The sequence below is a fragment of the Ranitomeya imitator genome, chromosome 7 (assembly GCF_032444005.1).
Source record: "Ranitomeya imitator isolate aRanImi1 chromosome 7, aRanImi1.pri, whole genome shotgun sequence".
Classification (NCBI taxonomy): domain Eukaryota; kingdom Metazoa; phylum Chordata; class Amphibia; order Anura; family Dendrobatidae; genus Ranitomeya; species Ranitomeya imitator.
Window position 1 is genome coordinate 211,564,662 of NC_091288.1, and position 65,876 is coordinate 211,630,537.

General features: G+C 45.0%; 1 protein-coding gene across 2 annotated transcripts; it reads left to right on the forward strand.

Moving 5' to 3' along the window:
* The first annotated feature begins 34,797 nt into the window (after window positions 1–34,797).
* Window positions 34,798–60,312, forward strand: AXIN1 (axin 1). 2 transcript variants are annotated; one of them, XM_069734716.1, is made up of 11 exons: window positions 34,798–35,023; window positions 41,928–42,899; window positions 51,766–51,906; window positions 52,088–52,184; window positions 52,348–52,485; window positions 53,671–54,224; window positions 55,020–55,196; window positions 55,379–55,624; window positions 56,844–56,951; window positions 57,764–57,928; window positions 59,420–60,312. In XM_069734716.1, exons 2-11 carry the CDS (start codon window positions 42,019–42,021, stop codon window positions 59,544–59,546), a joined length of 2,634 nt encoding a protein of 877 aa, XP_069590817.1. In that variant the 5' UTR covers window positions 34,798–35,023; window positions 41,928–42,018; the 3' UTR covers window positions 59,547–60,312. The 2 variants fall into 2 exon arrangements, with proteins under 2 accessions (XP_069590817.1, XP_069590816.1); XM_069734715.1 differs by lacking the exon at window positions 56,844–56,951.
* Window positions 60,313–65,876: the final 5,564 nt, after the last annotated feature.

Consider the following 65,876-nt stretch of genomic DNA (forward strand, 5'->3'; position numbering starts at 1 on the left):
CTACAGATGGGTGCCTGCCTGGTATAGCTGATATGGGGGAGTTATCTTCCTTCTGGAGAAGAGCTGATGTGAATCTAATCTAGAGCATTGTTTGTAAGTTTCCATACACCAGCTGCATCTCCCAAGCAGGGTTACATTTTACATATTGAATAACACAAACGTTTGAGTCACTGAGTACATATACTATATTACTTATCCTATATTATACTCCAGAGCTGCACTCACTATTCTGCTGGTGCAGTCACTGTGTACACACATTACATTACTGATCCTGAGTTACATCCTGTATTATACTCCAGAGCTGCACTCACTATTCTGCTGGTGCAGTCACTGTGTACATACATTACATTACAGATCCTGAGTTACATCCTGTATTATACCCCAGAGCTGCACTCACTATTCTGCTGGTGCAGTCACTGTGTACATACATTACATTACTGATCCTGAGTTACATCCTGTATTATACCCCAGAGCTGCACTCACTATTCTGCTGGTGCAGTCACTGTGTACATACATTACATTACTGATCCTGAGTTACATCCTGTATTATACCCCAGAGCTGCGCTCACTATTTTGATGGTGCAGTCACTGTGTACATACATTACTGATCCTGAGTTACATCCTGTATTATACCCCAGAGCTGCACTCACTATTCTGCTGGTGCAGTCACTGTGTACATACATTACATTACTGATCCTGAGTTACATCCTGTATTATACTCCAGAGCTGCACTCACTATTCTGCTGCTGCAGTCACTGTGTACATATATTACATTACTGATCCTGAGTTACATCCTGTATTATACTCCAGAGCTGCACTCACTATTCTGCTGGTGCAGTCACTGTGTACATACATTACATTACTGATCCTGAGTTACGAGTTACATCCTCTATTATACCCCAGAGCTGCGCTCACTATTCTGCTGGTGCAGTCACTGTGTACATATATTACATTACTGATCCTGAGTTACATCCTGTATTATACTCCAGAGCTGCACTCACTATTCTGCTGGTGCAGTCACTGTGTACATACATTACATTACTGATCCTGAGTTACCCCCTGTATTATACCCCAGAGCTGCACTCACTATTCTGCTGGTGCAGTCACTGTGTACATATATTACATTACTGATCCTGAGTTACATCCTGTATTATACTCCAGAGCTGCACTCACTATTCTGCTGGTGCAGTCACTGTGTACATACATTACATTACTGATCCTGAGTTACCTCCTGTATTATACTCCAGAGCTGCACTCACTATTCTGCTGGTGCAGTCACTGTGTACATACATTACATTACTGATCCTGAGTTACATCCTGTATTATACTCCAGAGCTGCACTCACTATTCTGCTGGTGCAGTCACTGTGTACATACATTACTGATCCTGAGTTACATCCTGTATTATACCCCAGAGCTGCACTCACTATTCTGCTGGAGCAGTCACTGTGTACATACATTACATTACTGATCCTGAGTTACACCCCATATTATACCCCAGAGCTGCACTCACTATTCTGCTGGAGCAGTCACTGTGTACATACATTACATTACTGATCCTGAGTTACCTCCTGTATTATACCCCAGAGCTGCACTCACTATTCTGCTGGTGCAGTCACTGTGTACATACATTACATTACTGATCCTGAGTTACACCCCATATTATACCCCAGAGCTGCACTCACTATTCTGCTGGAGCAGTCACTGTGTACATACATTACATTACTGATCCTGAGTTACCTCCTGTATTATACCCCAGAGCTGCACTCACTATTCTGCTGGTGCAGTCACTGTGTACATACATTACATTACTGATCCTGAGTTACACCCCGTATTATACCCCAGAGCTGCACTCACTATTCTGCTGGAGCAGTCACTGTGTACATACATTACATTACTGATCCTGAGTTACATCCTGTATTATACCCCAGAGCTGCACTCACTATTCTGCTGGTGCAGTCACTGTGTACATACATTACATTACTGATCCTGAGTTACACCCCTTATTATACCCCAGAGCTGCACTCACTATTCTGCTGGAGCAGTCACTGTGTACATACATTACATTACTGATCCTGAGTTACCTCCTGTATTATACCCCAGAGCTGCACTCACTATTCTGCTGGTGCAGTCACTGTGTACATACATTACATTACTGATCCTGAGTTACATCCTGTATTATACCCCAGAGCTGCACACACTATTCTGCTGGTGCAGTCACTGTGTACATACATTAAATTACTGATCCTGAGTTACACCCCGTATTATACCCCAGAGCTGCACACACTATTCTGCTGGTGCAGTCACTGTGTACATACATTACTGATCCTGAGTTACATCCTGTATTATACCCCAGAGCTGCACACACTATTCTGCTGGTGCAGTCACTGTGTACATACATTACATTACTGATCCTGAGTTACACCCCATATTATACCCCAGAGCTGCACACACTATTCTGCTGGAGCAGTCACTGTGTACATACATTACATTACTGATCCTGAGTTACACCCCGTATTATACCCCAGAGCACGTCATGTAACATTTGACTGTGGTAGCCGACTACACTTAGGGTTTGTTTGTGGCTTGTAACCACAGAAAGACATAGATCCGCATATGAACTGTATACGTGAAAAGGTATGAGATTTTTAAGACTGTTTGCAAAGTTGCCTGAGGTTCTTTTGAGCAGTCTTACATTTTTATGTTTTTTTAATGCAGTTAAACTACTTTTCCGCCTATCGCCAGTCACTTATTCTTCAGGCCTTCAGATTCCCTCTATATTCAGCACCGTCAGGTTTAATCAGAGGAAGCCTGGCAGGGCTCCTTGTGGGATTTTGCTGATGAATATTTGAAGTGCGCTGGATGAATGCTTCTGACCGTTCCTCGGTGGTTCTGCCTTTGTTGCGGCATGTCTATACTTAGCACAGTTGTGATCAGGCTTCTGAGGCGCAGGCTTCAAACAGGAGCGAACAAATAACCGCTCAACAATAGACAGATATCTTGTTTTTTATTCATCTCGGCCCTGCCTGACCCGGCGAGTCCTATCAGATTAAACACTGAGGAGAGATTCTTTCACAGCTGATGATGATGATTTAAAGATATCTCTGGTAGCGGGTGATAGGTCCCACCTCTGACCAGGGCACCATGGAATCTGCAGATGTCTTCTTTATTAAAGATGCCGGGCGGAGAATGGTCTCATTGTTTGGGGGTAAAGAATAGGCCCATGTTTCATGTTTTTGTGTGGCACAAGCAATTCTGGTGAGAGGGGTATATGTCAGTCAGGGCTTCTGTGAACTCGAGGTACGAGATTAGAGGAACCGTCTCTAATTGAAAAATAATGCTTGAATATGTGAGGGTGGAGCAGACGGAAATATTCTAATATAAGCCAGGGAAAAACAGCATATAAAGCATGTATAGCACCAGAATACTGAGCGCAGCTCTGGGGTATAATACAGGAGGTAACTCAGGATCAGTAATGTAATGTATGTACACAGTGACTGCACCAGCAGAATAGTGAGTGCAGCTCTGGAGTATAATACAGGATGTAACTCAGGATCAGTAATGTATGTACACAGTGACTGCACCAGCAGAATAGTGAGTGCAGCTCTGGGGTATAATACAGGACGTTACTCAGGATCAGTAATGTAATGTATGTACACAGTGACTGCACCAGCAGAATAGTGAGTGCAGCTCTGGAGTATAATACAGGACGTAACTCAGGATCAGTAATGTAATGTATGTACATAATGACTGCACCAGCAGAATAGTGAGTGCAGCTCTGGAGTATAATACAGGATGTAACTCAGGATCAGTAATGTAATGTATGTACACAGTGACTGCACCAGCAGAATAGTGAGTGCAGCTCTGGGGTATAATACAGGATGTAACTCAGGATCAGTAATGTAATGTATGTACACAGTGACTGCACAAGCAGAATAGTGAGTGCAGCTCTGGAGGATAATACAGGATGTAACTCAGGATCAGTGATGTAATGTATGTACACAGTGACTGCACCAGCAGAATAGTGAGTGCAGCTCTGGGGTATAATACAGGATGTAACTCAGGATCAGTAATGTAATGTATGTACACAGTGACTGCACAAGCAGAATAGTGAGTGCAGCTCTGGAGGATAATACAGGATGTAACTCAGGATCAGTGATGTAATGTATGTGCACAGTGACTGCACCAGCAGAATAGTGAGTGCAGCTCTGGAGTATAATACAGGACGTAACTCAGGATCAGTAATGTAATGTATGTACATAATGACTGCACCAGCAGAATAGTGAGTGCAGCTCTGGAGTATAATACAGGATGTAACTCGGGATCAGTAATGTAATGTATGTACACAGTGACTGCACCAGCAGAATAGTGAGTGCAGCTCTGGAGTATAATACAGGATGTAACTCAGGATCAGTAATGTAATGTATGTACACAGTGACTGCACCAGCAGAATAGTGTGTGCAGCTCTGGGGTATAATACAGGATGTAACTCAGGATCAGTAATGTAATGTATGTACACAGTGACTGCACCAGCAGAATAGTGAGTGCAGCTCTGGGGTATAATACAGGAGGTAACTCAGGATCAGTAATGTAATGTATGTACACAGTGACTGCACCAGCAGAATAGTGAGTGCAGCTCTGGGGTATAATACAGGATGTAACTCAGGATCAGTAATGTAATGTATGTACACAGTGTCTGCACCAGCAGAATAGTGAGTGCAGCTCTGGGATATAATACAGGATGTAACTCAGGATCAGTAATGTAATGTGTGTACACAGTGACTGCACCAGCAGAATAGTGAGTGCAGTTCTGGGGTATAATACAGGAGGTAACTCGGGATCAGTAATGTAATGTATGTACACAGTGACTGCACCAGCAGAATAGTGAGTGCAGCTCTGGAGTATAATACAGGATGTAACTCAGGATCAGTAATGTAATGTATGTACACAGTGACTGCACCAGCAGAATAGTGAGTGCCGCTCTGGAGTATAATACAGGATGTAACTCAGGATCACTAATGTAATGTACTGTATGTACACAGTGACTGCACCAGCAGAATAGTGAGTGCAGCTCTGGGGTATAATACAGGATGTAACTCAGGATCAGTAATGTAATGTATGTACACAGTGACTGCACCAGCAGAATAGTGAGTGCAGCTCTGGGATATAATACAGGATGTAACTCAGGATCAGTAATGTAATGTATGTACACAGTGACTGCACCAGCAGAATAGTGAGTGCAGCTCTGGAATATAATACAGGATGTAACTCAGGATCAGTAATGTAATGTATGTAAACAGTGACTGCACCAGCAGAATAGTGAGTGCAGCTCTGGAGTATAATACAAGATGTAACTCAGGATCAGTAATGTAATGTATGTACACAGTGACTGCACAAGCAGAATAGTGAGTGCAGCTCTGGAGTATAATACAAGAGGTAACTCAGGATCAGTAATGTATGTACACAGTGACTGCACCAGCAGAATAGTGAGTGCAGCTCTGGGGTATAATACAGGATGTAACTCAGGATCAGTAATGTAATGTATGTACACAGTGACTGCACAAGCAGAATAGTGAGTGCAGCTCTGGAGTATAATACAAGAGGTAACTCAGGATCAGTAATGTATGTACACAGTGACTGCACCAGCAGAATAGTGAGTGCAGCTCTGGGGTATAATACAGGATGTAACTCAGGATCAGTAATGTAATTTATGTACACAGTGACTGCACCAGCAGAATAGTGAGTGCAGCTCTGGGGTATAATACAGGATGTAACTCAGGATCAGTAATGCAATGTATGTACGCAGTGACTGCACCAGCAGAATAGTGAGTGCAGCTCTGGAGGATAATACAGGATGTAACTCAGGATCAGTAATGTAATGTATGTAAACAGTGACTGCACCAGCAGAATAGTGAGTGCAGCTCTGGGGTATAATACAGGAGGTAACTCAGGATCAGTAATGTAATGTATGTACACAGTGACTGCACCAGCAGAATAGTGAGTGCAGCTCTGGAGTATAATACAGGATGTAACTCAGGATCAGTAATGTAATGTATGTAAACAGTGACTGCACCAGCAGAATAGTGAGTGCAGCTCTGGGGTATAATACAGGATGTAACTCAGGATCAGTAATGTAATGTATGTACACAGTGACTGCACAAGCAGAATAGTGAGTGCAGCTCTGGAGGATAATACAGGATGTAACTCAGGATCAGTGATGTAATGTATGTACACAGTGACTGCACCAGCAGAATAGTGAGTGCAGCTCTGGGGTTCTGGGGTATAATACAGGAGGTAACTCAGGATCAGTAATGTAATGTATGTACACAGTGACTGCACAAGCAGAATAGTGAGTGCAGCTCTGGAGTATAATACAGAATGTAACTCATGATCAGAACAGGATAAGTAATGTAATGTGAATTAAATTTGTATATAGATTTATCCTACATATAAACTCTATGACATTGATCAGTAGTGGAAATGGTCTGAAAATAACCAAAAAAAATTGTAAAGTTTTTTTAAATTTAATTAAAGAAAAACATGTAATATTATTTTATGACTCTAGACGTAATAATCACTCACTAAAACCCAAAAATAGCGTGAAGAGACACTGGTAAAACGAGTCTGACGTGGTGCTGAGCTCCAAGATCAGCATCTGAGACAAATAATCCTCATTAATAGAGTGATTCATCTCCTGCAACAACCTGGGGACACAAAACACATTAAAAAAGGGAGTTGAATAGAAGAGTTGGAATACAAACAATGATTCATGACGGGGTTTACAAACCTCAGTGTTAGTACCGACAGTCCTGCTATTTATATTGGGGCGAAAAAAAGCCGGTTATTACGTGGGACATCAGTCAGTGGCTCATCACTTCCACCCGGACGGAGGAGCTCTGACACTTCATCTAAGCAGGGTGGAGTATAAAAATGAGATGGTTTGTGGCCACCACAACACAAATAAAGCTTGTTGAAATTAGCACATAGCATGCTCACACTATATCCTGTGTAATGGGGCATAGTGTAGAGGAGATGATGGAAAATCATGTGCAGCTTTATTGTGCTGTTAGTCTGGCAGCAATGGGCCTTTCTTAAGTTTTCAGATGTTGGGATAAAGGAGTTTAGCTTCATCTGATGAGGTGGGTCCATGAGCACTGAGCCGTTCTTATGCAGCACGGACCGGAGAAGGATGTGCAGCACACAGATTAAGTTGGATGCAGAGTGGAAGAATTGGAGAAGCTGGTGCAAAGGCAAGGGCAATAGCCGAATCAGAGTCACTGAAACTGGTGGACTCAGCGATGAGGAGCTGGTGTAGCAGAGCCAAGTCAGCTACTGGGTGCGATGTAGCAGAGCTAGAACAGTGATGTAGCAGAGTATCAGCGTGGATGCCTACTGCCTGTATACCCAGGCAGTGTTGTTCCACCTGAGCTCGGCTATATGGCCCAAGAAAGTGACATCACAGAAGCGGGTCGGCTAGCAGATAGACTGGTGGGCACAGGAGGAGGACCCAATTCCTGGCACTGGTGGCGAGTAAGGCTATCTGACTGATGCTGTAAAATGTGTGTAACCCGTACACTACATACCAGGGTAAGGCTGGTTTATGATGACGTAAAAAGCACATGATAAACCTTCTGACGTATCCCAGAGGACTATCACTGTCAACTTTTTACTGAGGAAACTGGCCCTCGGCATGCATCTTTGAAGGTGGCCAAATACATTACAAGAAAATTTGACCAAACCTGTTGATTATGTGGGACCAATTTCAGAGGGCACACACCAAAATGTCCGTTCAGTTTCCTTTATTAATGGATAGCAGGTATATGGACGTACAGTATCCCAAACCTACCTATGGCCGTTTCGCATGTGAATATGCTTTCTCAAGGTCTCAAAAAAGTGTATTCATGTGCCATAGGTTGCTTTGAGATATTATTAATTGGATTATTTCATGGTTCTGTCATGCTGCTGCAGTGCAGTATAGCGCAACCTCCACCAGGGGGAGCTTGTGAGGGAAGTGAGGCTGCACACACAGAGTAGCGCCATAGAGCATCAGCACAGGCGCACCAAGGGGCGAGAGAGTGGTCAGACAAGCTGAGTAAAAAAAACAGTCAGAAGCAGAAGTACCAGAGGTTGCAGCAGTACACGTGGTCAGGAACAAGCCAGGGGGTTCAGCAATGGTCGAATGAGGAAAAGACAAAGACAGAAGCGAGTCTGAATACAAGCCAAGTCAAAAACCAGGGAATCAAACCAACTAACAGGGAAACACTGGGAAAGGGCAGACAGAGGGAGTCAACAGACAAGGGGCAAGTCAGGGATCACAGCAGGACAAATCAAGATCTACCAGAGTCAGGTACACATGCCGAAGGCAGAACTATAGCTGACACCGCCAGCAGGATGCATTGGAGCTAACTAGCAAACCTGAACACAGAATGAGGCAGAGCAAAGTCAACCCTTGACATGATCCGCCCAGAAAAAGGGCAGACAGGACAAAAACCTTGGAACGTATCTTCTTTGTATAACTGAGCACCACTCAGAGTTCCTAACCCAGGCACAGGTAAGGACCCCTGATGGGGTGTTTCGCTGAATATGATTGCTGCTTGGGGATAGTGCCAGTGAAGTTTCTCTTTGCTAACCACTAGTGTAGCTGGCAGGTTGGATCATGTTGTAGGTACCATGGCTGATGCTGGGGACTTCTATAGGACCGATATATTGAGCGAAACATTGGCGCCTTAGCAGCATTTGAAGGGGAGAACATTTCTAATTTAGACTTCAATTCTACCAGTAGTTTCTGACCATTAGGGTCCTACCGTATCCTACATTTCTTGCAGGATTTGCCTATAACCAAACTACAGCAAATGCCCGTAGTATGAACCCAAGCTAAGTGATTTACAAGACGTACATTCGCATCTCCAATTAGCGCAATCACAATGCCTGCTTCTTATACATCCATGTACTGAATACAGCAATCAACCTCATAAGGTTTCTGCAGGAAGACGCATTTTGGGTTGAGAACATCTGGTTCCACAGGGTGTAAATTTCCTCTGCTAATTTTCTAGCGAAAAAGAAAGAAGCAGAATTCCAATCAAGTGTTTAAATTAAATAATGCAAAAGAGCAATTCACTAGTATGATCATGAGCTGCAGTTCTGGAGCATTTTCCCTGTAAATCAGGGTCTTTTATTACACCCAAGTGTCTGAAGTCCTCTCAGACTGTACGATCTATATGATCGGCCTGGTGGCGCAGTTCTTCAGTGGGTGGAGCACGACAAAGAACACAACAGTTCCTGTGTTATGCTCCTCCACCTTAGCGCCACGCTTGGCTTAAGCACAGCCTGTTAGGTTGGCCTGGTGTGTGCCTTTAAGATCTCCACAGTCCTAACACGTGTTTAATTCAGGTTTGTTGGTGCATCCGCCTCACAAATGTGTTTCAAGATGGGCATTTATGAAAAGGTTTGTTGGCAGTTGCTAAAAAGCAGCGCTCCCAAAAAAAAAATCTGGAAATGCTTGAACATCACAGACTAACCCCAAGTCAATTAATCTTCAGAGATATCAATCTGTCCAACTAGGAAGAAAAAGCGATTGAGAATCAAGGTCGCCTGCTTTGGTGCAAATTAAAGTGACAACTGGTGCACCAGAGAGGAACAGCAAGATGAGCCAAAAAAAGGAAACGTTGGTCACAGACAATTCCTCTCTCCTCATCCTTCTAGGCTGATTCTTCTCTAGTTTTGCATTTTGCCAGTGTCGATGTCACTACGAGTATCATGAGGTGGTACCTGCATCCATATTCAGGTCGCACAGGTAAACGAGCTCCTCCAAGATGGCACACCCATACGTGCTGAAGTAGGAAGGTTTGTGGCGAGTCCCAGCAGTCTCCAGAGCATGCAGCAAATACCATCGACCGTAGAAAGGCATCAACCCAGCAGCAGGACAGGCTTCTGCCCCTTGGTGTGAGGAAGAGCAGACATTGCCAGGAGTGCATACAGATATTGTGCCCAGACGGTACCAGAAGTGCACAGTCACTGTGCCCAGATGTTGCCAGGAGTGCACAGTCGATGTGCCCAGATGTTGCCTGGAGTGCACAGTGACTGTGCCCAGATGTTGCCAGGAGTGCACAGTCACTGTGTCCAGATGTTGCCAGGAGTGCACAGTCACTGTGCCCAGATGTTGCCAGAAGTGCACAGTCACTGTGCCCAGATGTTGCCAGGAGTGCATACAGTTACTGTGCCCAGATGTTGCCTGGTGTGCATACAGTCGCTGTGCCCAGATGTTGCCAGGAGTGCATACAGTCGCTGTGCCCAGATGTTGCCAGGAGTGCATACAGTCACTGTGCCCAGATGTTGCCAGGAGTGCATACAGTCGCTGTGCCCAGATGTTGCCAAGAGTGCATGCAGTCGCTGTGCCCAGATGTTGCCAGGAGTGGATAGTCATTGTGCCCACATATTGCCAGGAGTGCATACAGTCGCTGTGCCCAGATGTTGCCAGGAGTGCATAGGGTTACTGTGCCCAGATGTTGCCAGGAGTGCATAGTCGTTGTGCCCACATATTGCCAGGAGGGCATACAGACATCCCACCCAGATATTGCTTGGAGTGCATAGCCGTTGTGCCCAGATGTTGCCAGGAGTGCATACAGTCACTGTGCCCAGATGTTGCCAGGAATGCATAGTCATTGTGCCCACATATTGCCAGGAGTGCATACATACATGCCACCCAGATGTTGCCAGGAGTGCATACAATCGTTGTGCCCAGACATTGCCAGAAGGGCACACAGACGTCCTACCCAGATGTTGCCAGGCATCACATTATGTTGCAGGAGTGCATACAGATGTTGTACCCAGACGTTGCCAAGAGTGCATATAATCGTTGTGCCCAGATGTTGCCAGGAGTGGATTCAGATGTCACACCCAGATGTTGCCAGGCGTCACATTATGTTGCTGGAGTGCACACAGACGTTGTACCCAGACATTGCCAGCAGTGCATACAGACGTTGTACCCAGACATTGCCAGCAGTGCATACAGACGTTGTACCCAGACATTGCCAGCAGTGCATACAGACGTTGTACCCAGACATTGCCAGCAGTGCATACAGACGTTGTACCCAGACATTGCCAGCAGTGCATACAGACGTTGTACCCAGACATTGCCAGGCGTCACATTATGTTGCAATATTGAGTCACGTTATGTTAAAATTCACACAAATTGGATACACTTGTAATTTCATTTTATTTCATTGATCTTCGCGGTGTTTGGGAATCCAAACCACAGTCGGTTGATGAATTTGATTTCCATATGATTTATTGATGATCTGTCATTTTATTTTTTTCACAATTCATTACAGTAAAGATTTTCAGCTTCAATATTTTATTGTTGTAGATCCATTGTGTGATTTATGTATGTGCATATCGCATGTTTATTAGTTTGAGCATCGTAATAAGAAACAAACCAGTGACAGAATAATCAGAGACGAAAAAAAGGAAAATGTGCTGTAGTAGGTTACGAGTCGGGGGAATTCGTGGGGGTTTCAAACTCCATGGCATCTTAGTTCTTAGTTGCCTCCATTATGCAGCACTTTGTCACTTCCATTCGCCGGACAGCAGTGAACAACGCTGCTGCTCTGACTTGCCACCATGCTTTACTGATACTCAGACATCCGTAAATCACATATGTGGTTTTTCACGGATAGAACATGTACACAAAACACTTATGGAACCAGTTTTTGTGCACGTGAGAAATCATGGACTTCTGACTCGAGGCCTAACGATGCTTCAAATTCATCAAATATTGTGCAACACTTTCATAAATTTGGCACAAATAATGGCAAAAAAGGTCACAAGGAAAAATTAACTTTAAAAAGTCCCCCCCCCCATGTTAACTTCTCTACTGGTTTCTTCTCTGCATCTCCTATTTCCATGTGTCATCATGTGACCAGGAAGGATTTCTCATAAATGGCCCCAACTTGGCTCTGTGACCTACAAATGCTTATTTTAGTTGCACGTGTTGACGGAGAGTCCCTGCGCGCAGCGTGTAGCTACCGACCATCTGTAAACAATTTTGAAGAGACACTTTGCTGCTAAGCAGGTGCATCTGAGCGTGTCACTGAGGGGACCTCCATGTAGGAAAGGTCCATTGTCATATGGTAAACGAATTCGGTTCTACTTTTTGCAGTCATTATGGCATGTTAAAGGGAACCTGTAATCCGATCCATGCTGCCCAAACCGCTGGCAGCTTGAACCAGATCCGGATGCTTTATTGCCAGGTACGTTTTATTCTGAAACGCGTTTTAAAGAAAATATACTCTCCATGGCTCAGCACCACCCTACATCTCCTCCTTGGTATCAGTCTACCACCCTACCCGTGCCCTCCGCTCCGCTAATGACCTCAGGTTAGCATCCTCAATAATCAGAACCTCCCACTCCCGTCTCCAAGACTTTACACGTGCTGCGCCGATTCTTTGGAATGCACTACCTAGGCTAATACGATTAATCCTCAATCCCCACAGTTTTAAGCGTGCCCTAAAAACTCATTTGTTCAGACTGGCCTACCGCCTCAATGCATTAACCTAACGATCCCTGTGTGGCCTATTTATAATAAAAAAAAAAAAAAAAGGTTCCTCGCATCATGTTCTCATACACTTTATGCAGTTAATACCCCTCTGTGTCTGTACTGCTACATACTTAGGCAGGTAACTGGTTCATGCAGCTTTACATGAACACCTGAGCCTTACACTATAGCTGGTCCGAATAACTAAAGCAATTGTTACCATCCACCTCTCGTGTCTCCCCTTTTCCCCATAGTTTGTAAGCTTGCGAGCAGCAGGGCCCTCACTCCTCCTGGTATCTGTTTTGAACTGTATTTCTGTTATGCTGTAATGTCTATTGTCTGTACAAGTCCCCTCTATAATTTGTAAAGCGCTGCGGAATATGTTGGCGCTATATAAATAAAAATTATTATTATTATTATTATTATACTTTAGTCAGGGATGAGACTAGCCCGGTGCTGCTCCTGGCAGGCATCTCCGGGTGACTGACAGATCTCTCCTCCATGAGTAGATAAGAAGAGACCTGTCAATTACCTGCTGCGGTGCTGAGAAGAGCCGGCCAGTGGGCGAAACATCGGAACTGGTCTCATCTCCAGCTAAGGCTGGTTCTTTAAAATATATTCTCTCTGAAACGCTGGATCGTTTCACCGGATAACATACCTGGCTGTAATCGCAGAGTAAGGAGGATCCGCCAGGGACCAAACCCTTGACTCATAGTCCCTGGCCACTTCTTCAAAGTATGCTTTCTCTGTTTCAAAGTGAAGTACGCGTGGCTGAAGTAGTACAGTTGGTGTCTACGCTGCATGAAAAACTGTCACGATATGACACGACCCAACGGGGGTTCGGTCAGTGGACGGCGCAACACACTAACAATGGGATGGAAATGGGGGAAGGCCCACCTGATAGGGAAATGGGGGATGGTCACCACCTGGACCTGTTCCTGCACTCCCCTAACGCCCTAAGTGGGTCCTTCCCCCCACTGCCATCAGGAACCTCGTCTCTCGCTGTCACCTAATACTGCCCTGGCTGGTGCATTGGCTGGCAAGGGGCGCAAGCCTCACCACTGCAGATAATACCACACAGGGGACAGTGACAGACATGAAAGGGACGGGGGAAAAACACAACTTAGCTTCAACTTCCTCTGCTGCAGCGCACTGCACAGCAGAATAAAGGCACCAGGATCATGAGCTCACAAAACCAGCTGATACACCACAGCAGCCAGCGAGCTCCTTCCTCCAGGCTTGGTCACTGTAGATTGCTCTATCACCGACAGTCAGGTGATACAACAGATGACCATTTAAAGGATGGTGGGAGTGGTCACCACCCACATCAGCTGACTTAAGGTACCGTCACACTAAGCGACGCTGCAGCGATACTGACAACGATGTCGATCGCTGCAGCATCGCTGTTTGGTCGCTGGAGAGCTGTCACACAGACAGCTCTCCAGCGACCAACGATCCCGAGGTCCCCGGTAACCAGGGTAAACATCGGGTAACTAAGCGCAGGGCCGTGCTTAGTAACCCGATGTTTACCCTGGTTACCAGCGTAAAAGTAAAAAAAACAAACACTTCATACTTACCTACCGCTGTCTGTCCCCGGCGCTCAGCTTCTCTGCACTCCTCCTGCACTGGCTGTGAGCGTCGGTCAACCGGAAAGCAGAGCGGTGACGTCACCGCTCTGCTTTCCGGCCGCTGTGCTCACAGCCAGTGCAGGAGGAGTGCAGAGAAGCTGAGCGCCGGGGACAGACAGCGGTAGGTAAGTATGAAGTGTTTTTTTTTTTTTACTTTTATGCTGGTAACCAGGGTAAACATCGGGTTACTAAGCGCGGCCCTGCGCTTAGTTACCCGATGTTTACCCTGGTTACCAGTGAAGACATCGCTGGATCGGTGTCACACACGCCGATCCAGCGATGTCAGCGGGAGATCCAGCGACGAAATAAAGTTCTGGACTTTCTTCTGCGACCAACGATCTCCCAGCAGGGGCCTGATCGTTGGTCGCTGTCACACATAACGATTTCCTTAACGATATCGTTGCTACGTCACAAAAAGCAACGATATCGTTAAGTGTGACGGTACCTTTAGCCACACTGCAGTTACAGCTCATTGCCAGCGGGGGGGAGAAAACTGATATTAACCCCCCCTGGTCCTGAAAGGAAAAAGCTATGCTTAAAACAGAGTGAAATCAGAGCTGCCACGAATCCAAACATGGATCATGATAAAAACTTTCTTTTGTCAGCTGATCGGATCATTTATAAAGCCTAAAAGTCACTTTTTGTCAGCTAGCGATGAGCGTGCATGCTCGGATAAAGTAATATCCGAGTACGCTTGTGTCCTAATCGAGTATTTTCGGTGTGCTCCAAAAATATGCTTGAGTCCCCACAGTTGCATGCCTCGCGTCAGTTTGACAGCCGCAACACATGCAGGTATTGCCTAAAAACAGGCAATCCATGCATGTCTTGGGGCTGTCGAACAGCCATTAGACACGCAGCAGTGGAGACTATAGTATATTTTTCGAGCACAACAAAATACTCAATTAGGATACGAGCATGGTCATATAACACCTTATCCGAGCACGCTCGCTCATCACTATTGGCAGCACATCCCCCCATGCACACAGGGAATTTTGTCTAGCACCGAATGATTGTATTATCGATTGTCCGTCCTCATGCAATGTAAGGCTTTACAGCTTATCCATCATTTCAGGGTTCAGAAAAAGCTGTCATATATGTACATGAGGAATAACACTATTCTGGACATTATATGACTTCTATCCTGCGTTTTTCCCCTTTGCACTCTCTATTTGTAATTTTCAACTCTCTCTGCGCAAGTGGGTGTACACTAGCTGTTGTGTTGTCTTCCATACAAAGAACACACATAAATGAGGGATTCCTGCTCTCTCTAGCAGCAGCATTGAGGACAGTATACATCAGTACTGAGCTGTGTGGATGTGAATCCAGCACTGAGGTGAGGTAAAGCAGTTGTTTGAAGCCTGATCTGCCTGTTTCTCACTCCATAGAGTCTAACAGGAGCTGTAACCTGACCCCTAAGCAAGCTGGCAGTCTGTATAGCTTTAATCAACATGGATATGAGTTGTATTTGAGAGAATGATGAGTTCAATAGGCAAGCGAAGTGGCTCATAAGTGGAGAAAAAAAAAAGCAGATTTCTTGGATAAAATACAGTATATTACAAAGCTTCTTACATTCGCCCGTACTAATGAGTTTATCTGACGTTTGGTTACATAATTGTAATAAGCACGCCAAACGAATTATTATATTGCGAATTAGCGATCATTTGAGGAATAAATATGGTTGGGCTCTTTCTGGAGTGAAGTTTTGTTGTTGAAACTACAGCAGAAAGTTTCCTACTTTCCTTCTTTCCTGTCTCCCTTGCAGTGTGCGATCTCACATAACAAGAAGGAAACTGCAGCTACATCCCCCTCCTATCCTTTCTACCTAATCCGGGCAAATTTTTTAGGGGGATAAAAGCTGTTTCTTAAAATTTACAGAAAGCCTTGTAGACAGAGAAAAGGAAACTACATGCTGCTGATGATGCCACTTTCCCTAACAAATACTGCAGTGTGCTACTAATTTATACATAAAAAGTTATAGCGAAACCTATACGTAAAGTTGATAATGTGTGTAAAGCGCTGCGGAATATGTTAGCGCTATATAAAAATAAAGATTATTATTATTATTATTAAAGTTCACAGCAGTGTGTACTTCCCAACAGATGAATAACTGTAGGAGCTGTAGCTCTCTTCTTCTATGTAACAAGCGCTGGAATCGTTTTTCTACGTGACCTTTATTTTGTGGATATGACCTAAAAGGCCACATAGCTTTCTAATAGCAGCTGCTGAGTGAAATTTACAAGGCGAGATGCACTCCTTTATGAACTATCTGTAACAGGATCCGACACGAGCTGGTGCCACTTCTTGGCACTTCATGTCGCAAGCTTGTTTGGCAACAGGATATGCTGAGGAATGCCATTCACAACGTGCATCACTTGTGTGACAACTATCCTTCATGATGGGCTAGTTAAAAGGCTAGTAGCGATACTTTTGCACATACGTATTTAGCGTGGGTGAACTACAAGTCGCAGCTTGTCTGTGCGGAATCGGTGTTACGTTTTAGTCTTTATCGCATGTATTTTATTCCCTGATAATGACCCATGACCCATTTTCTGCACACATACTGAAATACCTCAATCACATCCAGAGCTGCATTCAGATCTCTGACGGTCACTACTTGGAAGGTGTCAACGTTCTGCAGACAGATCGCCCCCAGCAGCTTAGCTTAGACCTTCATATCAGTCCTTAGACCATCTTATCCCGTATTGTGGATAACCTGCTGATTCCTGAGGGTTCGACCTCCAGGATGCTCAGTGACCGAATGACCGAGAAAGCGAACCTAGAGAATGCGCTGTACTCGGCAGTCCCATAGACAATGAATGGAACAGAGACTGTGCTGTGCTGAAGACTAGGCTCCGATCTCAGAATAGTTAGTGGTTCCAACTAGGGTTGAGCGAAACGGATCGGACAAAGTCAAAAATCGCCGACTTTCGGCAAAGTCGGGTTTCATGAAACCCAACCCGATCCTAGTGTGGGATCGGCCACGAGGTCGGCGATCTTCACGCCAAAGTCGCGTTTCGTATGACGCTTTCAGCGCCATTTCTCAGCCAATGAAGGAGGACGCAGAGTGTGGGCAGCGTGATGACATAGGTCCTGGTCCCCAGCATCTTAGAGAAGGGCATGGCAGTGATTGGCTTGCTGTCTGCGGCGTCACAGGAGGTATAAAGGGGCGTGCACGGCGACCGCCATCTTACTTCTGCCGATCGTAGCATAGGGAGAGGTTGCTGCAGCTTCATCAGAAGAAGGGATATAGTTAGGGAGGGAAGATTAACCCCAAAACTGCTTGTGCTGTAGCGATTTCCACTGTCCAACACCACCTTTTCTTTGCAGGGACAGTGGAGTTTATATTTTTTTTCCTCAGCGCTGTAGCTTATTAGGCTGCCTTATAAGGCTCCCTGATAGCTGCATTGCTGTTTGTACGCCGCTGTGCAAACCAACTGCTTTTTTCAAAGCAAAAATCCTGTTGCTCCTTTCTGCACAGTTATCTTGTTTATTTGTCCACACTTTTGTTTACAGCAGTCCTTTTTATTGCTGCCATACTTTTCCTGAGATCATTGTAGGGAGATTGAAATTGTACTACAGTCCTTGTATTTTTTCATATATCTTCCAGCCACTTTCTGCCACTTAAATTGTGTTGTTTTATACACTGGGCCTGAGGTTTTGTTCAGTCTCCCAAAAAAAAAAGGGAAGATTCAAATTCTCACAAAGTGAATGTACTGCAGTCCTGTTAGTTTGTCGTATATATCAGCCAGCCACTTTCTGCCACTTAGGTTGCGTTGTTATACACACTGGGCCTAAGTTGTGGTTCAGTCTCCCCCCAAAAAAGAGGGAGATTCAAATTCTCACAAAGTGGATATACTTCTGTCCTGTTAGTTTGCCGTATATCAGCCAGCCACTTTCAGCCACTTACATTGTGTTGTTTTTTGCACACGGCCTGATTTTTTGTTCAGTCTCCCCCCAAAAAAAGGGAGATTTAAAATCTCAACATGTTTATATACACCTTCTACCTTGTTTTACAGTACCATATAACGGTTGTTATTTTGGTTAGATTTTCCAAAAAATGAGGAAGTCTGGTGGAAGAGACCGTGGGCGGTGGTTGCGAGCTGGTACTGATGGTGGTGGTGGTGCATCTGGTGGTAGTGGCAAAAGCACAATAGCACCTAAGGCTGGAGGTGTTGAGCCAGCGTCATCATCTGGCTACACAAGGCCTCGAAGGCTCCCTTATCTGGGAGTAGGAAAACGGCTTTTAAAGCCAGAGCAGCAGGAAAAGTTTTGGCTTTCCTTGCTGACTCAGCCTCTAGCTCTTTCGCCTCCTCTTCAGAAAGTTCCAAATATAAAAGCAGCGCGTCGTCAGTGGATGCTCCCGGTCAGGAACAAGACGTTTCCTTGTGTCCTTCACCCAAGCCAAAAGTGAAGGATGTGTCAGGCGACACTACAGGTTACTCCATGGAGCTCTTTACACATACCGTGCCTGGGTTAGAACGGGAAATTGTTAACTGCCCATTACAAGATGAATCGGACATGGAGTGCACTGATGCACAGCCACAGCTAGATTATTATGCTGTTCCATTGACTCATACTACTACATTGCCCTCGCAGTGTACTGAGCCAGAATCTGACCCTGATGAGACTATGGTGCCCCGTCACTAACGCTATAGCACCTTACACGGTGACACAGAGGAAGGTGCACATGACATTGAAGAGGAGGTGATAGATGACCCAGTTGTTGACCCAGATTGGCAGCCATTGGGGGAAGAGGGTGCCGCTGCCAGTAGCTCAGAAGCGGAGGAGGATGATCCGCAGCACCCATCTACATCGCATCAGCTGTCATTTGGCAGGCCCATATAAGGCCAAAAACGTTTGTCAAAAATAAAAACAGTTTTAGGACAGCGTGGCCTACCGGTGAAAGTAGCACAGCGTGCAATGCCTGAAAAGGTATCCCATAGTAGGAAGAGTGCAGTGGGGCAATTTTTTAACCAAAATCCGAATGATCAGTCAAAAGTTATCTGTAAGAAATGCTCAAAGACCTTTAGCAGAGGGAAGAATCTTCAAAATTTAAATACAACGTGCATGCTTAGACATCTAACCAGCAGGCACTTGCAAGCCTGGACTAACTACCAAACGTCCCGTACCGTTGGAGCATCCGCTCAGAATGAAGGTAGTCAGCAACGCTACATTGCTTCCCTTACTGTAAGCCCACCGGTTAGGACACCACCAGCAGCAAATGTGGAGGTATCGTCGCAAGGCCAAAGCAGTCAGGGAATCACAAGGTTCTTGGTAGGAAACACTATGTAGGCCAACATCGAGAATACCATCACCAACCCTCTCTCAATCCGCCATGTCCACCACCACCACCACCACCGCTAGTTCCACCATATGCATCTCTCCAGTCCAGCTCACCCTACAAGAGACTCTCGTTAGGAAAAGAAAGTACTCATCCTCTCATCCACGTACACAGGGTTTGAATGCCCACATTGCTAGACTAATCTCGTTAGAGATGATTCCCTACCGGTTGGTTGAAAGCGAAGCTTTCAAAGCCCTGATGGCCTACCCAGTACCACGCTATGACCTACTCAGTCGACACTTCTTTGCGAGAAAAGCCATCCCAGCCCTCCACCAGCATGTCAAAGACCGCATTGTCCATGAACTGAGGCAATCAGTCAGTAGAAAGGTGCACCTCACAACAGATGCATGGACCAGTAGGCATGGCCAGGGACGTTACGTGTCCATCACAGCACACTGGGTTAATGTGGTGGATGCAGGGTCCACAGGGGACAGCCATAGTGGGACAGTTCTGCCTAGCCCGCAGTCTAGGAAACAGTTGGCTGTAGGCATTCGCCACCCCTCCTCCTCCTCATCCTCCTCCTCCAGAAGCGAAAGCTCGTCCACAGAGCGCAGTCGCACGACCACTCCATCCGCAGCTGCCAGTGTTGCACACAAGGCGTCCCATTATCGAACAGCTAGTGGTAAGCGTCAGCAGGCTGTGTTAGAAATGAAGTGTTTGGGCGACAACAGACACACCGCGGAAGTACTGGCCGAGTACTTGCAGCAACAAACTCAGTCATGGCTGGGCAGTGTACATCTTGAGGCAGGCAAGGTAGTCAGTGATAACAGAATTTTATGGCTGCCATAGCCCTTTCAGAACTGAAACACATTCCTTGCCTGGCTCACACCTTTAACCTGGTGGTGCAGTGCTTCCTCAAAAATTATCCGGAGTTACCAGCCCTGCTCCTGAAGGTGCGAAGACTTTGCTCGCACATCCGCCGGTCGCCCGTAAACTCCAGCCGTATGTTGAACCATCAGCTGAATCTTCCCCAGCACCGCCTAATAATCGACGTTGCAACAAGGTGGAACTCCACACTGCACATGGTTCAGAGGCTGTGCGAACAGAGGCGGGCTGTCATTTATTTGTGGGAGGATACACATACACGGGCAGACAGTTGGATGGCAGACATGGAGTTGTCTGGTGTGCAGTGGTCGAAGCTCCAAGACCTCTGTCAAGTCCTTCAGTGTTTTGAGGAATGCACACAGCTGGTAAGTGCAGACGACGCCATCATAAGCATGAGCATCCCATTAATGCGTCTGCTGATGCAAAGTTTGACGCACATTAAGGAGCTGGCGTCTGCAGCCGAGGAGGAGGGAAGCCTTGATGACAGTCAGCCATTATCTGCTCAGGGAACTCTCCTGGACGACGTGGCGGACGAAGAGGAGGAGGATGATGGGGATGAATATTTATGGGAGGAGAATGCTTCACGGGGGGCAATAGAAGCTGGTGGCATTGCAAGGTCAGGTACAGGGTTTTGCGGGACACAAGTGATGTTGATGTTGATTTGCAAGAAAGTGCTCCTCAACCCAGCACAAGCAGAGAATTGACACCTGGAACATTGGCCCACATGGCTGACTATGCCTTGCATATTCTAAAAAGGGACCCCAGCATTATCAAAATGATGACCGATGACGATACTTCCCTATCCTGTCCATATTCTCAGGCAGTAACTAAACGTCCAACCCTTGGAGCAGCTGCCATCTTGGTTTTTCATTTCTGAACTCCAGAAGGTTCAATGCAGATTGGTTGGTTGGTTGGACAGGAGGTGGATGTAGACTTGGGCAATTGTGTATCCCACGACGTAAGCAGAATATGGTAAGAATTGGAACTTGCATATTGATAAACTAGGCGTTATGCATTTCCTCTAGCCTAGAGCATGCCAGTGGGTCCCAGAATCGTGGAGGAGCTTGGCATTTTCTGATCAGACCTGCATTGTCCTTCATGACCTCTCGGTCTCTGCTGCATATCTGGACTGCAGCCGCCACTGTATTATTTTAGACGAGCTCATTAGGAAAAGGAAAATATACTTAAAGTTCAAGAAGAAAAAAAAGACATGAATTGGTTTTCACTGTCACAGCGCAAACTTCCTGAGCCGAATTCTGAGCGGGTCTGTGTGTTCAGACTGACAGGTAATTCTCAGTGCTGGGGTGCAGCCCACATATAGCGGGGGGGTGGCAATCAGTGTATTTATTTAGTATGGTGTAACTAAAAGCCCACAAAATCGCCGGAATGGGTGAAGTCAGTGGATCTTCCCAGAGACTGTAACAATACCCGACGTAATAACATGGCGAATAGCGGGAAATAAAACGTTGGCAAATAAAATGATGATCTATCTAATATTTACAACAGTATATTATTGAGAAGTGGAAGGAGCTGCAGCAACTTAACCAAGAAGTGGAGAACCCGTAAAGTTACAGAGCCGGGGGCTGAGGAGCAGAAAAGTCACAAGTACTCTGCTGACTCCATAACTGCAGAGTCCAGACCTCCTCAAACGCCGAGCAGCTGCATGCAGCCGTACATCACCAAGCACAATGCCGAGCGTCAGATGGAGTGGTGTAAAGCCGCCACCACTGGACTCTGGAGGAGACGTGTTCTGTGCAGTGATCACACTTCTCTATCTGACGTCTGATGGAGGAGTCTGGGTTTGGTGATTCCAGGAGAACGTTACCCCCTAACAGCATTTTGCCCCCTGTACAGATGGTGGAGGAGGATAATGCTATGGGCTGTTATCAGGGGGCGGCCTCGGCCCCAGCACAAGACATTGTGGACAATGGTATCTTCAGCTTTGTGGGAACAGTTTGGGGAAGGCCCTTTTCTGTTCCTCATGACGGTGCCCAGCCATGGAGGAGGAATTTGGTGACCCGCCGCACAGAGCCCAGACCTCAGCCCCATCCTAAAAGGAAGATTGTGAGCCCGGCCTCCCCCCCAACATCTGGTCTATCTATCACAGCACACAACACTTACGGGGCAGGTTTCGAGCTATAAAAAAAAAGGTTATAGAAACCTGGACATGGACGAGCTCCACCACAAAGATCCTACATCACCTGGATTATCTCCCTGAGCGGCACAGTTATACCAGTAATGCTCCCAGATGAGCCCTTTGTCCTGCAGTTTCGTATTTTTGCGTTGTGCCCCTTGACTTAATCCATCTTACTGACATATCTGACTACTGTCCGCGCTGGTTCCTGACAGATGAGGTGGACGGGACAGATCCAGGAGGTATTTTGGTTATGTAGAAAGAATGATGGCCCATCCCACTGTGTTATTATAGTGAACGCAAACGGATGACGATGACTACAGGATAACTACGGTAGATAAAAGCTTATTAGCTCATAACTTCCGTCATTCTGCACGTCCAAAACTCTCCCTAGCTTCTCTTCTGATCAGTAGGCCCCGTGACATCATCATATTGAGGCGCAATGCTTTCATGTTACTTTTGTCAGTATTTGTTTCAAATCCCAAAAATCCTGAGTCATAATTCACCTTGCATTTGCAGTGTCCATTTGCCGGGTGCTACGATCAATGTAGCTACAGGCCAAAAAAATTCCCTTTGTCAGGATGCTATATGTCGGTATACCTTTTTTGCATAGAGGAATCGTGCAAAAATCATGTCCTGCCTTTTTTTTTTTTTTTACATAGGAGCCTATGAGCCATGTACTATATATATGTCAGCAAATCCTCTGAGACATCTGATGTAGACCCTAAGGATGATTTCATGAGTGGAAAATAATTCTGGTGTTATAAAAAGTCTCTTTATGGTGCTGTTAGATTTAGTGCATGTCCCCTAAAAATCCCCAGTGAATATCAGTTATCCAAGACCTTTTTTTTTTAGGGTGACAACAAAAAGAGCAGCCATTACCATTCTTAACAGATTGTCATTCTCAAGAGGTCACATGGTGATACAACACGTCTTTCTGCTGACTGGTTGTCGGTCATTTTTTTCCTCCTAACAAAATGGCAGAATATCAACACCCATGGGAGATTACCTTGGAAATTTAGGCTATGTGCACACGTTGCGGATTTTGCTGCGGATCTGCAGCTTTCCATGCGTTTACAGTACAACGTAAACCTATGGAAAACGCAATCCGCGGTGCCCATGCTGCGGAAAAAACCGCGCAGACGGAAACGCTGCGGGTTTACATTCCGCAGCATGTCAATTCTTTGTGCGGATTCCGCAGCAGTTTACACCTGCTCCATAACAGGAATCCGCAGGTGGAAACCGCATAAAAACCGCGGTAAATACGCAGGTAAAACGCAGTGCCTTTTACCTGCGGAATCCTAAAATCTGCTGCGGAAAAATCCGCAGAGCTCCTTTCTACGTGTGCACATACCCTAAGGGTTTACACTTTCTGTAGCCTTGCGTTTATTTGCAGGCATCATCAGCCTGTAAGACAAAATGTCTAGTGGTATTCCTGCCGGAGGAATGCCCTTATCACAAATATTAGGGGCACGCAGCAAACGTTTGTCATCAGTAGCAGCCAGCCCCGGCAGAGGATATGTCATGTATCATGTGCACACATAAGCCTGCTTTATTGTGCTGGTAATGCCCTGGTATGCGGCAGCGATCTGAGCACATCTCCAGATGTTCACAATGAATGGCTCTGTCATGTCAGATGGAAAGGATCTGCGCTCAGCACCTGCTTTCCTACTAAAGCTGCTCTAAGAAGAAGGATCAGTCGACCCCGCAAGTGTGAGCTGCAGCTTCTGCTTCTTAGCCTCTTTTTTTTTGCATTTTGTAGTATTACCATAGAGCACATGCTTTAAAAAGGGTGGCGAATTTGACCAATTTCCGACAGCTCCTGTTTACTGGGAAAAAGGAAAACTGGGGGTTGGTGGGATTAGGTAGAAATTGAGTTGTGTGCCTTTAAGAGACACTTTATGGCGGTATTAGGAGGACGGTATAGGAGCAAAACTACAGTTCTCAGTATTCCCTCACAGCCGTGCATTTTGGTAGACATCAGCAAGCATGTGGCCGTCTTACCCCGGCTAAGAATTTAGCAAATCTTACGCTTCATCAGTCACCGAAGAAAACATTTCACCCCCATATCTTCCTTGACCCTCCAAGAAATGGCCCAAAGGGGAAAATAAAGAAATAGGTTTAAGGGTTATGAAAACTATTGCAACATTTTGTTTCACATTTGCACATTCATAAAGCTAAAGAGCAGGGCCGGACTGGCCATCTGGCAATTCTGGCAAATGCCAGAAGGGCCGGTCTGGTTATGGGCTGCCTTGTCTGCTACATTACTAACAGAATCGGTGTTCTCAAGATACCCATACTGTTAAGAGCTGTGATCGAGCACAAAGTCGCTGACTCCGTCACTTACCCCGGCAGCCACGGGTATCATTAGAAATCTTCCTTTCCTCCATCCAGGGTAATATTAGTAATATATCCCATCTGGTTCACGGGGACGGGGACAATATGGGCCTGTGTGACTTCAAATGCCAGGACTGAATTTCTTCCCCAGTCCGTACCTGCTAAAGAGGAAGGATACACATGACTGCACTAAACTACACAGTGTGTTTGTAGTCTGTAACCGTGGAGACACATGGGTCTGTACTGAAGCTGAATACATACAGAGGTTTATACAGTATAACTATGATTTGAAGTTATGCGGAATTAAAAATGTAAAACTTAAAAACTCTTGTCACCCCGACTGATCAGATGATAAAAGGGGTTCCAATTGCAAAGTGCTGGTAACAAAAAAGCAACCGTTCAATTTACCTCTTATTAAAAATTGTCAAGAATCGTTTATTGCTTCTGGCCGAGCGGTTACCGACCACCTCTGCAGTCTGTAAATGGTGGCCAGTCCAAAGCAGATGGATGAAGCACCTGCCTGTATTCTACTTTCTACTTATTTCATTGCTGCAATTAGGCTGCTATGGTCTGTAGACTTCATGGATGTTCCCAGTCAGACTGCCCTGACCACAAATGCCATTACCGGCTCTCCGGTGTTTGTCCTTCGCTATATACGGTATTTACGCCACTTGTCCCTTCATCAGGCGGACATTCCAAGACTTTTATATTCCCATAAAAAGTATGCGCAATATGAGCTTTGTTCTTTTATCCTGTTTGATGTTGGCAATGGGTAAGATAAGAATATTTATTGTACTGATAACGTGAGCACATGTTCCCAGCCCTGTCCTTAAGTACCCACAACTGCATCCAAGTTGGATTATTCACTGTGTCACTAGCCGAGACTTGCATTCAATGTCCGCCTTTGATCACCGTTTTTATTGGAGAATAATTTTTTAATATTTCTGTACAGTATATGGAACTCTGCTTTTCTTTTGATCCAGAGCTCCAAATCCCCTACAAATCTATAGACATACATGAAAAGATCCTGTCTGCAGCCACCACTAGGGGGAGCTCCCTGTATACAGAGATACATGATAAGATCCTGTCTGCAGTCACCACTAGGGGGAGCTCCCTGTATACAGAGATACATGATAAGATCCTGTCTGCAGCCACCACTAGGGGGAGCTCCCTATATACAGAGATACATGATAAGATCCTGTCTGCAGCCACCACTAGGGGGAGCTCCCTGTATACAGAGATACATGATAAGATCCTGTCTGCAGTCACCACTAGGGGGAGCTCCCTGTATACAGAGATACATGATAAGATCCTGTCTGCAGCCACCACTAGGGGGAGCTCCCTATATACAGAGATACATGATAAGATCCTGTCTGCAGCCACCACTAGGGGGAGCTCCCTGTATACAGAGATACATGATAAGATCCTGTCTGCAGTCACCACTAGGGGGAGCTCCCTGTATACAGAGATACATGATAAGATCCTGTCTGCAGCCACCACTAGGGGGAGCTCCCTGTATACAGAGATACATGATAAGATCCTGTCTGCAGCCACCACTAGGGGGAGCTCCCTGTATACAGAGATACATGATAAGATCCTGTCTGCAGCCACCACTATGGGGAGATCCCTGTATACAGAGATACATGATAAGATCCTGTCTGCAGCCACCACTAGGGGGAGCTCCCTGTATACAGAGATACATGATAAGATCCTGTCTGCAGCCACCACTAGGGGGAGCTCCCTGTATACAGAGATACATGATAAGATCCTGTCTGCAGCCACCACTAGGGGGAGCTCCCTGTATACAGAGATACATGATAAGATCCTGTCTGCAGTCACCACTAGGAGGAGCTCCCTGTATACAGAGATACATGATAAGATCCTGTCTACAGTCACCACTATGGGGAGCTCCCTGTATACAGAGATACATGATAAGATGCTGTCTGCAGTCACCACTAGGGGGAGCTCCCTGTATACAGAGATACATGATAAGATCCTGTCTGCAGTCACTACTAGGGGGAGCTCCCTGTATACAGAGATACATGATAAGATCCTGTCTGCAGCCACCACTAGGGGGAGCTCCCTGTATACAGAGAAACATGACAAGATCCTGTCTGCAGTCACCACTAGGGGGAGCTCCCTGTATACAGAGATACATGATAAGATCCTGTCTGCAGCCACCACTAGGGGGAGCTCCCTGTATACAGAGATACATGATAAGATCCTGTCTGCAGCCACCACTATGGGGAGCTCCCTGTATACAGAGATACATGATAAGATCCTGTCTGCAGTCACCACTAGGGGGAGCTCCCTGTATACAGAAATACATAAGATCCTGTCTGCAGTCACCACTAGGGGGAGCTCCCTGTATACAAAAATACATGATAAGATCCTGTCTGCAGCCACCACTAGGGGGAGCTCCCTGTATACAGAAATACATGATAAGATCCTGTCTGCAGCCACCACTAGGGGGAGCTCCCTGTATACAGAAATACATGATAAGATCCTGTCTGCAGCCACCACTAGGGGGAGCTCCCTGTATACAGAGATACATGATAAGATCCTGTCTGCAGTCACCACTAGGGGGAGCTCACTGTATGCAGAGATACATGATAAGATTCTGTCTGCAGCTACCACTATGGGGAGCTCCCTGTATACAGAGATACATGATAAGATCCTGTCTGCAGTCACCACTAGGGGGAGCTCCCTGTATACAGAGATACATGATAAGATCCTGTCTGCAGCCACCACTAGGGGGAGCTCCCTGTATACAGAGATACATGATAAGATCCTGTCTGCAGTCACCACTAGGGGGAGCTCACTGTATACAGAGATACATGATAAGATTCTGTCTGCAGCTACCACTAGGGGGAGCTCCCTGTATACAGAGATACATGATAAGATCCTGTCTGCAGCCACCACTAGGGGGAGCTCCCTGTATACAGAGATACATGATAAGATCCTGTCTGCAGTCACCACTAGGGGGAGCTCCCTGTATACAGAGATACATGATAAGATCCTGTCTGCAGCCACCACTAGGGGGAGCTCCCTGTATACAGAGATACATGATAAGATCCTGTCTGCAGTCACCACTAGGGGGAGCTCCCTGTATACAGAGATACATGATAAGATCCTGTCTGCAGCCACCACTAGGGGGAGCTCCCTGTATACAGAGATACATGATAAGATCCTGTCTGCAGCCACCACTATGGGGAGCTCCCTGTAGACAGAGATACATGATAACATCCTGTCTGCAGCCACCACTAGGGGGAGCTCCCTGTATACAGAGATACATGATAAGATCCTGTCTGCAGCCACCACTAGGGGGAGCTCCCTGTATACTGAGATACATGATAATATCCTGTCTGCAGCCACCACTAGGGGGAGCTCCCTGTATATAGCGATACATGATAAGATCCTGTCTGCAGCCACCACTAGGGGGAGCTCCCTGTATACAGAGATACATGATAAGATCCTGTCTGCAGACACCACTAGGGGGAGCTCCCTGTATACAGAGATACATGATAAGATCCTGTCTGCAGCCACCACTAGGGGGAGCTCCCTGTATACAGAGATACATGATAAGATCCTGTCTGCAGCCACCACTAGGGGGAGCTCCCTGTATACAGAGATACATGATAAGATCCTGTCTGCAGCCACCACTAGGGGGAGCTCCCTGTATACAGAGATACATGATAAGATCCTGTCTGCAGCCATCAATAGGGGGAGCTCCATGTATACAGAGATACATGATAAGATCCTGTCTGCAGCCACCACTAGGGGGAGCTCCTTGTATACAGAGATACATGATAAGATCCTGTCTGCAGACACCACTAGGGGGAGCTCCCTGTATACAGAGGTACATGATAAGATCCTGTCTGCAGTCACCACTAGGGGGAGCTCCCTGTATACTCAGATACAGCACAGTGGCTCAGTGGTTAGCACTAGAGTTGAGCGAATTTATTCGGCTTCCCTCTTATTCGGCAAGCTATAGCACTTACCTAATAAACTGCAGAGGGAACCCGGCTTCCTGGATCGCGCCGGCTGATCAGCGCCACAGCTGCATGTGTCACGGCTGTGTGACAGGCACGACACATGCATGGAGAGCCTGTTTGTTGGGCTCTCCATGCATGCATGCGCTGTGACACAGCTGTAACACATACATATATATATGTATATATATATGTATATATATATATGTGTATATATATATATATATATATATATATATATAATGTACATAACCCTGGTGGACAGGAAAGAGCTAAATAACGTACCTCCAAGTATTGTAAAGTTTGTCTCAAAATCGCAGACTAAATTCTATCAATAGGACAGGGGATATTTTACTGATTATTGGGGGTCAGACTGCTGGTGCCCCAGTGTGGCTCTGGACTATGGATTGGAGGAGCACATGCTCGACATCCACTCCATTATTTGCTTGGGGACTGCCGGAAATAGCAGAGCTCTGTAGTCGACTTTATCCAGTATAAATAAATCGGATGTCAAGAATTGCGCACCTCTGCTCAATCCAAGGCGGAGACAGATCCCACAATCAATGGTGTGACCCCAGCAATCAGTAACTTATCCTATATACCTATTATAGCGCCCACAGTGGCGAGGCAGCCTTTATGGTACACCTCGATGATACGTCTTCACGTCCTGCACAACTGTGCGTACCAATGGCTCCATCACCAGAATACATATACTGAAGCGCTGATGTATATTTCAGCCATGTTTCATAGTACACTGTATGCACAGCCCAAATGTGATGATATCACAGAGATTTCCTCTGTTGTCTATGACCCCCAACTGTGACATTGAATGGTACTGGCTTAGTTACCTGGAGATTTGCATTTCCTATGAAGGGTTCATGGTGAGGTTTGGCAAGGCTTGTGTCAGCTCTAAGACTTGACTTCCTGCATGATTGCCACCCCGCATTGTTGGGCTGGTGCCCTGGTGATGTAACCCAACAAATCCTGCCAAAGCCGGAGCTTGCGGCATCTGGGCGGCTGCAAAGCAGAGAGAGAAAGAGTCATGTACAAAAACGTCTCAGAAATGTGTCTTATTTATCTTGGATGTAACCTCTAATCATGTCGGAGGCAGAACCTGCACCTAATCCTTTCTTGGGCATGAGCGAGCCGGTATCAGGATAGCAGCGTGCTTATATGTTCCCCATCTATCAAGGTAATATATGCATTGTGGGAATTTCACTCCCCTTTACTAAAAATGAGGCATAAATTCGCTATCACATCTGCTCAGAGAACCAAGGGATTGTTACAATGTATTAGTGCGGTCATGTGCCAACTAGACGTGCACAGCCTCGCTCAATACAAGTGAATTGAGTCGGACACGTCTAGTCGGAATGTGGCCGGGACGATGCAAATCGCATACTAGAGGTCACATGACCACCTGTGAGGCTTCACAAGTCTGCAGTCACATAGAGTTTATCTATGTTCTTTTTTTCTGGTAAGCTATGCAAAGTTTTCAAGAACATTTTGAACAGTTTTACTCCAGATTTTGAACATTTAGAGCCCAATTTATCATGTATAATTTTTGCTTTTTTTTTACTAGTCAGTTTTCCTATTTTTGCCTTGTGGCATTCATTATTGTTTTTTACACCAAATTCTTCCAAATGGTGCATACGGTTCGCAAATTTTGCGCAAAAAAAAAAAATGCTTTTTTTGGCCTTCAACAGGTGAATAGGGGCATATATACTGTAAAGAGCTGAAAAATGCAGTGTTAAGAGATTGCAACCACTTTGTGCGACCGTTCTAAGCTAAATAATGCCTTAGTGTACAGTGACAGTAAAATTAATATCATGGTGATATTATCTTAAGCCGGTCTGGTGAGGTATCGCTTACACTGCAAAAAAAGGGAAAAAAACTCAAAACATAATATGAAGGACAATACAAAATATGTCTGTATAGAAAACTTACATTCCTCACATGGTAAAGGGGATACTTAATATCTTAACAAAAGGGAATAATAACAGATAATAAGAGAGCAGTGATCGTTAGATCTGCGTACACGCTGCTCAGCTCCTCGCTGACGTCAGCAGATTTAATTTCCCTTGACCTTTTGCCTCTGAACTAAGGCCGGTTTCACACGTCAGTGGCTCCGGTACGTGAGGTGACAGTTTCCTCACGTACCGGAGACACTGACTCACGTAGACACATTGAAAGCAATGTGTCACTGCACATGTCAGCGTGTTTTCACGGACCGTGTATCCGTGTGCAAAACACAGAGACATGTCAGTGTTCGTGGGAGCGCACGTATTACACGGACCCATTAAAGTCAATGGGTCCGTGTCAAACACGTACCGCACACGGACGCTGTCCGTGTGCAGTCCGTGTGCCGTGCAGGAGACAGTGCTACAGTAAGCGCTGTCCCCCCCCACGCGGTGCTGAAGCGGCCATTCATATCTTCTCTCCAGCAGCGTTTGCTGGAAAGAAGATATGAAAAATACTTTTTTTTTTTGTCCTCGTGTTTAAAATAAAGATCCCTGTTGCCACCCCGCTCCCACTCCCTGTGCGCCCCCCCTCCCCCCGCTGTTACTAAAATACTCACCCGCCTCCCTCGCAGCGTCCTGTCCTCGCCGCACCTTCTCCTGTATGAGCGGTCACGTGGGGCCGCCGCTTACAGTCATGAATATGCGGCTCCACCTCCCATAGGGGTGGAGCCGCATATTCATTACTGTAATAATGTAATTTTTCATATCTTCTTTCCAGCGAACGCTGCTGGCGAGAAGATATGAATGGCGGCTTCAGCACCAGATGCAGTGGACAGTGCTTATCTCTAGCGCTGTCTCCTGCACGCTCCGTGTGGTACCCAGTCGGCACACGGGCGGCACATGTGTGCCGCATGTGTGCCACACTGATGTACCACGGGAGCACACAGACACGGATAATTCCGGTACCGATTTTTCCGGTACCGGAATTATCTGGACGTGTGAGACTGGCCTCACTGGTATGATGGGCCATCACTTACTGGTTTAGTGCTGGCGTGATCCCAAACATGGATCTGATGTACTGTATAGGCGACATAGCAATTCACCCAAAAAAATGTTGCTCTCCAGCTGGTGCTTAACTACAACTCCTAGGATGACCTGTCAGCCATATAGATATATACACATATATATTACTCACCGTTACTGTTTAAGGGTGTACTCTGCACCACACATTCTCCACTGTTCCTTTATAGGCGCATGTTCTGATTAATTTATGACTGCCTTGATTATGTGGGTACTTTATGGCTGGCACTGTTTCTGGGGGAATTTTCTGGCCCATCCTGATTAAGGGCACCATATGATTATGGGGTACACTATGGTTGGCACTGTTCCTGGGAGAACTCTTTATGTCTGACCCGGATTACCAGGCTAGCACTGCTCTTGGACTAACGCTCATGTCTGACAATGATTATGGTATCAAAGAAAAACAACCGCACTCAAATTTGAATTTGCGTCATAGATGTGAGAGTTATTTTAATTCATAACAGGGAACACCACAGTGATTAAATCGAATGTTGAGGTAACGTTTTGACCCCTTATTGGGCCTTTATCAAACCTAACTTTTAGAGTAGAAGGTAGTGGAAGAGGAGGAAGACCATGTCCAAACGAGCTTTAAAAAGAACCCTCCAAAGACGTTATGTTTTTGCTTGAAAAACTTGTAGTTTTTTTTTTAACACCTCAAAAAACTCAATGAGATCAAAGCCTTAGGGTACGATCACAAGTGTTAAACCTGCAATGCGATATCAACCCTCCTATTGCACTGTATCGAAAAGCGAAGAGATGAGAAAAATGCAAAATTAGTCGAAACAATTGTAAAATTACGATTATCGGGAAACGTAAATGGGATGTGAGGTAGGAGAGTGGCTTCTCAGACTCATATTTACCCTTTTCAGAACAGTAATATGTGACAGGACTATTGACTCTCCTATGGCGATGTATGGGATAGGGATGCAGTGAAAAACGCAAAATTAGGCGAAACGACTGTCTACAGCTGATTACTGGGATGTGTAAAGGGAATGTGAGACCGAAAGTGGCTTCTGAGGCTTTTTTTTCCCCATTTCTCCTCAAAACATGCCTAATGTGAGAGGACCATCGACTCTTCTATTGATTCTATGGAAGAGAAATGCTGTAGAAAAAAAACGTAAAAAAATAGATGAACTGACGATATAATGGGGGATGCGTGAATTGGATCTGAGGTAGAAAAGTGGCTTCTGAGACTTTTTTCTTCACTATTTCTCCTCAGAACATTTTTGTGTCAGGACCACAGACTCGCCTTTTGCGTTATGGGAAGATCGAAGAGCTGAAAAAAATGCAAAAATTAGGCAAAAAAAGACTGCAAAATAACAATTATGGGGATGTGGAAATGGAACGTGAGGTAGAAAAATGGCTTCTGAGTTTTTTTTCCCGCTATTTCTCCTCACACCAGAGTTATGTGACGGGACTATGGACTTTTCTATTGATTGCATGGAAGAGTAAATTGGTGAGAAAATGCTAAATTTAGGCGAAAAGGTGGTAAAATCTTGATTATTGGGATGTGAGAAAGCAACATGAGGTAGGAAAGCTTCTTCTGAGACTTTTTTCTCCACTATTTCTCCTCAGAACATTTTTGTGTCAGGACCATAGACTCACCTTTTGCGTTATGGGAAGATCGAAGAGCTGAAAAAAATGCAAAAATTAGGCAAAAACGACTGTAGAATAACAATTATGGGGATGTGGAAATGGAGCGTGAGGTAGAAAAATGGCTTGAGTTTTTTTCCCCGCTATTTCTCCTCACACCAGAGTTATGTGACCGGACCATGGACTTTTATTGATTGTATGGAAGAGTAAATTGGTGAAAAAATGCTAAATTTTGGAGAAAAGGTGGTAAAATCTTGATTATTAGGATGTGAGAAAGAAGCATGAGGTAGGAAAGTGACTTCTGAGACTTTTTTCTCCACTATTTCTCCTCAGAACATTTTTGTGTCAGGACCATAGACTCGCCTTTTGCGTTATGGGAAGATCGAAGAGATGAAAAAAAGGCAAAAAAAAAAGACAAAAATTAGGCAAAAACGACTGTAGAATAACAATTATGGGGATGTGGAAATGGAGCGTGAGGTAGAAAAATGGCTTCTGAGGTTTTTTTCCCGTGATTTCTCCTCACACCAGAGTTATGTGACGGGACCATGGACTTTATTATTGATTGTATGGAAGAGTAAATTGGTGGAAAAAATGCTAAATTTAGGCGAAAAGGTGGTAAAATCTTGATTATTGGGATGTGAGAAAGGAACATGAAGTAGGAAAGTGACTTCTGACACTTTTTTCTCCACTATTTCTCCTCAGAACATTTTTGCGTCAGGACCATAGACTCGCCTTTTGCGTTATGGGAAGATCGAAATGAAAAAAAGGCAAAAATTAGGCAAAAACAACTGTAGAATAACAATTATGGGGATGTGGAAATGGAACGTGAGGTAGAAAAATGGCTTCTGAGATTTTTTTTCCGCTATTTCTCTTCATACCAGAGTTATGTGACCGGACCACGGACTTTTATTGATTGTATGGAAGAGTAAATTGGTGAAAAAAATGCTAAATTTAGGCGAAAAGGTGGTAAAATCTTGATTATTGGGATGTGAGAAAGCAACATGAGGTAGGAAAGCTTCTTCTGAGACTTTTTTTCCCTACATTTCTCCTAAGGACAGAGCTACGTTGGCGTAAACTAGGCGAAACGCCTGTATAATAACGACTCTGGGGATCATGTGAGGCAGAACTATGGCTTCTGAGACTTTCTGCCCCACTATTTCTCCTCAGCACTGCGCCGTGTGACAGGGCCAGGCTCAGTAATGGTGACAGGGTTTTCCCAGTCATGGAAAGCAGCAGGGCACGCGCCTGTGGCGGGAAGACAACGCGCGCCGCCGTCGTTGTTGTTGTCGGCCGCGCGCCTTCCCCCCCTCAACGTCCGCGTGCGCGCGAACCCTCCTCCCCCTCCCTTCCTCTAGTGACGCACAGACGCGGGGGGCGCGCACGTCCAGGCTGCTCACTCTCTCTCTCTGCCTCCTCACACACACAGGCAGCGCACTCACTGGCAGGAGCTCGCCGGGGCATGGCTGCCGGCCCGCGGCGCTCGCTTTGTTTTCGCCCCTGTCTCCCTCAGTCGCCGCCGGAAGCTTGATGGGTGGCGCTGGAGCGGAGGAAGACGAGGGCCCGGCGCGCTATCCCGGGAGGAGAGCCGGCTTGTTTCCAAGGAGGTGAGTGTGACGGGAGCCGAGGGGGGTCATCTGTGCTGGGAGGAAACTTCGCAGACGAGCGCTGGAGGCCGCGGAGTGCGGAGCGGAGCACAGGCCCGAGATCCCCGGCCTCTAGTAGCTGCAGCTGCCGGGCCCCGCTCATCAGATCCCGGGTGCGGGTCAGAGACCCCATTTCTTGATTTTAGAGCCCCCCCCAGGTCACATGTTGCATCTTATTTGCTTTTTTGCAATTGTTGCAAAATTAAGTTTTGTCATCAGTCACATTTGCGTATTTTTTGCTTATAATTGGCGACTTTTTTGTGACAGCGTCACAAATTTACAGTCTGGAGATATTTCATCGCGATAATGGCGGACGGCTACCGATTTGACGCCGCGGACAGAGCGTCAATTCTTCACATTTTAAAGCTTTTCCTTTAAAATTTTGTTTGCGTGACTTAAGTGATGATTTGTGGCGAAGTCTCATGCCGCCGTCTGACAATCGTTGGATTGCGAGCTTCTTGTCGCAGGACCTAGATGTCTGTAGCTATTAATCCTTCCTCTGCTTTCACGTTGTGCGCCGTTTGTCAGGATGCTTTACATAGGCCGTGATGGAAAATTCCTTTAAATATTGCCTGTAGGATAAGTCTAGAGTTAATGCAGAACTACAACTCCCAGCACTTATGGTTTGATGTAAACCATTCCTCTGATGGACATTTCTGCTCTTCAGTGTTTGGATGGGAGTGTGCGGGAATTATGGATTTGTAGATGTGAGGTTACACTATATCACTCCCCGGGGGAGACGGATACAGGTGTAAATCTGAGAGGTTAGTGGAGGGTAACAATATGGTTGGGGTAACTTTTTTAAAGGGGTTATTATTTATTATTATAGCGCCATTTATTCCATGACGCTTTACATGTGCGGAGGGGGTTGTTCACAATCAGAATGCACATCGACCATCCTTACCGTTAAAGGTGACGCGAATAACATGAATGATCTGATGATGGTGACAGTCTGCGGCTTGAGGGATTCATTATTAGCAAGCGATCGCTCAGTTTTTGAAGTTGATGTGTTGGAAGCAGGAAAATCTAGCAGACATCAGGATCTCGGCAACTGTGATGAGGACCAAACTGTGATCTCTATAGACGACTGGGTCACAGCATCTCCAAAAAGAGCGCACGGCGGCGTGTCTTGTGGGGTTCTGTGATTTGTACCTACCGATGTGATCCACGGAAGTACAGTCATTGAGCAGGTTACAGTTTCATGGGTGCCCAAGTTTTATTGATGTGTGGGGAGAGAGAGAAGGTGTCCATCTGATCACACAGAAGACAAACCGCACTGATGATGTACTCCTGTCTGAGAAAAAGTGTGAGGTTGGTGACATGCAGAGCATCGCATGTGCTACAGAAAGGTGTCGGGACATGCAGAGCATCGCATGTGCTATAGAAAGGTGTTGGGACACGCAGAGCATCGCATGTGCTATAGAAAGGTGTCGGGACACGCAGAGCATCGCATGTGTTATAGAAAGGTGTAGGGACACGCAGAGCATCGCATGTATTATTGAAAGGTGTCGGGACACACAGAGCATCGCATGTATTATAGAAAGGTGTCGGGGCATGCAGAGCATCACAGTTGTGATACAAAAGGTGTCAGTACATGCAGAGCATCGCATGTTATAGAAAGGTGTCAGTACATGCAGTGCTTTGCATGTGTTGTAGAAAGGTGTCGGGACATGCAGAGCATCGCATGTATTATAGGAAGGTGACGGGACATGCAGAGCATTGCATGTATTATAGGAAGGTGACGGGACATGCAGAGCATTGCATGTATTATAGGAAGGTGACAGGACACGCAGAACATTGCATGTATTATAGGAAGGTGACGGGACACGCAGAGCATTGCATGTATTATAGGAAGGTGACGGGACATGCAGAGCATCATTGCATGTATTATAGGTAGGTGACGGGACATGCAGAGCATTGCATGTATTATAGGAAGGTGACGGGACATGCAGAGCATCATTGCATGTATTATAGGAAGGTGACGGGACATGCAGAGCATTGCATGTATTATAGGAAGGTGACGGGACACGCAGAGCATTGCATGTATTATAGGAAGGTGACGGGACACGCAGAGCATTGCATGTATTATAGGAAGGTGACGGGACATGCAGAACATTGTATGTATTATAGGAAGGTGACGGGACATGCAGAGCATTGCATGTATTATAGGAAGGTGACGGGACATGCAGAGCATCATTGCATGTATTATAGGAAGGTGACGGGACATGCAGAACATTGCATGTATTATAGGAAGGTGACGGGACATGCAGAACATTGCATGTATTATAGGAAGGTGACGGGACATGCAGAGCATTGCATGTATTATAGGAAGGTGACGGGACATGCAGAGCATCATTGCATGTATTATAGGAAGGTGACGGGACATGCAGAGCATTGCATGTATTATAGGAAGGTGAGGGGACATGCAGAGCATTGCATGTATTATAGGAAGGTGACGGGACATGCAGAGCATCGCATGTATTATAGGAAGGTGACGGGACATGCAGAACATTGCATGTATTATAGAAAGGTGACGGGACATGCAGAGCATTGCATGTATTATAGAAAGGTGACGGGACACGCAGAGCATTGCATGTATTATAGGAAGGTGACGGGACACGCAGAACATTGCATGTATTATAGGATGGTGACTGGACACGCAGAGCATCGCATGTATTATAGGAAGGTGACGGGACACGCAGAGCATCATTGCATGTATTATAGGAAGGTGACAGGATATGCAGAACATCATTGCATGTATTATAGGAAGGTGACGGGACACGCAGAACATTGCATGTATTATAGGAAGGTGACGGGACACGCAGAGCATTGCATGTATTATAGGAAGGTGACGGGACACGCAGAGCATCATTGCATGTATTATAGGAAGGTGACGGGACATGCAGAGCATTGCATGTATTATAGGAAGGTGACGGGACATGCAGAGCATCATTGCATGTATTATAGGAAGGTGACGGGACATGCAGAGCATTGCATGTATTATAGGAAGGTGACGGGACACGCAGAGCATTGCATGTATTATAGGAAGGTGACGGGACACGCAGAGCATTGCATGTATTATAGGAAGGTGACGGGACATGCAGAGCATTGCATGTATTATAGAAAGGTGACGGGACATGCAGAGCATTGCATGTATTATAGGAAGGTGACGGGACATGCAGAGCATTGCATGTATTATAGGAAGGTGACGGGACATGCAGAGCATCGCATGTATTATAGGAAGGTGACGGGACATGCAGAGCATTGCATGTATTATAGAAAGGTGACGGGACATGCAGAGCATTGCATGTATTATAGAAAGGTGACGGGACACGCAGAGCATTGCATGTATTATAGGATGGTGACTGGACACGCAGAGCATCGCATGTATTATAGGAAGGTGATAGGATATGCAGAACATCATTGCATGTATTATAGGAAGGTGACGGGACACGCAGAACATTGCATGTATTATAGGAAGGTGACGGGACACGCAGAGCATCGCATGTATTATAGGAAGGTGACGGGACACGCAGAACATTGCATGTATTATAGGAAGGTGACGGGACACGCAGAGCATTGCATGTATTATAGGATGGTGACGGGACATGCAGAGCATCGCATGTATTATAGGATGGTGACAGGATATGCAGAACATCATTGCATGTATTATAGGAAGGTGACGGGACATGCAGAGCATCGCATGTATTATAGGAAGGTGACTGGACACGCAGAGCATCGCATGTATTATAGGATGGTGACAGGATATGCAGAGCATCGCATGTATTATAGGATGGTGACAGGATATGCAGAACATCATTGCATGTATTATAGGAAGGTGACAGGATATGCAGAGCATCGCATGTATTATAGGAAGGTGACAGGATATGCAGAGCATCGCATGTATTATAGGATGGTGACAGGATATGCAGAGCATCGCATGTATTATAGGAAGGTGACGGGACATGCAGAACATCATTGCATGTATTATAGGAAGGTGACGGGACATGCAGAACATTGCATGTATTATAGGAAGGTGACGGGACATGCAGAACATTGCATGTATTATAGGAAGGTGACGGGACATGCAGAGCATTGCATGTATTATAGGAAGGTGACGGGACATGCAGAACATTGCATGTATTATAGGAAGGTGACGGGACATGCAGAACATTGCATGTATTATAGGAAGGTGACGGGACACGCAGAGCATTGCATGTATTATAGGAAGGTGACGGGACACGCAGAGCATTGCATGTATTATAGGAAGGTGACGGGACATGCAGAACATCATTGCATGTATTATAGGAAGGTGACGGGACACGCAGAACATTGCATGTCTTATAGGAAGGTGACGGGACATGCAGAGCATTGCATGTATTATAGGAAGGTGACGGGACATGCAGAGCATTGCATGTATTATAGGAAGGTGACGGGACATGCAGAGCATTGCATGTATTATAGGAAGGTGACGGGACACGCAGAACATTGCATGTATTATAGGAAGGTGACGGGACACGCAGAGCATTGCATGTATTATAGGAAGGTGACGGGACACGCAGAGCATTGCATGTATTATAGGAAGGTGACGGGATATGCAGAGCATCGCATGTATTATAGATAGATGGACTACATTTGGTTTGATCAGTCCACTGAACAGATAAATTATAAGCAATTGTTGATTGACAATCGTCTGCACTCTTCTGTACCTTTGGGGCAACTGTAGGCAAACACTTACTGGCTGAGGGTTTCTCAGGGTTTGTTCCAGGTCTATGGATATAGTGAGGTCTGCAGTATACTTTGGAGGTAAATGTCAGGACCGTATGCCGCTATGGATATGTTTCTCTTTGGAGGTTTACTGGACTTTACATATGGAGTCTGAATTCAGTCACAGATGTGTGGTCGGAGGATGTGGTGATACATCCAGGTGTGTGTGCTGCCTGCAAGTCCCACTGGGCAAACCATGGGAATTGTGGTGGGAGAAGATCCATAATGAGAAATTTCCAGGTTGAAGAGCTTGGACTGACATCCCTCATTGTCTGCACCCTCCTACATACTGGGCATAGAAAATACTGAGCACTTTCTCTCCTGAAGAGCTTGCACTTAGTCATGTTACATTTACCAGGAGCTGTTTTTTTTATACTTAATCTGTGGGATAAGTATGGACCCCCCCTTTTAATTGTTTCTTTACGTACTTTGCTGTGTAACATCGACCCACTGTGTCGCCCAAATAAGAAGTGCCACAGTCTCCTCCGACCTAAGGATCATTCATTTTCGGAACCATCTCCCAAACCCCGTCATCATAACTCCTAGTTTAACCCTAGTAAAAGTGTTGACTTGAAGGAGGGCGCAGCTTTTCCACCTGCTCTGTGTCATCTCGGTCGGACTTGGCCGCGTCCGTGTGCGTGCACCGTGCGGTGATTCACATCGATAGCGGCGGATCAGATCAGGCTGAGTTTTTATGTCATCACGTATTTCTTTAGGAGAAATGTTTACGACTCCTCGTTATCTGCTCCTCTTTCATCTCCTGCTCCGCTCGCTCCAGGTTCAAAGTGCAGGATCTGTCGGTGAGAACAACACAGTCGCTTATTATAGGACTATGCCAGTGACCGGCCGCCGCAAATTAGGGCCAGATGAAAGGCGCCTTAGCGTTTCACTTTTGAGGGTGTGTAAAGGGAATAAACGCCCCTGGTGAAGGTTCGCAGATTTTGGTAGGATCTATTCCTACCAGGAATTGATTTGAAATGTTTCCAGTTTTTCTGGGGGTCATAAATTCCATAGTTTTTGGGTAGAGAGAAATTTGCAAACTTCTTGGTGCTTTGGCTACCTTGACTCTTAAAAGTAGGAACGCCTTGATGCAACTTTCTATGAAGCTGAGCAGATGGTGCCCACCAAGAGCGTCTCTCTCCCTGGAGGACTCTCGCAGCCCATTGATTTCTATAAGAATTGTGCAATGCTTTCTTTCCCCTGTGGTGGCGCTGCAGGGAAATGATACACCTGCTGCCAAGTTCATCACAGCTGATCACTTTGGGAGGTCTCCGTAAAAAGGGGGTAACTGTGATGATTATCGGGATCCGGGGACCATATGAATTGTTGGCTTTATCTGGGATCAATTACCCCCAGGAGTGAATAGAGTATAAATGCAATGTGGTGATGAAGAGGAAACTGATGTAGAAACCTGTGCGGTGACAGCGATTCCGCAGAGTAGCCTCATTGATAAACAGGGCGGTCCACCTTTTTGGGGCATTTTTATTTTAAATGCATGTAATTGGGGCTAAAAATCACTTTTGCAAATGGGTTTAATTAAAAATGTTGCACCATATTCCTTCTCTTGCTTCTGCCTATTACTGGATGCAAAATGAGTTAACTGAGAATCCGTCAGTGAGCTCACTATGACAATCTGACAGGGAGTTTATCCTTTTTTTTTTTCTCCTCTCCAATAAGCTGATTTTTGACCAATGACCAAATCAAAGTTGAATATGTGAAGGAAACAAAGCCCGTAAAAGCCAAATCATGCAAGTTTTTTTTTTTTTTTTTTTTTTTTAAAGAAAACCTATTACAGAAATGATTGTTTTGTTTTTGTTTGAGCCCCAAATACATGCATTTAAGTAAAAAGTCATCAAAGGTCAATCGCCTTTCAGCAAGTTAACCCTATCAGTGCAGTACTTGAGGGGGGCGGAGCATGACACAGGAAGTAAAAGATCACCTGATAGAATCCCTGCCAGGCTCCTCCCCTTTTGAGCTTGCAGTAGTAGAACAAGTGTATATACTTTATGCTTGCAGTCCCCCATTAATGCATTCGTGAACTGCCCCTTTAAATCTTATGTATTGACTCCTTATAATTTTCTTTTTTTTTTTTTTGCAGGAGGCTAATGTTTATCAGGGACCTTCGTCTCGAAATGAACAGATATTGAATCCATATCTTAATCCCTACTTTGCAATCGCATACCGTCAAGATGAGTGTCCAGGGGAAAGGTTTCCCTTTGGATCTAGGGGGAAGCTTTACTGAGGATGCACCCAGACCGCCGGTCCCTGGAGAGGAAGGAGAACTGGTTACAGCAGATCATCCCAGGCCGTTCAGCCACAGCTATTACTCTGCAAAAACCGATGGGATCAGAAACGAGACTTCAACGGCGACGCCGAGGCGGCCCGACCTTGACCTGGGCTACGAACCCGAGGGCAGCGCTTCTCCCACGCCGCCATATTTAAAATGGGCTGAATCGCTGCACTCTCTGCTCGACGACCAGGATGGGATTAACTTGTTTCGAACTTTTTTACAGCAGGAAAATTGCGGAGATTTGCTCGACTTCTGGTTCGCTTGCAGCGGCTTTCGGAAACTGGAGCCAAGTGACTCTAAGGTGGAAAAAAGGCTCAAACTGGCCAAAGCGATCTACAAAAAATACATTCTGGACAATAACGGCATAGTCTCCCGGCAGATCAAGCCAGCAACGAAAAGTTTTATTAAGGATTGTGTTTTGAGGCAGCAAATTGAGCCGGACATGTTTGACCAGGCTCAAATGGAGATCCAGTCGATGATGGAGGACAATACGTACCCAGTGTTCCTTAAATCTGACATCTATCTAGAGTACACAACCGTCGGCGGGGAAAGTCCTAAGGTTTATAGCGACCATAGTTCGGGGTCTGGGACAGGGAAGGGTCCACCTGGATATTTACCTACACTTAACGAAGACGAGGAATGGAAGTGTGACCAAGCCGTGGATGACGACTGCGAAAGAGAATCTGTGTCTTCAAACTTGATCAACCAGAAACTTATCTTAGAAGCTACATCGCATTGTACGGCACCGGCGAGACGGCGGAGCGACGGGAGAGAGTTCAGGTAGGGTCTACATTCATCTGGGGACCATCTGTCATGTCCTGTGTGTTGGCATGGGCCTATATTGCAACTTTGGCCATGCGTGGGTTGGGGGTGAATCTATTAGAGAACCTGTCACCTTGGAATAATGCTATTGACCGGCAGGTATAGGGTAAAGCTACTGGCAGAAAATTAACTTATTTCTTCCCGGGATCTGCTGACTTTCAGTCATGGGAGCGTGCACTGAGCGGCTGCATGCACCAATCACTATATTGTGAGCAATGGCTGTACGCATGCCCCCGGCACTCTGACTCCTCGCTCTGCCGCGTGAGCTGTCAATCAAAGTGCCAGAGCATGTTTACATCCGTCTTTCTAGTGAAGGATGGCAACGCTATTCTGGTAATGTCAATAGTTGTCTTCTGCTTAACAGTTAAAGGGATTTTTGAGGGAACCTAAAGCTTAAATGATCTGTCCTTTAATCAAAATGCATCCCCTTTCTTTAGGATAGATGAGTGTGTTCATTAGGGGGTCTTCATGATCACAAGATCAGGGACCCCAATCGAAGGGCCATGTTGTGTATGCACACTGCTTGCTGCTCCTTTCTAAGTCTGTGCGATTGTTGACTGCTAAGTACTTAGAACCAGACACTTAGCACACGTACACATACATTAAAGTGTCAACATTTGCAGCTGGACGGTGCAGTACTGGTGCCGAGATTGCAGGACCAGTATTTCGGGAGTATGCGTCTGATGCTTTACCTCCTGCCATTGCAAATTTAGGCAAGAGATGAGATCATGACAGTCACAGTAATGTCTACATAGTTTATTTTAATACTTTGCTTTATTTTCCCAATATATCCTATCTAAGGATTAGTTGAGCAAGGATCCTTATCCAGCGGTCACATCTGACTAGTAGGACGCCGCGGCTAGGCCAACTAACCCAAAGAGCTGCTGGGGATGCCAATGTTAGTAGGAAGGTTGCAGTTTTGTGGCTACTGATTTCTGACTTGGCCACCACTAATTTTAGTAGACCTAAATAATGTGTAATGAAGCAATATGCTTATAAATATGGTGCATTATTGGGGCCGATATTGATCCTTTCACAGTTGCTATCCGCCGGTCTGATGCTGTAATTCCCAGTCCATCCATAGGCGGTAGTCGCATTGTCTTTGTGCCAGTACAGCATTGCATTTCTCTGCTTTTTTTTTTGTCTTTTCCTTTTTTCCCTTTACGTCCCCCAAAGCGAGACTCTTATCCTAATTTAAGGGGAAAAAAAAAATCACAGAACCCAATGCCGTGTAACAAGATGGAGCAGGTGCACGATTCATTCCCGGCCGTTCCTCCGTCTGCAATAGATTATTAATGGCAAAATGTAAATCGTCCACATGCAGCCCACCTCGTTTAGGAATCTGCCTCTTCTATTCCTCCTCAGCCATTTACATTCATCAGGAAAATCTTCTCTTTTTACAATCCAGGGGACATTGCAAAAAAAACAAACACGCACAACATCTGAACAGGGTCTTATAGGGTAAAAGGGGCCTGCTGTCCTGTATAGGGATGATATCGTTCATGTGCTGGTAGTGGCTGGAGGTCTAACCTCAGGTTACTACTTATGTTCTCTCCATTGTTCATATACTTTGTGCTTCAATTCCATATTTTTTGTTTTTTCTCTCCAAAAGATCTGTTTGCAGACCTCATACTTTGTACTAAACTTCCAGTCAGCGAGTATAGGTGTAACTGTATAGTGTAGTCATATATAGGATAAACAGGTTTATGACTTAATGTTTCCTGGGGGTCAGAGCTTTGGGACCCCTCAATGGTTTTGAGTATAAAGAGGTCACTGCGCAGTTTTCGATGCTTAATGTTGCCCTGCTCACTTGCTGTGCATGGAACACCATTGAAGTGAATGTGGTTGACTGCAATTCGTTCACCGCTAGGGGGCGCCGTGCAACGAAACAGTGCTAAGTAGGGCTAGTCATTTATTGTTGGGATAAGGTTGGGGGTCTCAGAGGACAGACCCCCACTGAAGTTAAGCGATGGCATATTATAAATGTACCCCTATATCCAGTTCTGTCCCTAATCACATTCACTAACACTACAACAGTCTCTTTAAACAGCGAGCGATAGATTGTATAGTCAGGTCATATGGTCGGGTAGAATGGCTGATAACAGCGAGCAATAGCTTGTATAGTCGAGTCCTTTGGTCGGGTAGAATGGCTGATAACAGCGATCGATAGATTGTATAGTCAAGTCATATGGTCGGGTAGAATGGCTGATAACAGCGAGCGATAGATTGTATAGTCGAGTCCTATGGTCGGGTAGAATGGCTGATAACAGCGAGCAATAGCTTGTATAGTCGAGTCCTTTGGTCGGGTAGAATGGCTGATGACAGCGATCGATAGATTGTATAGTCGAGTCCTATGGTCGGGTAGAATGGCTGATAACAGCGAGCAATAGCTTGTATAGTCGAGTCCTTTGGTCGGCTCCTCTGGCTGATAATGGGGAACAATACACACACTCCTCCTGAAATGTCTGATACCAGGGAGCAATAGCTTGCAGTCAGATATGGGGCCGGCGGCTGTCGTGTAGCTGGCCAGTCGCTGCGGTTTGTTGTTCCCTCACATCCGCGGCTCGGGCGCCACCGCCGCTCGCTCCTGTTTACCTTTATAAGCCGCTGACCATGGGAGTTATGATCCGCGTGACCTCATCACACATCAAAGGGCGGCCGCGTATGTAAAGGCTTTATGTGCTGCGAGGGGACGGTGACGCTGCCTGCACTCATTGCCATGGCGATCCCATTTTGCTGATGCGGCCGCGGTCGTTTTTTTTTCTTTCTTTCCCCCACCCCGCTTCTTTCACTTCTTTCCTCCTCACTTACAAGACGCGACTTCAAAGTCTTCCCCGGCGTGATTCAGAGTTTCCAGCAAAAATTTTTTTTTTCTTTTTTTTTTTTTGTGCGAGTGAAACGTTTGATCCTTCTGGAAATTCTGCGCTCATTTTACACAAATCCAGGGAATCAGCTGACCTTTTCATTTTTTCATTTTTTTTTTTTTTTTTTTCATGGAAAGTCGATCCCTCCAGAAATGACAGCTTGCTCATTTTTCCGTCTAACATGAAGTAACGGAACAGAGATTTGCTATTTACTATATTTATACCCCAGATCTTTGAGCGCGGCGTGCCGTGCGGTCGCTGCCCCAGAAGTTTTGCCTTTGATTTTTTTTTTCTTTTTTTTTCCACAGAGCTCTTTTCATTCGGCTTCAGAAGTCCCTGAGCTGACGACGTGTTCTGGGGTGACGTTGGCGCCTAGGACTCAGTATAGCCCTATAGGAACGGACAGCCGTCACGGGGGGGTGGGGGGCTCTTTTCGGATCCATCCTATTTGGCACCATCAGGAGTATGGTTTTTTTTTTTTGTTTTGTTTTTCAGCATGTTTGCTACAGGATAGGAAAGTCTGAGTCTGAGTCGTAGAGTTGGGTACGGCTGACTCTACGGAGACTGTATAAGATGGCAGAAGTCCCCCTGCAGGCTATAGACGTGTATATGACCAGTATACGGACAGCAGTATGCTCGGCATGCTTTGTCCTCCGTGTATCTGCGGTTGTGGTGGGTCCGGGGTGCGCTGCCTCCCACCAGCCCGCTGCTCAGGTCTCATTACATTGCAATGAGGCACAAAGCGCGTTTTAACTTCTTCTTCAGCCACTTTGTGTAAATGTATCTCGCGAGTGGGCCGCTCTCGGGGTGGTGGGGGTAGAGCCGCTTGCGTAAACCAGTTTTCTAGTCATACTGGATCCATTTGTAAATTCCTCCCCTCCAGCTGAGCTGACAGGAAAGAAAAGCGTGGCCAGAAAGAGGGAGTGAGAGAGGAACAGAGAGAGAGAGAGGGGCCTGTTCCTTCTCCCAATGTCTAACCGCACCGTCGGTGGAAAGTGAATTATCATTAGGAGTAATTACCCGGGTCCCAGTGTCGGCCCCGAGCGACATGACGAAGCCTGGGAAGTCATTAACTTTTATTTACACAGAGGCAGCTTTGGGCGACGCGTTTCCCGGCCCGCCGCTCGTTTCCACCACCGTCTCCGTAGTCATCAGGAAGAGCTCGTCAGATTGGATTACTGGATGCCCCCTGTGAAATGTGTTCGCTGAAAGGCTGTATTCTGCCGGCCTCGTACATCAGAGCCACTGACGACGGCATGAACTCATTATAGTCGCCGACAGGATTTTATCCCCCCTTACATCTCCATATAGGCTACCACACCAATTTCCATAATGGTTCAGTCGAATTGGCTCCATGGGCCAATGAAGTCCCATAAACACTATATACCCCCTATGATCATTGCTGGGTTCTGAATATTTGAACCAATCTTAAAAGGACCTCCTACACCTAAGAAAACCTCACCGGAACTTGCCTATATCTGTGTGTATGGGGGCTGCCCCAATTCTTCGCAGACATTGGGGGAGATGGATCCGGCATGTTTGATATTGGACTCTTAGTCCTGACTGCGGCCCTCTTGTAGCTGTATACAGAGAAGTCGGGAGAGATGGCTGTTGGCTGAACTATCATTTTGCCAATGGCTATCGTATGGGACCCCAAAGTCAGTACAGCAGTAGGGAAAATGTGCGACCACTGCACGGTCTGTAGAACTAGTGGTCGCACATGCTCAGTATCGCTCTATTCACACAGGGGACTTGGGATTCTCTGTTCTTGGGATCAGTTGAGATGTCAGCAGCGATCACACATTCATCATATCTTCTAGATAGAGGGGGCTACATGCATACCCTTCCATGAATGTTTGATACCAGTAGCCACCACTAGGGGGAGCTCACTGTATACTGTCTATACAGGTCCTTCTCAAAAAATTAGCATATAGTGTTAAATTTCATTATTTCCCATAATGTAATGATTACAATTAAACTTTCATATATTATAGATTCATTATCCACCAACTGAAATTTGTCAGGTCATTTATTGTTTTAATACTGATGATTTTGGCATACAACTCCGGATAACCCAAAAAACCTGTCTCAATAAATTAGCATATCAAGAAAAGGTTCTCTAAACGACCTATTACCCTAATCTTCTGAATCAACTAATTAACTCTAAACACATGCAAAAGATACCTGAGGCTTTTATAAACTCCCTGCCTGGTTCATTACTCAAAACCCCCATCATGGGTAAGACTAGCGACCTGACAGATGTCAAGAAGGCCATCATTGACACCCTCAAGCAAGAGGGTAAAGGTACTGTCACACTAGACGATATCGCTAGCGATCCGTGACGTTGCAGCGTCCTCGCTAGCGATATCGTCCAGTATGACAGGCAGCAGCGATCAGGCCCCTGCTGGGAGATCGCTGGTCGGGGAAGAAAGTCCAGAACTTTATTTCGTCGCTGGACTCCCCGTAGAAATCGCTGAATCGGCGTGTGTGACACCGATTCAGCGATGTCTTTGCTGGTAACCAGGGTTAACATCGGGTAACTAAGCGCAGGGCCGCGCTTAGTAACCCGATGTTTACCCTGGTTACCATCCTAAAAGTAAAAAAACAAACACTACATACTTACCTACCGCTGTCTGTCCTCCAGCGCTGTGCTCTGCACTCCTCCTGCTCTGGCTGTGAGCGTCGGTCAGCCGGAAAGCAGAGCGGTGACGTCACCGCTCTGCTTTCTGGCTGCCCGGCGCTCACAGCCAGACCAGAGAAGCAGAGCGCCGAGGACAGACGGCTGTAGGTAAGTATGTAGCGTTTGTTTTTTTACTTTTTAGGATGGTAACCAGGGTAAACATCGGGTTACTAAGCGCGGCCCTGCGCTTAGTTACCCGATGTTTACCCTGGTTACCGGGGACCTCGGGATCGTTGGTCGCTGGAGAGCTGTCTGTGTGACAGCTCTCCAGCGACCAAACAGCGACGCTGCAGCGATCCGGATCGTTGTCGGTATCGCTGCAGCGTCGCTATGTGTGACGGTACCTTAAGACCCAGAAAGAAATTTCTCAACAAATAGGCTGTTCCCAGAGTGCTGTATCAAGGCACCTCAATGGTAAGTCTGTTGGAAGGAAACAATGTGGCAGAAAACGCTGTACAACGAGAAGAGGAGACCGGACCCTGAGGAAGATTGTGGAGAAGGACCGATTCCAGACCTTGGGGAACCTGAGGAAGCAGTGGACTGAGTCTGGTGTGGAAACATCCAGAGCCACCGTGCACAGGCGTGTGCAGGAAATGGGCTACAGGTGCCGCATTCCCCAGGTAAAGCCACTTTTGAACCATAAACAGCGGCAGAGGCGCCTGACCTGGGCTACAGAGAAGCAGCACTGGACTGTTGCTAAGTGGTCCCAAGTACTTTTTTCTGATGAAAGCAAATTTTGCATGTCATTCGGAAATCAAGGTGCCAGAGTCTGGAGGAAGACTGGGGAGAAGGAAATGCCAAAATGCCTGAAGTCCAGTGTCAAGTACCCACAGTCAGTGATGGTGTGGGGTGCCATGTCAGCTGCTGGTGTTGGTCCACTGTGTTTCATCAAGGGCAGGGTCAATGCAGCTAGCTATCAGGAGATTTTGGAGCACTTTATGCTTCCATCGGCTGAAATGCTTTATGGAGATGAAGATTTCATTTTTCAGCACGACCTGGCACCTGCTCACAGTGCCAAAACCACTGGTAAATGGTTTACTGACCATGGTATTACTGTGCTCAATTGGCCTGCCAACTCTCCTGACCTGAACCCCATAGAGAATCTGTGGGATATTGTGAAGAGAAAGTTGAGAGACGCAAGATCCAACACTCTGGATGAGCTTAAGGCCGCTATTGAAGCATCCTGGGCCTCCATAACCTCTCAGCAGTGTCACAGGCTGATTGCCTCCATGCCACGCCGCATTGAAGCAGTCATTTCTGCCAAAGGATTCCCCACCAAGTATTGAGTGCATAACTGAACATTATTATTTGTTGGTTTTTTTGTTTGTTATTAAGAAACACTTTTATTTGATTGGATGGGTGAAATATGCTAATTTATTGAGACAGGTTTTTTGGGTTATCAGGAGTTGTATGCCAAAATCATCAGTATTAAAACAATAAAAGACCTGACAAATTTCAGTTGGTGGATAATGAATCTATAATATATGAAAGATTAATTGTAATCATTACATTATGGTAAATAATGAAATTTAACACTATATGCTAATTTTTTGAGAAGGACCTGTATATTGAAGTCAATTGTTCACATAGACAATATGTGGTGAGCTCCCCCTAGTGGTGCCTGCAGGGAGCCGTCTGCCTGGAGTAAGGGGCTCTCTGGTCTGAGTGCCCCTTTACACCATTAAATGGACACCAGAGGAATTCCTTTCAGCTTTAGCTTCCTAGACCCTCGGCTCACTCCTCTGGTGATCGGATATCTCCGAAGGCAGCGGCTCCGCGTCCCCCCGGGACTCTGGTTACCCCCCCCCCGTCCACATTGCGCAGTGCAAGTTCCATCCATGAACGCAGCAGCTGGATGAGATAAAAGCCGGATAACGCTCCCACGTCACCACCCGCCACCAGGCACATATTACACACCGGAATGAAAATCAGCCCGTCATAAAATATTCCAGATGTGTCTCTGGGTCAGGGGGTGAAAACTGGTAAATGAGAAAAAGGTGGGCGGCTGATGTACATGTGAACAGAATGGAAGGAGGGAAGCATTAGACACAGCGGATCTGCAGTACCGGACGTGGCCTCTGCACAGGTGTGGCACTGTGTAGGAGGCCGCCATGTTATTATAATCCTGTATTGTTCTATAGTCAGGGTTCACACTCTGCTTCTCTATTTGTGAAAGGAAATTACCCTGCATTCTGCCCTAAAGTCACCATATCATGAGGCCTATATTACTCCAGCCCCCCTCCTGATCCCCTGCTGGTTATTGTTTACTAGGCCTTAAGGAAGGGGGGTCCGTGAACTGCATATACCATCTATGTACAGGATGGAGAAGTGTGATTGCTAGGGGTCTGTAAGGGTCTGGCTGCGGAGACCCCATGGGTCTGGACAGGGAGGTGTAAGCAATGCATATGGCTTATCAATAGGTGATAAATCTCTGATCACTGGGGCTCTGGCTTCTGTGATTTCGCTCCCCCAACAATATTGAAAACGGGTCCCAACGTCTTCTCTCTTAAAGGAGCAGTAGCGAACATGTGGGACCCACACATCCTGTGTCTCTGCCAATGTCGCCGCACAGCCCCCCAGCCTTAAGGTTCTTTAACACAGGCCCCAAATGAGGGCAAACTATCATTAATATGACTGGTTGCTCGCCGTATCGTTTGCCCATTGTTGGCAGCGCGTTTCCTGTTTACACAGGAAGTTGTTTCCGCCGATCATCAAGCTTTGGGGGTCTGTCAGTTCATCGCTGCCATGTTTAGGAGGAGCAATGATGAGGAACGAGCGTTTGGCCCTTTGTCACCCTGGAACGTGGCCTTGTGGCAAGATGCCGCTCGCGTCCGTGATTTTATGGAGTGGCCACCACATACTAGTCCTGGACTAATGACTATTTGCTGCATTAAGGCAAGAAACCAGATAATAAAAAAAGTGACCATCAGAAGCTGTTTCTTGTCCAAAATCTACGTCCAAACTGTTTTTGTAAAACGATAGGAAATGTTGCTTCCTTTTCGCTTTTGGACGTATTGGAGCAGTGCATAAAGCGGGTGATCTGTGCCGATAACGTTAGGACCCCACAGAGCTGCCGATAGTCCGGTATCGTGCAAATATGTGGAGTCCTGATGCCTCCGACATGGACGTCAACGACCCCTTTACCGTTCTTATAGGTGGTTCGATGCCCTATATAAAAGCTCTTGGAAAGAAACATGTCGGTGATCATCCGTCAACGTATGATTTATATTTTAATACTGTCTGAGAATTTTTCTGACTTCACTGTAATCTCCATTCCTAGGCCGGGGTCGTGGAGGGAGCCGGTGAACCCTTACTATGTCAACACCGGGTACGCGGTGGCTCCTGCCACCAGCGCCAACGACAGCGAGCAGCAGAGCATGTCGAGTGATGCCGACACCATGTCCCTTACAGACAGCAGCGTGTAAGTAGAGCGTGTTTTCGTTTTCTACATTTTTTTTTTTTTTTTAATAGATTTTGTGCATGTGACGTCGCTGGTCCTAAACAGGGTAACGTGACGTTTGGAGGGGTTTATTAGTGACACTTCTGCCCCCTCTCGGCACGTCGTAGCCACACATTGACGCCTGTTTTCCTCTTTATGGCAGCGATGGAATTCCACCGTATCGTCTACGGAAGCACCACCGCCGAGAAATGCAAGAAAGTGCCAAAGCCAACGGACGCGTGCCACTACCTCACATTCCAGTAAGTGACGGGAAGACCACGTTTACGCCCTGAAAGGGGTCTTCCAAATAAGCTATATTCTCAGTATAGTCACGTTCTGTATCAATTCCTTATGGTGCACCTGCCATGCATCGGTGCAGTTGTTGCACCCACCGCTGATTGTGGCGTTTCGTTGTCTCCGTAGCGTACATATCACATACCAAAGGATATTCACGTCGATCCTGAAAAATTTGCTGCTGAGCTCATCATTCGCCTGGAAGGAGTCCTGAGAGACCGCGAGGCGGAGCAGAAGCTGGAGGAGCGACTGAAACGCGTGAGAGCTGTGAGTGGTCCGCACGTTATAATGCAATGTCCCCCGTCGTTGTACCCGTGGAGTGTCGGGTCTATCAATCTTCATTACAGCCATGTGGCCCCTGACGCTCAGCGCGGAGCGTCCCGAGCTGCCGCAGGCGCCATCAATGGCGGATACAGCATTATGCAATAATCTGCAGCCAGAAAGGGTCATTCTGTGCTGCAACAGCGCCACCTAGTGGCTAAATTGTACACGGCAACTTCCATTATTTTTGGAAAACGGATCATTCATTACAAGAGAAACTTTGTATATAAAAAACCTTTAAGTTGGGAGCCGTTACATCTGACAGCTTTCGGCACCCCCTGTGATAGTAGGCTGCCCATCAGTTACGTCAGCCGAGGGCATGCTGAAAGACCCCCATGTCTGCCACGTGAGATCTCTTATGGAAACCAATCTATGGGCGGCCTCCTAGGAAATTGTCAGTTACACAATACGATGCTATACTGTAGGATTTAGATGTATTGTGTGGGCGATTAAGAGATAAGTTGACTCTCTAAAGGACAAATCGTCAAAACTAATAAAAATAATATATTAAGATACTTTTTGTCACCCATCCTTGCTCTTTTCCCCAAATGTAAATAGTGAAATGGAAACGAATAACTGATTTGGTATCGTATGGGGAACAAATAAAGATAATTATCCCACAAGCATAGCGACAAAAATGGGATGAAAACAGGATGCCAAGATGTGCATATTTTTGTTTTGTTTCCTCAACGCCGAAAAAAAACAAAACATGTACTTCAAAATGGTACCAGTAAAAGCCACAGCACACCACTCCATCGACAGAAGAAGAGAAAATAAAGACACAAACCACATTTAAAAAAAAAAATCTTTATACAAAGTTCAATTTTATTTATTTTTACTTTTTATAATGACTAAAAGTTATAGACTGAGCTGGAGTTACGTTACTGGCGCAACAAGAAAAGATAAAACAAAAAAAAAAAAAATCGCTTTGCACCCGGATTTGGTTTCCTGCGTTTCGGTCAATTATAAGGGGAAATGATTAATGTCGCTCAAACCTACAACTGTTGCTCTTGCTGATGGTAAAATGAGTGTTCTGGCTTTTAGACGAGGAGGTGAAAAATAAAATGGTAAATAAATAAATCTTAACCATTCTGCTATAGTAATGTGACTTTGTTCCTTTTTCCGCCGTAGGAAGAAGAAGGGGACGATGCAGACGTCTCCTCCGCACCTTCAATGGTTAGCCACAAATTGCCTTCAAGCCAGCCTGTGCATCATTTCGGGTCTCGATACTCCGACGTGGGCTGCGTCGGGATGCAGATCAGAGACGCCCATGAGGAAAATCCAGAATCCATTCTAGATGAACACGTGCAACGCGTCATGAAAACGCCAGGATGCCAATCTCCGGGCACCGGCCGCCATTCCCCCAAGCCGCGCTCACCGGACGGCCACATGAACAAAGGCCTTCCCGTATCGGTGGGAACAATGCAGTCCGGGCACGGCAAGCACTCAGCCAAGTCCGGAGCGAAATCGGAAGCGCCCAACATGTATCACCACAAGCACGTCTATCACCACGTTCACCACCACAGCGGGGTGAAACCCAAGGATCAGATAGAGGCCGAGGCCACACAGAGAGTGCAAAGCAACTTTTCGTGGAATGTAGACCCTCATAACTATGCAACCAAATCCCGAAATTATGCAGATAGCATGGGGATGGCCCCCAACCCTATGGATTCTTTATGCTACAGGTAAGCCACTCCTGCAACTTGCTAATACGCTTCATGGTCCAATTCATCACCATTTGCCATATATCTGCTTGCCGTCAGTGAATTGGAACATTCTCATGTACTAGATCTTAATCCAGTGACCCAGCGGCCACGTCCAGAGACCCCGGTGATCTTCCTTCCATCATTCGTGGGACTGTCGCAATGTCGTTTTTTCCGTCACAGCGGCCTAGTAATAAACATTAGTGCCAGAGATCCCAATAACCGCACCGACCTATATAACAAGGTTACCAGCTCGTTTCCACGATAAAGTAAATGTAAAAGCAAAACATTTCAAAATTCTTTTATTTTTATTCTACCCCCCGCTTGGAATTTTTGCTTTTTTAGTATATTATATGGGAAAATATAGAAATCTGGGAAGCAGGGGAATAAGAATGGCGGCCATGGGAATGCACTATAGGTTGGCTGTGATATTTATCTCTTCACGCTGCCGATCCTGCAGCAATGATGTCACATCCATCATTCTTGTGGTCGCTGCAGCCAATCGTCAAATTATGCGCATGTGACGTCAGTGCTGCGCTGGAGCTTGTATCTGTCCTCTCCATAGTCACACAATATTCTGCCCTGTGTAAATCCCTTCTCCCACAATGTCAGGAACAAAGCCTCCAGAATTGTAGAATGCGAGGGCAGAGGTCTGGGTGTGAATAGATTAGTGGGAGGTTTAGCAGACCAGGACCTGATCTGTAGTCACAGGCGGTGTATGAACGTTCTCTCTGATTCTTTTTACCTCTATCCCGTAACTCGCTTTTTTTTTTCCAGTGGTAAAGTCAGCATGCTGGCCAAGAGGAACGCAAAGAAAGTGGATTCTGGGAAGCTCGAAAGTGCCAACTATGAGATGCCCGTAGTGCCGGAGGACTCGGAGAGACACCAGAAAATAATGCAGTGGATAATGGAAGGCGAGAAGGAGATCAGCCGACACAAGAAAACCGTCCACAGGTCAGTGCTTACTGCAGGTCATCCTCCACTCACATCCAGAGCTGCATTCAGAGTTTCGGTGTGACTGGTGTATGCCGCGTGATGTAAACTGAGCAGCACAAGGACTGTAAATGGCGGTAACACAAAGGGAAGGTTGTCCTTAATTTTGAAATTTTGCGTCTCGACCCATTTCCTCCCTACAGCTCATCAGGTGCCAAGAAGCAGTCCGCTCATGACGTGCCTAGACCACTCTCCATTGAACGGCCCGGTGCGGTCCATCCGTGGGTCAGCGCTCAGCTGCGCAATGTGGTGCAGCCCTCTCACCCCTTTGTCCAAGACCCCACCATGCCGCCCAACCCTGCCCCCAATCCACTGACGCAGCTGGAGGAGGCGCGCCGGCGACTGGAAGAGGAGGAGCGAAAAGCTGGAAAAATGCAAGTGAAGCAAAGGTGCGTAACATTTGGTGTTGGCTTGAATTGCAGACCCCGTATGGGCCACTTGCTATTTGTGGGGGAGGCCGTCACTCTGGACAGGCACAACCCCCCACCCCCCATGTCTGTGAGCTGTTCGCAACGTGTTCTGCTGCTCGGTCACCCTGTGATCCTCTGTGCCGGATCTTGGCACAGGTCATGATCACGTTTTTTTTTTTTTTTTTTTAGTGGATCCTCTATAAAATCTTCCTAAAAAAAAAAAACACAAAAAACCCTTTTCCTATTCATTATGATGGGAAATACACTTTATTATGAGGGGTTCTGTGTGTGACCGAAGCCATAAAGGAGCATTGCAGGGCTAGAATACCCACGGCCAATCCTTTTGGATAAAACACAGCTTGTCGTTTAGGGAGTTTTTCTATTTTCTAAATTGTTTTTGAACTTTTTTTTTTTCTTTGTAATTTTTTTTTTTTTTTTGCCGCCTTTTGATTGGACAACGTCCAGTTTGAAGTGTTTTCCAGCACAGGTTTTTTTATTTTTTCCATAGCTTAACGTTAAAGGAAAATGCTCAAAAGACAGAATATATGTAAACTAGAAATGAATAGGAAGTTTCCGGCAACCTTTTTTTTTTTTTTTTAAATTATTTTTGCCAGATTTCTTTTAAAGCGGAACCGCTCAAAAAAATAAAATCATTAAAACTGCATTTTTTTTTCTCCATTTTTTTTTTTTCTTTTTCTCTTTGTGGTTTTCTATGGGGAGCCTGAAAAAAATTGCATGTAACAAAAATGCGGTTGTGTGTTTAAATGCAGAATTCCAGTGTTTCTACACGATAAAAAAAAATACAAGGGGAAAAAAACACATTAAAAAAAGAGGGGGGAAAAAAAGCACAAATTACAGCTGATGTTGGTGCGGATGCCTGCAAAAAAAAATCACTCATCTTCACACCTGAGAAGTCATCTGAGTCTACCCCCCCACTTCCCCCCCATCCCCCCCCTCCAAAAACTATTTATCTTTGTCTTGTGCACATCTTGCTATTAAAGGGGTTTTAAGTCTAACCCCCCCCCCCCCCCCAGTGTCTTACTTGTGAGGATCTAGCAGAGCCGGTTGTGTTGGAGCCGCTGCGGAGGGACGCAGAGCAGCGCACTCTCATTTTCTCCAGCCGATGCACGCTGAGAGTTGTAGTGTTGTGGGACGCACACGGACATTTTTTTTCTAACCTGTGAGGGTTGTTCTCTAGGTATGTTCAAGAGGTTATCCAACGGGGGCGCTCCTCTGTCAGGCCACCGTATATCCCACTGCTGAATGTGGTACCCGCGGTCTCAGACATGGACCTCTCGGAGTCACAGTATGTGCCCGTCTTCTTTTCGTGTGTCAGTGTGTCCAGTGATTCCATCCCGTCCTGACATAGCGCCCCCTATATGTGCGTCTTCCCCCTCCTCGGTCACACGTTTCCTTCCCTCCCTGCCTCCTCGTCTTCCCTCTTGTGGAAGATCTGTAGATGATCTCCGTCCTGTGCACATCATCATGTATGCGATCATTCTTACGAGTAGGCTTGGGTTCCGGAGATGGATGATGGGAGTTGTTCCTTTTGCTGGTATGCTCCTATCGCTTAAAGGAAATGACTTCCCCCTTTAAGAACATGTTGACTCCTTGTATGCAGTGCATCCTCCAGTCCAGATCAAGTCTAAATACAAGGTCCACGGAGGGTGGGTGGCCGGCCCCGTCACCTCTGCGCCCCATCGGACTGTGGTTGCCGAGCGACAGTACGGAAACAATAGCAAATAATGGAACATTCCATCCTTCGTCGGACGCACGCTGCGCTCCGAAAAGTCATCACCACGGTGTCTGCCCAGTGTTACACACAGATCCCGCCAGGAAACGGCAGAATGTTTGTAGGGGAAGGTAACTCGGAGGAAAGCTCAGCAATGGCTAAGTCAGGACCAGTTGTCAGGCAGTGCGTCCTTAACAACCAAACCAGACAGTCGGATCAAAGTGGGTGTAGAAAAAAGGAGAGGAAAGCAGCGCTGCAGCGTCACATGGAGAAGCGGGTTAGATTGGCGCATATGGCGGCCTCTCACTGTAAGGAGGGTGGATCCTATAAATCGGCACCGACCAGACCCCCCATTAATGCTTCAATCTCTTTATCTCTTACGCCAGAATGAAGCCACAGAAGAAAGACGGAAGAAGCTCCGGCCCGGGTGACAACGTGGTCGTGGCCTATTATTTCTGCGGAGAGCCCATTCCCTACAGGACCATGGTGAAAGGGCGAGTAGTGACCCTGGGACAATTCAAGGAGCTGCTTACCAAGAAAGGAAACTACAGGTAAAGGGTTGTGCACACTTGGAGGGGTCTGGGCCGAATTTTACCTTGTACGTCATTCACACGTGACGGCTTCGCTACAGATCTGCGGCGTGCCACTTCATACCGCAGATTGTACCCACACGGGCAGTAAAACGGACGGATGTTGCTGCAGACTGTCGGGTTATTTCAGCAAAATTGAAATAGGATGAAGATGTGCTCCTGAGGGTTATTTCAATGGCTGACAAGTTTGTGCCAGATTTACAGAACTTGCCATAAATTTCACCAAAGATCAGCCATTGTCCCTCATCAGCCCTCTCCCCTTTATACAGATAGTTGAAGACCAGACTATGGGGTGAAGAATTTGACTTATTATATATATTATTTATTATATATGGTTATAATATATTTCTATTAAAAAAAAAAAAAAATTATATATATATATATATATATATATATATATATATATATATAACACCACAGCAGCACATGTACATGAATCGGCCATGTGAAAACACAGACAAATATACATTTCACACAAATATTTTTTCATAAAAATCTCTTCAAAAAATTTTTTTTCATAAAACTTAGTTAAAATGGAGATTCTTAGCGCATAAATTGGCCAATTCATGTATGCCCATCAACCACGGCAAGGTGATCTCCCCCTGATGGGTCCTACTCTACTGTACATGCCACTATTGGGCCACCAGCCTACAACTTCGGACAAACATGTCACACTGTCACTTTTTTCATATATATATATATATATATATATATATATATATATATATATATATATATATATATATATATTTGGGTATTAGCAGACTAAACCCCCCCCCCCCCCCCACCCCCCGATTTTGCCACAGATAACTGGGAAAACTTAATGACTCGAGTATAGGCCTAGGGTGGGAAATGCAGCAGCTACCAGTAATGTCAAAAGTAAAAATAAATACCAATAAAAGTAAAATTAATTGAGACATCAGTAGGTTAAGTGTTTTTGACTATCCATAATGAATCAGGAGCCCCATATAATACTCCATAAAGTTTATGATGGCCCCATAAGATGCTCCGTATTAAAATATGCCCCATATAATCCTGCATAAAGGTTAATAATGGCCCCATAAGATGCTCCATAGACATATTTGCCCAATATAATGCTGCAGAAATGCTGATTATGGCCCCATAAGATGTTTCATAAAGATATTTGCCCCATATAGTGCTGCACAAAAGTTGATTATGGCCCCATACAGACGCCGCAGCTTCTTGATGTAGTGAACTGTCACCGTTACCGCTCATTACAGTAATGAATATGCGGCTCCACCTCTATGGAGGAGGTCCCTGTGGGTGACAGATGTGTTCAAGGTGGGAATATCCCTTTAAGAAGTGAAGTTTTTTTCCGTTCTACTGCACTAATCCCCTTAATGACGCACCGGGCTGCATATCTCCATCGTGAGGAGTTGCCCAGCAGCGCACACAGATTTAATGTTGCCCTCTCCCGGTCTCCTATTCCAGGTATTACTTCAAGAAAGTAAGTGATGAATTTGACTGTGGGGTGGTATTCGAGGAAGTGCGGGACGACGACTCCATTTTACCCATTTATGAAGAGAAAATCATTGGGAAAGTGGAAAAAATTGACTAAGAAGGAAATTGCTTGGTTGCCGGGGGGTGTAAGTGTTCTACATGGATGGATGAAGTCAGTCTTGATTTAACCTATGCTGGAAAGGGTGCGGGCCCATCAGTCACTCCGAGGTCGACCTGTCCCTACAAACACGACTGCGCTGGAGTCTCCCGAGCCGAGGTGCTATCCCAGACGTAAGACCGCGCCGCCCCCTCGCCGGAGAGAGGTTTGTGTAATATAGTTCGCCTGGAGATCGCATTGGGACCGGCTTTATGAAAGCTGCATATTTTTTGATACCTTGAAATAAACGGGAAGATGATTTCCAATGTCGCAGTGCTCTTACGTACGCTCAGTCACCGGTGCTGAAGTCACCAAAACGTCCGCCATCTCGCGAGGTCATCAGCGACAACGTTTGCCATCTGCTACAATATATGTGTAAAGATGTATAATTGTTTATTTTACCGCCGTTCATTCCTTTCCAATATTTCCCATCCCCCACAATTCTCACATCGTTCTAATTTTTTTTTTTTCTATTTTATGTATTTTATTTTGCGTTCACCTTGAATATCTGTAAATGGAGCGTAATGTCGGTACCTGAAGTGTATGGCTATGGCTGGCAATTTTAAAGAATCTTCTTCGAAAAGGTGTATCCCAATTTTGGGGTCTTTTTGAAACTAGTAATATAATTTCTGCAAATCTTTTTATCTGTTCTCAAATGTATTTTTCTTTTTTATTTTATTTTTAAATTAAAGTGACCTATTTATACTAAAAAAAAAAAACAACAAAACTTTATCCTGGTGAACTTACTGCTTACAGATATTTGTGCCATTAAATTATGGATCTGTCCGTGGTTATAGAGGCTACTGTAGCGTTCATTTGTAGCCCATTTTGGACTTTTTAGTGTTTTTTTTTCTGGTGCTATGGAAATAGTGTCCATCTCCGCTTCCCCCTCAAATATAAACCTGGAGAGAATCTCAAACTTTGACAACTTTTTTTTTTTAAGATAATTTTTAGTCTTTTTTTTTTACTAATCTTGTGTCATTTACTCTAGTCACAATCAGAGCTGCATTCGTCATTCCAGTAGTTTCTCTAAACCATTCACCATTGCCTTGGAGTTTCGATTAAAAATTAAGTACTCCCGATTTTTTTTTTTCTATTTATTTTTCTTTCTCACCTGATATTCTGCACTCCTGTTATATGCAGTGTACTCGCTTCCATGCAGTTCGGCCTCCTGTTCTAACCCTTCAGCCTCCACCTTGATTCCTAGTTTTCATCTTGCATGTTATTGCTCTGTGTTCTGCTATAAATCCCATGTTGCATCGATATATCCTCACATTCCCTGCCTGGGCCGTATCCTCTTTACCCTTACCTATAGAATTTCCTATGTAAACTAATAAGAGTATCAGTATACAGCAAGGGAGGCTGCGCTGTGATCGCCTACATTATAACACTGACAGGCACTGTGCAATCATCATCATTCTCTCTGATAGAAGTTTCCATTTCCGTCCTTCTTTGGAGAACTTCCATTGGTTGAGTCCATGCAGTTGCATCATCCACGAGCTTCTATCGGTTGAGATGATGACTCCCCCCCCCCCCCCCCCCTTCACCAGAACATAAAGCCGTGTAATTCCGAAAGGGGCCACTAAATATGGTAAAACGAGCGGAATTTTATATCTATAAATGTACAAAGAAAAACCTGTAGTGTACATCAACCTTTACACAGCACAGTGTGTCGATATATCGCAATAAGACAAGTCGCAGAAGAATAAATGCAGCTCTGGATGTGACCGGAGTAAAGAAAATGTATGCTGGTTCAAAAGGATGTCTTGGGCCCATTTTATTTTTTTGTAAACTAGCGCTTTTACCTACCAAACTTTACAGTTTTCTTTTTAACAGCTAGCATTATCTTATTGGGAAGATTACTTGGACCACTTGAAAGAGAACCAGTTACCATAAATAATTTCTCTACCTGGAATAAAAATTTTTTTTTTTTTTTATAAACCTGGTGTAAATGCTAGAGTTCTCCTTAATCTGGTGATGGTTTTCGTTTGTTTCTGCACCTCTCCTTTCCTAAGATATGGTCGCTTTTCCATGGATGTAAAATCCGTGTTTTTTTTTTTTTTTTCTTAGGCAAGTGGGTGTGGTGCTTAGCTCTTTGGGGGCATGTCTGTAAGGACCACACCCACATGGCTACAAAGACTAGATTTCTATACAGATAGGAGGAGGCCATATCTAGAAAAGAAAAACCTCTCCGGATTCAGGATAAGAGCGGTATTTACACCAGGTAAAAAAAAAAAAAAATCCAAAATGCTTATGGCAAGTGACAGGTCCACCTTAATAAAGTTATCGTGCGTGATACTTGCCAATCGTGGGGTTGTTAATGTCAGCAGCACGTCTCACCTGTGTAATTTAGTTTTTTTTTTTTTTTTTTTTCAATTTACTGGACTATCGGACATTAATCTAAAAAAATCAAATTACAGGATCTCTGATCAGACGTTTTATTAATATTTAAAGAATTCATTTTAAAATCATTAGATTTTCGACATGAGTAAAAAAAAAAAAAAAAAAGCGCAGTTTTATTTAACTTACCAAACGAATAATACGGTTGTAAGAAGGAAAAAAAAGTACAACTTTATAAAAAAAAAACTCCACAATACTGGGGCAAAAGTGTGTCTGTATCAGGGACCATAGAGAAACGTATTCTTGATTTAAAAAAAAAAAAAACCAAAAAAAACTTTCATCTTTTTTGTGCCGCTCCCGAAGGTAATATTAGCGTTAAAACGTAAAATTGTCATTCACGTGAAAGCCATATTCCGACTTAAACTACAGAATGCGAGATTGAAAAAAAAAAAATGTATAAAAAATTAAAGGGGTTGTTAAATGGGTAAATTGCAAAGCACTTGTAAAAAAAAAATGTTGTTTTTTTTTGTTTACTAAAAATCCTTAAGGATGAAAGGATATGTAAGTCTAGTTTACAGCTTATTGCTTTAGTTACCGACCACTGCAGCCTGAGAAGTGGCTGGTTTCTAAGGCAAGGAGTGCAGCGCTTACAAGCTCTTTGTTGTAGAGTTTGTTAGCGCTGCTCTGATGCTGGAGGAAGAGGAGTGGGTGCGCTCCTGAAAATAAATTAATAAAAAAAAATAAAAATCTGCTGCTTCATAGTAATACATTGTACCAAATTTTAACTTATACTTTTTTTTTTTTGACGTAAAATAGAATCTATTAAATCACCTTAAACTCCAAAATGAAAAAAGCGTGATCTCCCCATAGAAAAGACGACATATGAACATACAAGAGTATAAATAAAAAGGCGAAAAAAAAATAAATGGTGCTTTAATGTAAATGGAAGTTGTTGATCGCGGCCTTATTTGTATCCGGATCCACAGATGTAGACTATTTTCCAAGAAAGGTTCCTGTAAAGTTCTGCTCATGAAATACAGTTGTGGATTGAAGCTATTTTGTGTATATTATGTTTTCTAATATATAGTATAATATATTGCATGTTCTTTGTACATTGCCACTGCTCTAGATCGGGGCTTGCAGATTTTTTTTTTTTTTTTGCCTCATCCACCGAAATGGGGTTATTTTTACAGTATAAATTATCCCTCCGTTGTGTTTCAGAGGTCGTGTACATAAAAATAGAGCATAAACCTTTGAGGAAAACTTATGTAAATGAATGTGAGTATTGTAAGAATTAAAATTACCTTTATTATTTTGAGGTCTTTTTATTTTATTTTTTATTTTTTTTCTTGGTGTAGATTAATTTGGCAGTTGTGTTCCCTGTTACATATTGCGTATATTATACCCTAGAACAAGGTGAGAAATCAAATATAAAGAAGTCATTCTTCCCTTTTTGGGGAATATTTGTGCAAAATCCGTTTTCTCGTTTGGAGCTTTTGCAATTTTATACCCAACTTGATTTTTTTTTTTTCTTTAGTTTGGGTAAATTAAATTTTATCTTATTTTTTTTAAAGCTTTTCTTTTTTTTTTTTTTCCTTCCGCCCCATAAGCTCTTGTTCTTAGTGCGCCCCAATGACTCTGTACTTCCTGGTCTTGTTTGATTGGGCAGCTATTTCCAGCTTGTCCAATCACTGACCACAGAGGTGTCCCGCCTCTGCCAGTGATTGGCTGAGTCGGCATTCCTGGTGTGTGGAGACCAGCAGTATCCAGGAAGGTGTCATCCGAATGAGATCTGTGGGGAGGGTTCAATTTTTTTTTTTTTCCTAGTTTGACTCCCTTCTTAGAAGAGACTTCCATCCATTGGACAAACCCCTGTCTCAACTTTTTCTGATATATTTTATTTTTTTCTTAAGTTTTTGGAGTCACAAATTTGTAAATGATAGTCTGTATGGATGTTTTTATTTATTTTTCTTAACACACCTTTCGCTTTGTTATAATCCTTACTTTAGAATCCATAAATCAGAAAGCCAAAGTATGTTATTTAGTAGCAGGAAAATATATATATATATATATATATATATATATATATATATATATATATATATATATATATATATATACATATATACATATATACATATATATATATATATATATATATATATATATATATATATATATATATATATATATATATATATATATATATATATATATATATATATATAATCTCATTGGTACTTGTGTTATATCTGTGGGGGAAATATCTATTCTACACATGTATCCGAGTGTACCGCGTTTCGTCTACTTACATATAGATGTTTGTCACAGAGTGCCTTTTATATGTACTTAATCGATGAAACTTCATAATGCTTTTTATCCAGGGGATGTGTTAAAAAGAAGAAAATTTTTATTCATGTTTTTTCACTTTTTCTAAAGAGATTTCCTATGTAAATATGTACATTTGTCTTTAGCAACAAAAAATAAAAAAAAATAAAAAGCACAGCTGCGTTTCTGAACACACCTTTCACTGATCAAAACCCCACAGATCATGTCTTGTAATTATATACAGTATATATATATTTTTTAAAAGGTACTTGGAGATCAATAAAATAAGCTGTCATATATACCCATGCTTGATGTGTCTTTTTGCTTACTTTATTTTTGAGGGGTTGGGGAGCGAAGGTGCTTGTTAACATTTTAAAGAGTTATTCTGGCGCTTTTTTATTTTATTTTTTCTTTCATCATTTTTTTTTTTTTCTATCTTTCTTGTTTTTTTCTTGTGAGAGCCTCCCCCAGTTCTCGAGCATCACAGGTCCTCAGGGGTGGGGTCCTCTGGGGGGCAGCTATGCCTACGCCTAACGGGTCCTCGGGGGCGGGCGCACCTCACAGGTCCTCGGGTGGGGTCCTCTGGGGGCAGCTACGCCTCATGGGTGGGCACGCCTAACAGGTCCTCGGCGGGCGCACCTCACAGGTCCTCTGGGGGGCAGCTACGCCTCACGGGTGGGCACACCTAACAGGTCCTCGGGGGCGGGCGCGCCTCACAGGTCCCCTGAGGGCAGCTACGCCTCATGGGTGGGCACACCTAACAGGTCCTCAGGGGGGGGAGCACCTCACAGGTCCTCAGGGGTGGGGTCCTCTGGGGGGTGGGCGCAACTCGCGGGTCCCTTATCTTTTTTTTTTTTTTTAGCTAAAAAGAAATAATCCTGTTTTGCTACAGTTTTGCAGAAGTTTCCACCTATACATACACCTCTATCTCCCCCCCACCCTCCGCAGAGTGCCAAATTTTTGTGACTTGATTAAGTCACAGCTAATGAATCTGCCAGGAAACACCGGACACCATCCACATTAATGAACATAAACTGGTGGACACCTATGAAATATTCTTTTAATTTGCTTCTATTTTAAAATCTGAATCACAAATGTAAAACGCCAAAAACTCGAGGAAAAAAAAAAAACCGCTAATGTGGTAATGATTCGAGTCCTTGATTTCTCGGCGCAGCTATATATATATATATATATATATATATATATATATATATATATATATATATATATATATATATATATATATATATATATAAAAAAAAAAGCACAAAAAAAAGCAAAAGGAGGCAGCACTCCAAGTCCTTGTCAGGGTGAAAACAGTGAGGTTTATTCAGTCCACATCTCTGTGCGACGTTTCGGCTCACACTGAGCCTTTTTCAAGGCTTGAAAAAGGCTCAGTGTGAGCCGAAACGTCGCACAGAGATGTGGACTGAATAAACCTCACTGTTTTCACCCTGACAAGGACTTGGAGTGCTGCCTCCTTTTGCTTTTTTTTGTGTAATTTTGGGTAGAGGATTGGACTACTCTACTTAGGAGGCTTGGCACCCGACTGGTGAGCAATTGTGCTGTTCCAATTTTGGTTTCTATATATATATATATATATATATATATATATATATATAT

Excerpts from the sequence above, each read along its gene's own strand:
- AXIN1 (XM_069734716.1), top strand. The coding sequence starts at position 42,019 with ATGAGTGTCCAGGGGAAAGGTTTCCCTTTGGATCTAGGGGGAAGCTTT. Across the intron at positions 52,486-53,670 it reads GACTGAAACGCGTGAGAGCT|GAAGAAGAAGGGGACGATGC; the intron begins GTGAGTGGTCCG and ends TTTCCGCCGTAG. Across the intron at positions 56,952-57,763 it reads ATGGACCTCTCGGAGTCACA|AATGAAGCCACAGAAGAAAG; the intron begins GTATGTGCCCGT and ends CTCTTACGCCAG.